Consider the following 72,089-nt stretch of genomic DNA (forward strand, 5'->3'; position numbering starts at 1 on the left):
TTTGTTCTATTTCATTAACTTTAGTGGATTACCTATTTTCTATTTTTCAGCTGAGATAGAAGTGTAGTGGCTAGAATTATGAAAAGCTATCTCTTAAACTGTTATTTCTGAATCAATTTATATTAAATTGCATTAAGAAATTGTGAACACTGGTAAATAAAATTTGTCTAAGAAAACTCTAAAAATAAAAAAGATAAGATAAAAGGTTTTTAAAAAAACACAAAAAAGAATACAATAAAAGAAGTTAAATTAAGTGAGGTAGCTTTGTCCTAATTTTTTAACTTTAAAAAAGATAAGATAAAAGGTTTTTAAAAAAACACAAAAAAGAATACAATAAAAGAAGTTAAATTAAGTGAGGTAGCTTTGTCCTAATTTTTTAACTTTAGATGTGAATTATGTTACAAAACTAATTTTTCAAAGGTTGCGTCTTTAATCTTTACATAGTATTTTACTTTCTTGTTTTTATTCAATATAACTCTTACTCATGGTGAATGATTTTCTACCTTTTTCTTTATCCAGACCTATCCTTCTCTCTTATTTGGATACCAAACAAGTATATTCCATTTAATTTTCTGATTTCAATCATTTGGTCCAAGCAATTTAGGGTGGGCTTTTTTTTAGACTTTATGTGAAAGTGAGCTCTTAATGCTACCGCACTTGGTTTAAATTTCTAAAATTTTGGAACATTTGTGACTTGGGATGGCCTAGCATTACGTGAAAGGTCAGAATATGATATGTATGGAAATGATTTTTTTTTTAGTTCCTCTAAGCCAAGTTGTTCATTCTTATTATTTCAAAGTACGAAATAAATTTTTATGCTGTCCAAAAATGTGGGTCCATGACTTTGACTGATTTGAGATAACTTTCAAAGAATAATTATACATATAGGATAGAATTATTCATTCTTTTAGTAATATATATATATATATATATATTACAGACCAAGTCTGATTCATTCACGTTCTAAAATTTCAAATTTTCCTACACCCCTTCAATTGTTACGTTAGGAGTGGTTCTTTGGTCTGTAATGAAAATTTACTCGTTAATTCATCGGGACAACTTTTCTTTAGCATGTTTCTATTATTCAAGGTGTGGTTCATTTTTTTATTCTTCTCCATTCATGCATCTAACTGAGAGAGCTAAGTAGATGGAAAATCGTGGTCATACATGCATGAACATAAGCTGGAAACAATGTCATCATGGACAGTTTTTTTTTATCCTTACTTCCTCTCCCATTTCAGATTAGATTTTCTAGTTTTCTTTATGAATAAACCTTTGTTTTGGGTAGAAGAAATCAGAACTTTTACACTCAATTAACTTGGAAAATGGATAGCATATAAACATCACAAAATGAGACATGAAATTAGAAGATGTCACAAAAATACACTTGCTAGTGAGACAAGGGTCTGAAGGACCGCATAAATAATCAGCTAAGCAAAGTGGTCTAAATTGAAGCTGTTATTTTGCTACATTAAGTGACTTGCCAATGGAAGAATCAAGTTGTTACACCTGCTATAATAGGTTAGGATGGAAAATGGACACTTTTGGGAGAAGAGGCAACCTGCTATGACCAGTCAAATAGAAGAACTCATCACCTATTGCTCCAAGTGAATGAGAAGGAGCCTAAACCAGGAAACCAATGACTTTTTGAACTTACAAAAGACTAGACAGAGAAGCTATAAGTTTGCACTCATTCTGAACTGCACTAGCTATTGCATTGCTACATTGTAATTGGAGGAGAAGGGTTAGATATTAGCTATAACCTGCTACAGAAAATTAGGAACTCTAATGGTCAAAACCAAACAGCTGCAACAACCTACAATAGAAGGTGATGAAGAATTCAACTTTTGGTACTTACTAAACAGAGAAAAGAAATTGAACTAGGTGGAGTAGTTTATGTGGAATATGACCTTTTACGTGAAATATGACCTGCTGTAGGAAGTTTTAGTCACTTATAATTGCAGGTTAAGCTAGTCATTAAGTAGTTAGGTATAATAAGAATTTTGTAATTGTAATAATAGGTTTATGTAAGAGAGAGTTTAATGTATGTAGGTTTATGTACAATGAAATGTTTTAAATATATTTAATGTATAAAATGATTTGCATAAATTGTTTGTTGTGCGGAATTTATTGGGATTTCCGGGTATATTGAATGGATAGATGGAAAAATAGCTGAATAAATCTTATTTAAACTGGCAGCCAAGACTAAACTACCAATAACACGCACACAAATGTATTAAATGTCTAATCTTAATACAACCAAACTATAATAATTTACTAATAAAAAAATATTATTTATAAAAAAAATTCCAATTTTGCAAGGTAAAACTACACCTTAATTTTTAGCAGGTACAGGATAAACTATATCAACTGTTTTTCCATTTTTAACTGGTACAGGATAAACACCCTGCAATCACAACATAATGAACAATATTGAAGCATAAACAAACACAAAGTTGATGTTTTCCATGAGTTTTGACATACTATACCAGCAAACTAGAATTCAAAGTCAACATATAAAATTACAATGATCCTTTTTCTAAATATACATTTTAGAGATATATGTAATGTGAAAAGAGAAAGCAATTCTTCTGGTTTTAAAACTTAAAAAACGGGTATGTGGATAATATATTATAAAAAGAGACACGATGTAATGGTTTTAGAAAAAAAAATAGTAAAGATAATACGTAATTTTAAGAGTACATAATTTAATTATTATAAAATATTATAATTATTAGTGTATTATTTTGTTTATATAGTTGAAAGTGGGTGTTAGTTTAATCCTTAAATCGGTTAAGTAAAAAAGCTTTGTAACGGTCTTGACGCGCCTTCGTGACTGAAAAAAGAAAGGTTCTGTATTAATCTTCACGCGCATTCTCGATCTCTATCAGGTAGCAATTGTTGTCTTCACCAAAACCTATGCTCAATCTGCTTGGTGTCTTCATCAACTGCAAGAAATCATTCGATGGCACCAATCTTATTCCCGACATGTTCTACCTATATATTACGAAGTTGATCCATCTGATGTACGTCTTCAGAAGGGTGATTTTGGAAAAGCCTTCAAAGCAACTGCACACCAAACATTCTCGGCTCAACAACTGGAGCATGGTATGTCCCGGTGGAGCCAAGCACTCACCAAAGCTGCAAATTTCTTTGGATGGGATGAGAGAAATCACAGGTAAATCACGCACTCAAGCATCTTCTAAAACTTGAGATTTAATTTTTTTAACAGATGACTTCTTCTATGACTGTTATTGAACTTGAAGGAGTGATGCTGAACTAGTGGACAAAATTGTTAAGAGTCTTCTTAATTTACCAGTCTTGTCTGCTACTAAATTTCCTGTTGGACTACATTCCCGCGCGGAAGATGTGATTCGAATTATCAAAAGCAATTCCAAAGAAGTTTGTATATTAGGGATATGCGGAAAAGAAGAATCTGGTAAAACCACTCTTGCCAAAGCCATTTACAATCAAATTCATGGCACATTCACAGAGAAAAGTTTCATTGAAGGACAAGTTGGCGGAACAAGAGAGTATCTTCGTTTACGAAAACAACTTTTTTTAGAGATCCTAAAAACAAAAATGGAGATACCTAGCGTTGATATTGGAAGAACTATGATTAGGGAAAGGCTTTCTGGAAAAAGGATGCTCATTGTACTTGACAATGCTACTTACTTAATATTCTTAGACCTGTGGTATTGCCGTAAAAGTTTCGATGAAGGAACTGTCATAATCCTTACAACAAGATATGAAAGCCTGATGAAAGATAAAGTTAATTGTTTCTATCGGGTAGAGCTAATGAAGGCAGAGGAGTCCCTTGAGCTTATTAGTTCGCACGCATTCAGAGAAGCAAAACCAAAAGAAGAATACAAAGACCTTGCAAGAAGAGTAGTTAGTCATTGTGGAGGATTACCTCTAGTTCTTGAAGTCATTGGAAGTACTTTGTTTGAAAGGACGGAAGAAGAATGGCATAGTGTACTGTTTCAATTAATGAAAATTTCCTCTGACTATGTTGAACAGAAACTGAAAATAGGCTTCGACGGTTTATTCAATCAAATCGAAAAAGATTTATTCCTTGATATATGCTGTTTCTTTGTTGGTAAGGACAAAGCGTATGCTACGAAGATCCTAAATGGCTGTGGGGTAGATACTGATATTGGACTAAGACTTCTCATGGAGCGTAACCTCATAAAAGTTAACAAGAACAACAAATTGGGAATGCATCATTTGCTACAAAAAATGGGAATAACAATTATTCTTGACAATACAATAAAAGAACATGGGAAGAACACGCGACTGTGGTTTGATAAGTATGAAAGATTTGTAAGAACATTCTTTACATGTGGTTTGAAACTTCTTTTGGAAGTGTTTGCTTTCTCCTCCTTTGCTTTACATTTATTCTTCTTTTCTCTTTTCATCACAGGGGACAAAAGCCTATAAGTGGTTTCTTCCGCAAGGGAATGTAGAAGTGTCGGTTTCTGAATACCTTGAATACTGTTGTTGGATAACTATGAAAGATATGTAAGAACATTCTTTACATGTGGTTTGAAACTTCTTTTGAAAGTGTTTGCTTTCTCCTCCTTTGCATTCCATTTATTTTTCTTTGCTCTTTTCATCATAGGGGACAAAAGCCAATAAGTGGTTTCTTCCGGAACTTAATGAAATAGAAATGTCTGCAAATTCTGAATACCTTTCACAGGAACTGAGATGGATCATTGAGCATGGGTTTCCGTCACAATACCTTCATAGCGAATTTTTTGTGCATGATACAATAGCGATTGATTTAAAACATAGTCTTCTGCGACTCGTCTGGAAAAAACCCCAGGTTTTTAATTTCTTGCCATTTTTTATTAAAACACAAAACTTAACTAAAATAAAATAGTAACCTACTATTGTTTCATTTTTATTTCTTCTCTAATATTTGTCAAAAAGAAAACCATTGGTGTAAGTTTTGTTGGGTAAACTGAAATGGACCCACCATGAGCAGTCCACGTTTTGCATCATAAAAAAAAGAAATATTAAGAATTGGAAAGTTGAGCTTCATGGGTCTTCCATTCAGTAAATGGTTTCTCCACTAACCCCATCATTTCCACTACCCGTGTATCCTTGTGCCCACCATTCTGCCACTATGTTTTTCTCTTTTTTGGACTTTTATGTTTTGCTATTTATAAAATGAGAAGATGTGAAGGTATGAGAGAACAGAGAATAAGAAAGATAGAGAGGGGTGTGTTGTGTGTTTATTTTTAGTAGAGTGAATGCACGGAAGTGCATTAGAGAGAAAATAAAATTGTGTAGTGTGAGCTTGTCAGTGAGGAAGTGTTGTAGCGAGGAAGTGTTGTATGTGTATCCATATATTTTCAACTTTTAAATAAGGAAGTATGTTTCTAGATTTGACAAATTGGTATCAGAGCTACCTTCTCTGAGTACCGAGTGAAAAAAAAATTGAGAGGTAAACATCGTGAGTGAATTTGAGTGTCTTGAAAAAAAAAAGAGAGAGATGGCAAAAGTTGTTAATGGAATGACTGTACCACAATTGTCGGAAAACACCAATTATGATAATTGGTGTGTACAAATAAAGGTGTTGCTAAGATCCCAAGACGTTTGGGATACGGTGAAAATTGGGTACGAAGAACCTGGGGAAAGCGAAAACTTGACAGTAGCACAAATCGCTGCATTGAAGAAAACACGTATGAAAGATGGATCGGCGTTGTATTTCCTATTTAATGCAGTGGACGAGTCGGGATTCGAAAAAATAGTGAACGCAATGACAGTAAAGGAGGCTTGGGAAATTCTGGAGGTTGCATACAAAGGAGATACTCGTGTGAGGCAGGTCCGAGTACAAGCTCTTAGAAGAGAGTTTGAACATCTGGAGATGGAAGAAAATTAAGGAGTTACTCAGTTTATAACTCGAGTGCAAAAGGTGGCCAACCAACTCGGAATAAACGGAGAAGAAATGCCGCCAAAACGAGTTGCAGAAAAAATATTGAGATCTCTAACCGATGATTTTGAGAGTATCGTGGTCACCATCGAAGAAACAAAAGATTTAACAACTCTCATAGTGGATGAGTTGACTGGGTCATTAAAGGCCCACGAACTGAGAAAGAAGAAGAAGAAGAAGATGCACCCTTCCGATCAAGCACTCCAGATACAATTTGACTCGAATAGAACTCGGAATACTCAGAGTCGAGGTCGTGGATCCAGAGGACGAGGAGGACATGACAGAGGTAATGTTGAGGATGATAGTAAAGAGCAAACCGGTCAGCAAAATTGGCATGACCGAGGACAAGGAAATGATCGAGGAGGTTGATAACGGTAATTTTTACCATTATCTTTGAACCAATTCTTGTACCAAATCTACCCTTTTTAAGCTTGAAACATGTTTAATCCTCCCTTTTCATCTAAGTTTGCGAATAAGTCTAGCTTAAGCGTTACATACAAGTTTTCATCATTAATTCCTCAAATTTGTAGGCGAATTGCAAGCTGTTAGAGAAGTACTGTATTTACCAAGAATGGGAGCAAGAAAAGGATTCAAAAGCAGGATCTGATGGAGCAGGAAAGGAAGTTCACACCTAAGAGCCCAAGAAGAAGGAAGCAGGATACATTTTCTGCGCAAGCCTCGCGCCTGGGCGCGGCCAAAAGGGCGCTTGGGCGCGACCATCTGCGCGAGCTCCGCGCCTGGGCGCGACCAAAAGGGCGCCCGGGCGCGACCATCTGCGCGAGCTCCGCGCCTGGGCGCGAGAAAGAGGGCGCCCGGGCGCGACCTTCTGCGAGAGCTTCGCGCCTGGGCGCGACTGAGGAGGGGCGCCCGGGCGCGAACTCTGCTGACCTGGAACCCTAGATCTATTTAAAGCATTCTGTAACTGAGGGTGGTATCTTCTTGGCGGCTGAAGCTTGGAACACCATTTTCGGACCTAAGGGAGCTGGTTTTGGGCAGTGGAAACTCTCCATCCTTCCTCCTTGGATCCCCATTCTTCCATTTTTCTCCATTGTAAGCTCAAGTTCTCCATGACTATGGAGAACTAATTTCATTTTGTTGGGGAATGATGTAGTTACGAAACTTTCATGTAAATGCACTTGAGTTTAATGAATTTAAGCTTCCTTCAATTGATTGTGAGTGTTTATTTTCCTTCTCTTAAAGCTTGTTGTGACTTGATCAACCATAACATGATTCTAAGATTTGCTAGATATTGGAAAGTATTGTGTGGATCTTGAACTGGAATTAACACCTAAAGGAGATTGTATCTAGGAATGGAGCTTGATGCTTTAGTTGTCTTAAACCTCTAATCGTAATGCAGATGAACTTTCTAGGTTACCAAGGAATTGGGACTGAAAGAAGTGAGTCTAGGCTTTTTCTACCAAGGAATTGGGTCTAAGTATAATAGGAAGGTTGACAAACGCAATTAATTGATGAAGTAGTGATGTGCATTTGCATGATAGCGTAGTAATTACAATCATTCTCCAACATCTCATCCATATTGTTTCATTATCCATTAACCATTTTCCAATCCTTTAGCCTCTAAGACGTTCATTTTATCACATATATTTGAATTGAAATTTTATTACACTTGATTCATACCAAAATGATGTATTCTTAGTCTAAGTTAGTTAACTCATTATACGGTTTTAAAGTATTACACGAGTCTCTTGGGAAACGATATCCGGTCTTACCGGTTTTATTACTTTGAACGATTTGGTACACTTGCCAAAGAGTTAACAAGTTTTTGGCGCCGTTGCCGGGGATTTGGGGATTGAACCCGAGTCCTAGCAACGGCTAAACAACAAGTTAAATTGGGCCTCATCAAGTTTTTGGCGCCGTTGCCGGGGACTCGGTGTTAGTACTTTACTGTTGTATAATTCTTAACAAACTTGGGCTTTATTCTTTATATTCTTTTTACTGTGAATAAATTTGTTTTAGTGATCTTAAAGTTAATCTTGTGCTCTAGTATTGTTGTTTCTAGTGAATGCAGAGAAAAATTCGTACTAGAAGCACACCATCACTTGAACCTCTTCTATTGGATCCTGAAGTTGAAAAGACAGCAAGAAGAAACAATAGCCAAAGAAGGAGAGAAAACAGAACTTCGAGAAACATTTCTCCCGCACCTGTAATCTCTGAGCAACCAAACTCTTCCACAGCTCATCAGGAAATGGGGGATATGAGTGACGATATGAATGGCAATGGTGATAGACAAGCAAGGCGCACCTTGGAAGACTACTCTACTTTTGCAGGACCGCTCCACTTTAATAGCATTGCTCGACCACGGGTAAATGCTGTGAACATGGAAATGAAGCCTGCTCTCATCCATCTGGTGCAAAGTAATCAATTCAATGGCCTATCACACGAGAATCCTTATAATCATTTGGCAACTTTCTTGGAAATTTGCAACACTGTAAAGATCCATCAAGTGCCAGATGAGGCAATAAGGCTCAGTTTATTTCCATTCTCCTTGGGAGGTAATGCGAAGATGTGGCTGAATTCTTTCCCTGAAAATAGCTTCACTACGTGGGAGGATGTTGTGGCAAAATTCCTCAACAAATTCTTTCCACAGTCCAAGGTTAACAAAGGGAAACAGGAGATTTCATCTTTTCAGCAGGATGTCAATGAGACTCTGAGTCAAGCCTGGGACAGATTCAAAGGGCTACTGAGAAAGACACCCACTCATGGGTTTGATGAACCTACCGTTCTCAACATGTTTTTGGGAGGATTGAGATCCCAAACCAAATTGATGTTAGATGCCTCAGCTGGAGGAAATATCCGTTGGAAGACACCAGAAGAAGCTCATGAGCTAATAGAAAACATGGCTGCAAATGACAGTGAATTGCAGAATGAAAGGGCTCAGCAAAAAGGCGTATTTCAACTACAATCTCAGGATGCTCTATTAGCCCAAAACAAGATAATGACCCAACAGCTTGAAGCTCTCATGAACAAACTCTCTCAATTGCCAAAAGAACTCCAGAATGTTTCACAAGCCCAACATCAAGGGTGTGAATTGTGTGATGGAGAACATGCTAATGGTCATTGTGCTATGCAGGTCAATACCCAAGAAGACGTGAACTATATGGGTAATCAAAACCGTAACAATCACTTTAATCAAGGATGGAGACCGCACCCAAGCATGGGCCAAGGACAAGCTGGACCTTCAAACAGACCACCTCAACAACAATACCAACCACACCCCTCTTTATCATACAGGACCTCTAAATTGGAGGACACTCTTCAACAATTCATGCAAGTATCCATCTCCAATCACAAAAGCACGGAAGCATCCATAAGGAATTTGGAGATACAAGTTGGCCAACTGGCCAAGAAGCTAGAAGAAAAACCTGATAAGAGTTTTGGAGCTAATACTGAAACCAACCCAAAGGAGGAGTGCAAGGCAATCACTACAAGAAGTGGTAAGTTGTTAGTGAGTGGAGAGAAAAAGAACTCAGAAAAGAGTGATGAAAGAAAAGATGAAAATGAGACAAAGAGTGAGAATAGAAAAGAAGAGAATGAGAGAAAAGAAAATGAGAATAGTGTTAGTGGAGATAAAGAAAAAGAAGAAGAGGATGAGAGAAGAAAAAGAAAAGAAAAAGAAGTTGAGAGGCCCCTTCCCTATCCACAAATATATACAAGAAAGGATAAAGAAAAGCAGTTTGGACGGTTCATGGATATCTTCAAGCAATTGGAGATAAAAATACCATTCTCAGAAGCACTACAACAAATGCCGGCCTATGCAAAATTCATGAAGGAACTCCTCACTAAAAAGAGGAAATACATTGAGGAAGAGACCATTGAAGTTCAAGGTAACTGCAGTGCCATTATCCAGAAGCTCCTCCCTCCTAAATTCAAGGATCCTGGTAGCTTCACCATTCCCTGCACTATAGGTAAGCTAGCTATTGGAAAAGCATTGATCGATTTGGGTGCAAGCATCAATTTGATGCCTTTCTCTTTATTTGAGAAAATTGGAGTGCTTGAACTCAAACCTACTCGGATGAGCCTACAATTGGCAGACAGATCCATCAAGTATCCACTTGGTGTAGTGGAGGATGTTCTTGTACGAGTAGATAAATTTGTGTTTCCAGTGGATTTCGTTATCATGGAAATGGAGGCGGATGTGGAGGTACCACTCATCCTTGGAAGGCCATTCATGAAGACGACAAGAGTACTCATCGATGTTGATGATGGTAAGCTCAAGGTGAGGGTGGAAGATGAAGAGGTGAATTTCAATGTTTTTGAAGCAATGTCTCACCCCAGTGATGAGGGAGCTTGCTTTCAAGTTGATGTGCTTGACGAAGCCTGCGTAACGGTAGAAAGGGAGATACATGTGTCGTCCCCGCTGATAAAAACACTCATAGATGCACGTGAATCTCTCAATGAAGAAGAAGAGAAAATGATTGAAGAACGTTTAACAGATTTGGATGTGCTGAAGGAGATCCCATCTAATGAGGTACAGATCGAAGATATAGAGACTGATGTCATGATGGAAGAGAAGAAGCTTGAACTAAAAATTTTACCCTCTCATTTAAAGTATGTTTTTCTAGATGAGGGTAACAACAAGCCTGTGATTATCAGCAGCTCCTTATCATCTGCTGAAGAGAAAAAGTTGATCGAAGTGTTGAAAAGAAACAAAGGAGCTGTAGGATGGTCTATCTCTGATTTAAAGGGGATAAGTCCAACCTATTGCATGCACCGTATTTTTATGGAAGATGATTTTAAACCAGCAACTCAACCTCAAAGAAGGCTAAATCCAGTCATGAAAGAGGAGGTGAGAAAAGAGGTTCTCAAGCTTCTTGAGGCAGGGATCATTTATCCTATCTCTGATAGCACATGGGTAAGTCCTGTGCAAGTGGTCCCGAAGAAGGGCGGCATGACAGTTATATGTAATGAGAAAAATGAGCTTATACCTACACGAACTGTCACTGGTTGGAGAATGTGCATTGACTACCGGAAGTTGAATAAGGCCACAAGAAAAGACCATTTTCCACTCCCCTTTATGGATCAAATGCTGGAGAGATTAGCAGGGCAAGCTTTCTACTGCTTTTTGGACGGTTATTCTGGCTATAATCAAATAGCGGTAGATCCAAAAGATCAAGAAAAGACCGCATTCACGTGCCCCTTCGGTATATTCGCTTATAGAAAGATGCCTTTTGGGCTTTGCAATGCCCCTGCCACCTTTCAAAGATGCATGCAAGCTATATTCTCCGATCTTGTGGAGAAATGTATAGAAGTCTTCATGGACGACTTCTCAGTGTTTGTAAGCTCATTTGACTTATGTCTGGCAAATTTGGAAACAGTTTTGAAGAGATGCATCCAAACCAACCTCATTCTTAACTGGGAAAAATGTCACTTCATGGTGACGGAAGGGATTGTTCTGGGGCATAAAATTTCTTCCAAAGGAATTGAAGTGGACATAGCTAAAGTGGAAGTCATTGAAAAGCTTCCACCACCAACTAATGTGAAAGGAATTCGAAGCTTTCTTGGGCATGCTGGCTTTTATAGAAGATTCATTCAAGATTTCTCCAAGATTGCTAAGCCCTTAAGCAATCTCCTTGTAAAAGATACACCATTTGAACTGAATGAGGAATGCTTGAAGGCATTTGAAGCATTGAAAGCCAAGCTAATTTCCGCTCCGGTGATCATATCTCCTGATTGGAACAAAGATTTTGAATTAATGTGTGATGCTAGTGACTATGCTATTGGTGCAGTGCTTGGACAGAGAAGAGAGAAAGTGTTCCACACAATCTACTATGCAAGCAAGGTCTTGAATGGAGCTCAACTAAAGTATGCAACCACGGAAAAGGAGTTTCTTGCCATAGTGTATGCATTAGAGAAATTCAGACCCTATCTCATAGGTTCAAAGGTGATTATTTACACTGATCATGCTGCTATCAAGTATTTGCTTACCAAGCCTGATTCCAAACCAAGATTGATAAGATGGGTTCTTATGTTGCAAGAATTTGATTTGGAGATCAGAGATAAGAAAGGAAGCGAAAATGTCATTGCTGATCATCTCTCAAGACTTGTCAATGATGAAGTTACAACTAAAGAAAGAGAAATCCGTGAAGAGTTTTATGATGAGAACTTGATGATGGTCCAACAAAGGCCCTGGTTTGCTGAAATAGCTAATTTCAAAGCTGCGGGAATCCTTCCAGATGATCTTTCATGGCAACAAAAGAAGAAATTCTTAAATGATGCTAAGCAGTTTGTTTGGGATGACCCCTATTTATTCAAACTAGGAGCTGACAATCTCTTGAGGCGGTGTGTTACTGAAGAAGAATCAGCAGGAATCTTGTGGCATTGCCATAATTCACCCTATGGAGGACACTTCAATGGTGAAAGAACAGCTGCCAAAGTCCTCCAATCTGGATTTTACTGGCCTACTATATTCAAGGATGCTTATGCCCACGCCAAGCGTTGTGATAAATGTCAAAGAGTGGGCATTATCTCAAGAAGGCATGAAATGCCACTACAAAGCATCCTGGAAGTTGAGGTTTTTGATTGCTGGGGTATTGATTTTGTCGGTCCCCTACCTTCATCTTATACTAATGAGTATATTCTGGTTGCAGTAGACTATGTTAGCAAATGGGTGGAAGCAGTAGCATGTCAGAAGAATGATGCAACCACTGTGATTAAATTCTTGAGGAAAAACATATTCTCAAGATTTGGGGTGCCAAGAATTCTTATCAGCGACGGAGGATCACATTTCTGCAACTATCAGCTTGAAAAGGTACTAAAAAACTATGAGGTGAAACATAAAGTTGCTTCCCCATATCATCCTCAAACCAATGGGCAAGCGGAAGTATCAAACAGAGAAATCAAGAGGATTCTAGAGAAAACTGTTTCTTCTTCCAGGAAGGATTGGTCATTAAAACTGGATGATGCTCTATGGGCCTACAGGACTGCAATGAAAACACCTGTTGGGATGACTCCCTTTCAACTAGTCTATGGCAAATCTTGTCATTTACCGGTGGAGATGGAGCACAAAGCTTATTGGGCCCTGAAGTTCTTGAACTTTGATTCTACCTTGTCTGCAGAAAAGAGGAAGTTGCAATTACAGGAGTTGGAGGAAATGAGATTGACAGCTTATGATAACTCCAAGAATTACAAAGAGAAGGTTAAGTTGTATCATGACAAAAAGCTCTTAAAGAGAGAGTTTCAACCTGGCCAACAAGTTTTACTCTTCAATTCCAGATTCAAGATTCTTCAAGGCAAATTGAAATCAAAGTGGTCTGGACCGTTCATTATAAAGGAGGTAAAGCCCCATGGGGCTATTGAGTTGGTTAACCCTGCAGCAGATGATCCAAACAGAAGTTGGGTGGTAAATGGACAGAGGCTGAAACAGTACCTAGGCGGTGAGATTCAGCGTCTCACAACAATCATTCATCTCTCAGATCCATAAGCATCAGTGTGTCAAGCTAATGACGTTAAACAAGCGCTTACTGGGAGGCAACCCAGCTTTCTAACCTTCTTTCAGTGCTATTTTGTTATTTGTGTGTGTTGTTGATTGTTTGTTTGTGTTTTAGAACTTGTTAAAAATTTGTCTGTGAGGAAGTATGTTAGTGTTTTGTGTAGCTTGAGATGTGAATAGTGTGATTGTGTTGTGTCTTGTTTTTTTTTATTTGCTTGTTTAGGAGAATGTTGAAAATTTGTGAAATTGAACACCTTCAAATTGATTCTTCAAGTGAATTTCCCTTATTGAAGATTTAAGCAAACGTGTTTGATAAAAATAAGGTGTTTTGGGGTGTTTTGAGAGCTAGAGAATGCAAAAATCAGAAAATGGTACTGTGAGTTGAGCCATTCTGCAGTCTGCTGAAATTCTGCAGAATTCACGCCCAAGCCCCCCTGTCCAGGCGCGCCCAGGCGCGAGATGCAGCAGCGTGCTGGTCGCGCCCGGGCGCGAGTAAGAGGGCGCCCGGGCGCGACATGTGCAGGCCCAAAAATTCTTCTTATTTTAAGTGCACAGTGGTCTGATGTCCCTCATTTTCAAACCCTAATTTCCAGCCCCCTCTCTCTCTCTCGTGCCTATTCTCTCCAAAACCACCATACCCTTCCATCTAAGCCACACAAACTACCACCAATCAACAACATTCCCACTCACCATTGTGAACTCTCTCACTTAGTAAACCTATTCCCAACTCAACCCACCCACTCAACTTTATCACTTACACATCACACCCAATCATTCTCCTCACCAAATCCGTTTTCTTTGGGTAATCACGGTCAAGCTCTCAACTCTCTCAAGATCCCCAAATTCAAATTCAAATTCAATTCTCCAAATCAAGTAGGTTTTGCTTTCGTTTGCTTGTTTTGAAAATCCTTTGCTTTCATGTGTTGATTGTTGTTTGAATTAGACTAGGATTGTACAATGGAACTGCTTGAATGATTGATTGATGATTGAAAAACTGGAAAAACCCACTACCACTGAGTTCTGCACTCTGCAGAAGTCGCGCCCAGGCGCCCCTAGCAGGTCGCGCCCGGGCGCGACTGGCTCGGCCAAAATTGTGGCCATGCTTTGATCTTCAATTGCTTTTCCATTTTCTCTGTTTCATCCGTGCTTTGATTGCTTTGTTTTAGTTAGTGTGTTTAATTGAATTGCTTGCATGATGGATTGAATTCTGAAAAACCTTAAAAACTCACAAAAACAGGTAAAGAAGAAGGAACCATTCTGCAGAATTTTTCTACAGAAGTCGCGCCCAGGCGCCCCTAGCAGGTCGCGCCCGGGCGCGACTGGTTCGGCCAGAATTTGCCAATGGTTAAGCTTTTCATACGTTTTGTTTATTTTTTGTCTTTTGATTTCCTTGTAATTGTTTGTGATTGAGTGTCCTAATTGTTTGTGTTTGCTCGTGAGCCATGAATGCACAACCGTTGCACAAATGTTACATCTCACTTTGATCTTTCTGTGTCTCCTCCTCACATTTACAATCCTTGCATGTTTGTGCAGAAATGGCCTCTGTTTCAGGAACAAAAAGAATCAAAACCACAGCAACAAAGAGGCAGAAGCAAAAGAAGAATTCCAGACCTCAAACCTTCCTCTCTCAGAGACATAAGAAAAATTTTGAGGAGTCTCAAAACAGACGGCTCCTTATGGAAAGAGTAGTAGAACAGCTACCTCGGGAGGAACCATAATTTGCCCAAGAGGTGTGGCGTCGACACTGGAGCAATCTTATCTCCTTCCCTGAACCGGCTAATATTGATGTAGTCCGAGAATTCTATGCTAATGCTCGCAGCTATTTAGACGAACCACAACCGTTCACAAGTTATGTGCGAGGGAGGCCAGTGGCTTTTGATGCCAATACTATCAACTCTTTCTTGAACACTCAGTGGCCGGGGGGCAATTCAACATGTCATTATGCAGACGCAAACAGAACAAATTTTGCAGGGATAGACTATGAGGAGGTTGAGAGGACCTTGTGCCTCCCAAGAGGACACTTTCATAGAAACATACAGGGACAACCACTGCATATCAAGCGTTCCTTTCTTACACCTCTCTCCAAATATTGGATGGCATTCATACATGCCAACATATCTCCCTGCTCCCATATGTCTGACCTCAATGTGAGTAGAGCACTCCTCCTTTTCTTTATATTGCAGGGTAAGCCAATCAATGTGGGTAACATTATTGCACATGAGATAAATGACTGTGCCAATACTGCACTGAGCAACACTCCACTAGGCCACCCATCTCTGATCACTCACCTATGTGAGATTGCTGGGGTTGATACTTCACTGCCTCCATTTGAGAAACCAAGGAAAACCATTGATTGGTCCTATTACCTGCAATACTGCTTAATTGATGAGGACGGTCAGAACATTCCTGCACCCCAGCCGCCAAGAAGGCATCGGAGAAATCAGCCTGACCCACCTGCACAGCCTGAAGAAGACGGCCCACAAAACCCCTTCAATATGGCCGACCTCAATGCTAAGCTGGAAGCACTCCACAGGATGGGCCTTGCTCACGCAGACATGATGCGTCAAGTCTACGCCTCCTCTCACCCAGGTTTCATGACTTCTGAGGAGTATGCTGCAAGAGTAGCTTGGCTTGGGGACCAGACCTCTACTGATGAGGGAGCTGGAACATCTTCTGGAGCTCAAGCAATGGAAGAGGATCAATCTAAAGAGGAAGATGAGGAGGAGCAATCTGAAGAGGAAGAGGAGGAGGAGCAATCTGAAGAGGAAGAAGAAGTGGAGGACACTGAGAGTGATTCTTGAAGAGACAGATGAGACAATGAGACGGGCAAATTTCATCTCTTTCATAAACAATTACTGCTTTCATGCTTTAAATTCCGTAGTTAATTTAATTTCAGCACTCGTACTTTTGAACTTGGTTGAATGAACATGTTGATGAAAATGTTTCGAACTTGACTTGATTAGAAATCGCTTATGTTTGCTTTTACTCTGTGAGACTTTGAGAAATTAGGCTCGAGTTGGGTAGTTTCTTTTCACTGTGGTTACGCTCGACTGAATGAATTTCATGCGCTGTTCTTCTTGTGATTAATATGCATGGCATTGTGTTTGAAAACAAATTTGGAACCCTAAGTAACCTAGTGAGATTTTGTGCTCCAGAATTATTGTTGAATGATATCACCTTAGAAGCATAATTGAGTTTTGCCTGATTTTCTCTGAAGTGGATCATTTACTTGTTCAATACACATGATCAAGGTTGTCTTGTTCTCCCTTTGTTGTCTTAAGTTCTTGAACCCAAAGCCTATTGTAACCTTATGTAGCCCATTCATGAACCTTAAAAAGCAATCCGAAAACAATTTGTAATCCCTCTACCTTAAGCTAAGATGAGCATTCAAGTGGGGTACAGGAAAATGGTTCAAGTTTGGGGTATTTGAGGTGACATGAGAATTGACATTAAGAGTCAAAATAAAAAAAAAAATTATTTAAAATTAAAAGTATTACAAAAAGGAAAAAGAAGTAAGATTTGCTTACAATTGGTGGAAGTACGCGAGACTTTGTTATCTTGTGCTAAAATGAATGCTCTCTTAGTATTAGTTTTGCCTAGAAAAACCAAAGCTCCTTCTTAACCTAACCCTTGTAAAGCCTTGAATGTTCTTGTACCTCAATTTTATAGGTAATTGTGTTCATTGTAAGGGAAATGAAAGGCAAAGTTCAATTGTGTGATATTGTGATGATTGAGTGAGAGACACACATCCCCATACACCTATGAGAGTGAGTGAAACAGTTTCTTTTCAGAGGAAGGGTTCCATGTTAGTTAAGAAAATACTTTTGTCATGTGTGTTGGTCCCTCATAGAACATAGCTGTTGTTTAAATTCTGTAAGTTTGTGAGTACCACCAGTGAAAGTTTCACCTCTTGTGACAAAAATTTAGTCAACATGATGAGCAAGTATGATTGAATTTTATTCTTGTTTAGTGATGAAGCATTAGAGTTGTTTTTTTGTTCAAACCAGTTCATTTGTTTGTTTTTCTGCTTGAGGACAAGCAAGATTTCAAGTTTGGGGTTGTGATAACGGTAATTTTTACCATTATCTTTGAACCAATTCTTGTACCAAATCTACCCTTTTTAAGCTTGAAACATGTTTAATCCTCCCTTTTCATCTAAGTTTGCGAATAAGTCTAGCTTAAGCGTTACATACAAGTTTTCATCATTAATTCCTCAAATTTGTAGGCGAATTGCAAGCTGTTAGAGAAGTACTGTATTTACCAAGAATGGGAGCAAGAAAAGGATTCAAAAGCAGGATCTGATGGAGCAGGAAAGGAAGTTCACGCCTAAGAGCCCAAGAAGAAGGAAGCAGGATACATTTTCTGCGCAAGCCTCGCGCCTGGGCGCGGCCAAAAGGGCGCTTGGGCGCGACCATCTGCGCGAGCTCCGCGCCTGTGCGCGACCAAGAAGGCGCCCGGGCGCGACCATCTGCGCGAGCTCCGCGCCTGGGCGCGAGAAAGAGGGCGCCCGGGCGCGACCTTCTGCGAGAGCTTCGCGCCTGGGCGCGACTGAGGAGGGGCGCCCGGGCGCGAACTCTGCTGACCTGGAACCCTAGATCTATTTAAAGCATTCTGTAACTGAGGGTGGTATCTTCTTGGCGGCTGAAGCTTGGAACACCATTTTCGGACCTAAGGGAGCTGGTTTTGGGCAGTGGAAACTCTCCATCCTTCCTCCTTGGATCCCCATTCTTCCATTTTTCTCCATTGTAAGCTCAAGTTCTCCATGACTATGGAGAACTAATTTCATTTTGTTGGGGAATGATGTAGTTACGAAACTTTCATGTAAATGCACTTGAGTTTAATGAATTTAAGCTTCCTTCAATTGATTGTGAGTGTTTATTTTCCTTCTCTTAAAGCTTGTTGTGACTTGATCAACCATAACATGATTCTAAGATTTGCTAGATATTGGAAAGTATTGTGTGGATCTTGAACTGGAATTAACACCTAAAGGAGATTGTATCTAGGAATGGAGCTTGATGCTTTAGTTGTCTTAAACCTCTAATCGTAATGCAGATGAACTTTCTAGGTTACCAAGGAATTGGGACTGAAAGAAGTGAGTCTAGGCTTTTTCTACCAAGGAATTGGGTCTAAGTATAATAGGAAGGTTGACAAACGCAATTAATTGATGAAGTAGTGATGTGCATTTGCATGATAGCGTAGTAATTACAATCATTCTCCAACATCTCATCCATATTGTTTCATTATCCATTAACCATTTTCAATTCCTTTAGCCTCTAAGACGTTCATTTTATCACATATATTTGAATTGAAATTTTATTAGACTTGATTCATACCAAAATGATGTATTCTTAGTCTAAGTTAGTTAACTCATTATACGGTTTTAAAGTATTACACGAGTCTCTTGGGAAACGATATCCGGTCTTACCGGTTTTATTACTTTGAACGATTTGGTACACTTGCCAAAGAGTTAACAAGTTTTTGGCGCCGTTGCCGGGGATTTGGGGATTGAACCCGAGTCCTAGCAACGGCTAAACAACAAGTTAAATTGGGCCTCATCAGAGGTCGATTAAATTATGGAGTAGAGTGTTTTAGGTGTGGCAAGCATGGTTACTATGCAAATGAGTGCAAAATGATCAAGTGCTTCAATTGTGGTAAATCTGGTCACATAGAAAGATATTGTCGGGTTGAGAAGAAAAAGGAGGAGACCCATCTCCTAACTGAAGAAGCTGGAAAAGAGATTGGAATTCTGTTGATGACAAGGAGTGATGACGCAGCGCTACCGAGGAGGAGCCTGGACGTTGCATTGAGGCGTTGGACATCGGATGCAGAGTTGCATCTAGATTATGAAGAGTCATGGAGACCAGATGTTGAGACCTCGGCAAGTGTACCGAATCGTACAAGTAATAAATCAGTAAGTCCGAATATCGTTTCCCAAGAGATTTGTTTTGATTCACAGATTGATTAAAGTTTACTAATTTAGCGATTAATAAACGTAATTTAATAACACAGATGAATTTTAGCATGCAGATGAAATAAAAGTGGTAAAAACAGATGAATTAAAGTTCACTGGGGTTGATTTTCAAGTTCATCACTCAAGTAATTTTTCTACTAACACAATTCCTCAAAATTAAGCATCAACATCCTAGGCGCATGCAGTCCTGATCTCTCAGATGACCGTTCAGAATCATTCAAACTAAATCCTAATCTCTTAGATAATTCATTTATCAGATTTGCCTTAATCACAATGTCACAGATGACTAAAAATTTCCTCCTATGTCTAGGACTCGAAATCCTTTAGCAGTTCTATCCTAGGTCCGCGGTCTAATACATTTCTCAATGATTTAACCATTCAAATAGCTCAGATTCTCATCATAGGCATGAATAATGAAGATAGAACACAAAATTCATACAAGATCATGCATTAATATAGAAATTACAAAGAGTTTCATAAATGTACTCTCAACCCCAGTGAAATGGAGTTCTAGCTACACATATACATCATAGAAGCGATAAAGGATGGATTGAATGGTAGAAAGTGTTGAAATTCCACTCCGGAGCACCCAAAACGAGCATGGACGCGAGCTGCAGAGTCTCCCCTAGCTTCTCCCCTCCAGAACTGACTGGTTTCTGCCTCTGGATCGCGTTTTTAAAGAAAGGACCTTAAGTGACTTTTCGCTGGGCAAAAGGAATCCACTCGCTGGGCGAGTGGGCTAGCTGGGCGAGCTGCTCCAGCTCGCTGGGCGAGCTGGCTCGCTGGGCCACTGGTTCCTGGTCGCTGGGCCACTGGTGCGCTCTGGCTGGGCCACTGGCTCGCTGGGCCACTGGTTCCTGGTCGCTGGGCCACTGATGCGCTCTGGCTGGGCCACTGGTGCGCTCTGGCTGGGCCACTGATGCACATAGGGTCTCTTTGATATTATCCAATCCTTATTCTATTGCAAAAATAAACACACAAAAGCATCAAAACACACATTTAAACATTACAAACTATACTTACATCAACAATTATATACTTTTCATGAGAATTAATACTAAAACTTAGGTTTAATTCCTATTTTGGTCCCACTTTTCGTAGGGTCTGTTCAAATTGGTCCTACTTTTTTTCAAAAGTTCACTAAGATCCCACTTTTCGCAAAAACGGTGCAAGTTAGTCTTTTTTGGTTACGGCGTTAAAAAACTAACGGCACAGCTGTCCAGCTGGAAGAAAACTGATGAGCTGTACATTTTTTTGTTGACGTGGCACTCTACATGGCAATCACCTTGCAATTGCAACCTTCAACCTCTGCCCCAACTCTCTTCCTCCCATATGCCCATGGCGTTCCTTCTCATCACCACCTTCTCCTTCTCCTCCTTCTCTTCCTCCTTCTTCCACCCTTTCAATTCCACCTTCCTTTTTTTCCCAATCTCTCTCTGCCTTCTCAATTCTAACCATAACCTCACCTCTTTCGAAATCTCCAAACTTCAAAAACCGCAAAATATAGTCTGAGAGACGACTGATATGCCTAGTGAAAATCTTATCTCTATTAGAGACGACTGATATCCTAATCTATATTATCAACAAAAGTATTCATCTTCTGATTCAACCAGTGTCAAGCTTAGCAATAAACGCATAATTGCATACATTAACTGTTATTGTACCATAACTTTGTGAATTTATAGCAAACGTATTATTATCATTATCAGGTAGAGTAAATATCCACACAACACAAGTAGAAATCTACTCTCAATTCATGCTGCATCATCTTAAAGAAGCCTTTCATGTTGAGGCCCTACGTAAGAAAAAATTAGAGACATGGACACCATGATTCTAGGTTTTGAACAGACAGTTGCAATAGCACAGAATGCAATCATTGCACCACATCAGTGAACTTCCAGCTGAGATGTATAAAACAATAAGATGTATAAAACAGCATCCAGTGACTAAGAGTGTTCAAAAAAGGGCTTGGTAATCGTTTACAGCATCCGTGCAAACGATTACCCGAGAGAAAACTGGATTTTGTACAGAAAGTCCAACACAGGTACTCAGTCAGGTGAACTGGGGTCACCATTGGCCAAAAAGGTGAGTTTTAAGAACTTTTGCACTTTTCTTAGGGTGGTCCTGGTGTTTCAATGGTGGGAAGTGATGTTTTGGCACCCCATGATGGAGGAAAAAAACAATGTTTATGAGATGAGCAACTTGGGTGAGATAACATGCTGTCAACTTTGACCTTTGCTGGCTATTTTACTGATAACTTTTCCCACCGACCTCCAAATGATGTGATTCTTTTTTTATTAGAAACTAGACTCAAAAATCTTTCCAATGACTACTAATTTGTATTTTTTGGACATCTGAGTTGGTACAGTTTATTCTTTCAAGTTATCGTTTCATATATTTTTGCCAACTCTCACCTTTGCTTGTTCTTTTGCTCATAACTTTCTCCACCGAACTCCAAATGAGTTGATTCTTGTTTTGTTGGAATCTATACTCAAAGACCTTTCGAATTATGCCTTAGAAATCAAGTTTACACCTTTTTTGACACTGTAATCGATTACAAGGACACTGTAAACGATTACCCGAGAGAAAACTGGATTTTGTACAGAAAGTCCAACACAGGTACTCAGTCAAGTGAACTGGGGTCACCATTGGCCAAAAAGGTGAGTTTTAAGCACTTTTGCACTTTTCTTAGGGTGGTCCTGGTGTTTCAAAAGTAGTTAATTTCAAAAACAAACAACTGCCTTTCTCATTTCTAAACCAGAATGCATCTGTATTAATAAGAATTATGCAAAAATCAAATTCATAGCAATAACAACTTCTCACTTGCTTTCAAAACTGTCTCAGTACACTCAGATATTCAACTTCTAGGTCACAATCAATCAGATTCAAGAACAACTCATATATAATCATAACACAAGTTCTAAAACTCAGATTTTGCAATAACAATCTCACAATCATGCCAGTTATCATGGACAGAATTCCAAATTCAAATTCAAACTTCAAACACACACTTCACAATCAAATCATTGCAGAAACATAATTCAATCCACACAACCAACAGATTCAGATTCAATCCACACAACCAAAATAACTGAAAACATAAATAGATAGAGTTAGAAAAGCTGGGTTGCCTCCTAGTAAGCGCTTGTTTAACGTCTTTAGCTTGACACTAAGAAGCACTCTGTGGTTGAGCCAACGGTTTGAAATCATCCTTCATGAATATTATATGCATGGAATAAGAAGAAGGATTTATTCCTTTCAGATCAGAATTTGACCAACCTACAGCTCCTTTCTCCACTTTCAAGAATTCAGTTAACTTTTCTCCCTCTAGAGTGGATACAGCATTGCTGATGATCACATGTTTATTGTCATCTTTGTCAAGAAAAGCATACTTCAAATGTGAAAGTAGCAACTTCAAGTCCAGCTTCTTTTCTTTTATCTCTTTTTCATCAGATGGAATCTCCTTCAAAGCATCTAGACTCTGTATACATTCATCAATTAACTTCTCTTCATCTACAAGTAAAAATTCACAAGCATCAACAAGAGTTCTTTCAAGAGGTGATGATATGTGCATCGTCTTCTATGCCATCATGCAGACTTCCTCAAGCTCATCAGTTTGAAAGCATGTATCTTCATCATTTGGGTGAGACATTGCTTCAAAAACATTAAAATTTACTTCTTCATTCTCAACTCTCAATTTAAGCTTTCCATCATCAACATCAATCAATACTCGAGCAGTCTTCATGAATGGTCTTCCCAAAATCAAAGGAATTTCTTTATCCTCTTCCATCTCCATGACAACAAAATCCACTGGAAATAAGAATTTGTCTACCTTTACCAACACATCTTCTATTACTCCATGCGGATATTTGATTGATCTGTCTGCCAATTGTAGAGTCATGCGTGTGGGCTTCAACTCTAATTCTCCAATCTTCTTAAACATTGACAGAGGCATAAGATTGATGCTGGCTCCAAGATCAATTAACGCTTTCCCAATAGTCAGTTTACCAATGGTGCATGGAATTGTAAAACTGCCTGGATCTTTAAACTTTGGTGGAAGCAACTTCTGAATGATAGCACTGCACTGGCCCTGTACTTCTATAGTTTCTTCCTCAATATACCTTCTCTTATTTGTGAGCAAATCTTTCATGAATTTCGAGTAAGCAGGTATTTGTTTCAGTGCTTCTGAGAAGGGCATCTTGATTTCTAGCTTCTTGAAAATATCAATGAAACTCCTGAACTGTTTTTCCTTCTCATTTCTAGAGAAAACCTTTGGATAAGGAAGAGGTTTCTCATACATCTGTTCTTTCTTTTTCTCTCCCTCTCTCTCTTTTTCACTTTCTCTATCCTCTTTCTCTTCTTCTTCATCTCCCTGTTTACTGTTAACTTTCTGGCAAGTGTACCAAATCGTTCTAAGTAATAAACCGGTAAGACCGGATATCGTTTCCCAAGAGACTCGTGTAATACTTTAAAACCGTATAATAAGTTAACTAACTTAGACTAAGAATAACATCATTTTGGTATGATTCAAGTGTAATAAAATTTACATTCATAAATATGTGATAAAATGAACGTCTTAGAGGCTAAAAGATTGAAAATGGTTAATGGATGATGAAACAATATGGATGAGATGTTGGAGAATGATTGTAATTACTACGCTATCATGCAAATGCACATTACTACTTCATCAATTGATTGCGTTTGTCAACCTTCCTACTATACTTAGACCCAATTCCTTGGTAGAAAAAGCCTAGACTCACTTTTGCAGTCCCAATTCCTTGGTAACCTAGAAAGTTCATCTGCATTACAATTAGAGGTTTATGAAAACTAAAGGATCAAGCTCCATTCCTAGATACAATCTCCTATAGGTGTTAATTCCAGTTCAAGATCCACACAATACTTTCCAATATCTAGCAAATCTTAGAATCATGCTATGGTTGATCAAGTCACAACAAGCTTTAAGAGAAGGAAATTAAACACTCACAATCAAATTAAAGAAGCTTAAATTCATTAAACTCAAGTGCATTTACATGAAAGTTTCGTAACTACAGCATTCCCCAACAAATTGAAATTAGTTCTCCATAGTCATGGAGAACTTGAGCTTACAATGGAGAAAAATGGAAGAATGGAGATCCAAGGAGGAAGGATGGAGAGTTTCCACTGCCCAAAACCAGCTCCCTTAGGCCGAAAATGGTGTTCCAAGCTTCAGCCGCCAAGATCCCAACACCCTCAGTTACAGAATGCTTTAAATAGATCTAGGGTTCCAGGTCAGCAGAGGTCGCGCCCGGGCGCCCCACCTCAGTCGCGCCCAGGCGCGAAGCTCTCGCAGAAGGTCGCGCCCGGGCGCCCTCTTTCTCGCGCCCAGGCGCGGAGCTCGCGCAGATGGTCGCACCCGGGCGCCCTCTTGGTCGCGTCCAGGCGCGGAGCTCGCGCAGATGGTCGCGCCCAGGCGCCCTTTTGGTCGCGCCCGGGCGCGAGGCTTGCGCAGAAAATGTATCCTGCCTCCTTCTTCTTGGGCGCTTAGGCGCGAACTTCCTTTCCTGCTCCATCAGATCCTGCTTTTGAATCCTTTTCTTGCTCCCATTCTTGGTAAATACAGTACTTCTCTAACAGCTTGCAATTCGCCTACAAATTTGAGGAATTAATGATGAAAACTTGTATGTAACGCTTAAGCTAGACTTATTCGCAAACTAAGATAAAAAGGGAGGATTAAACATGTTTCAAGCTTAAAAAGGGTAGATTTGGTACAAGAATTGGTTCAAAGATAATGGTAAAAATTACCGTTATCACAACCCCAAACTTGAAATCTTGCTTGTCCTCAAGCAGAAAAACAAACAAATGAACTGGTTTGAACAAACAACTCAACTTTAATGCTTCATCACTCAACAAGAGTAAAATTCAATCATGCTTGCTCATCATGTTGACTAGATTTTTGTCACAAGAGGTGAAGCTTTTACTGATGGTACTCACAAAATTACAAAAATAAACATCAGTTATGTTCTATGAGGGACTAACACACATGGCAAAAGTATTTTCTTAACTAACATGGAACCCTTCCTCTGAAAAGAAACTGTTTCACTCACTTTCACAGGTGTATGGGGATGTGTGTCTCTCACTCAATCATCACAATATCACACAATTGAACTTTGCCTTTCATTTCCCTTACAATGAACACACTTACCTATAAAAATGAGGTACAAGAACATTCAAGGCTCTACAAGGGTTAGGTTAAGAAGGAGCTTTGGTTTTTCTAGGCAAAACTAATACTAAAAGAGCATTCATTTTAGCACAAGATAACAAAGTCTCGCGTACTTCCACCAATTGTAAGCAAATCTTACATCTTTTTCCCTTTTTGTAGTATTTTTAATTTTTTTTTCTTTTTCCTTTTTCTTTTCATTTTTCATTTTGGCTCTTAATGTCATTTTTCTCATGTCACTTCAAATACCCCAAACTTGAACCATTTTCCTGTACCCCACTTGAATGCTCATCTTAGCTTAAGGTAGAGGGATTACAAATTTTTCGGATTGCTTTTCAAGGTTCATGGATGGGCTACATAAGGTTACAATAGGCTTTGGGTTCAAGAACTTAAGACAACAAAGGGAGAACAAGACAACCTTGATCATGTGTATTGAACAAGTAAATGATCCACTTCAGGGAAAATCAGGCAAAACTCCATTGTGCTTCTAAAGTGAATTCATTCAGCAATAATTCTGGAGCACAAAATCTCACTAGGTTACTTAGGGTTCCATATTTGTTTTCAAACACAATGCCATGCATATTAATCACAAGAAGAACAGCGCATGAGATTCATTCAGTCGAGCATAACCACAGTGAAAAAACTACCCAACTCGATCCTAATTTCTCAAAGTCTCGCAGAGTAAGAGCAAACATAAGCGATTTCTAATCAAGTCAAGTTCAAAACATTTTCATCAACATGTTCACTCAACCAAGTTCAAAATTTGACCAAAAGTACGAGTGCTGAAATTAAATTAACTACGGAAATTAAAGCATGAAAGTAGTAATTGTTTTTGAAAGAGATGAAAGTTGCCCGTCTCATCTGTCTCCTCTCCTCAAGAATCACTCTCAGTGTCCTCCTCTTCTTCTTCCTCTTCAGATTGCTCCTCCTCATCTTCCTCTTCAGATTGATCCTCTTCCATTGCTTGAGCTCTAGAGGATGTTCCAGCTCCCCCATCAGTAGAGGTCTGGTCCCCAGGCCAAGCTACTCTTGGAGCATACTCCTCAGAAGTCATGAAACCTGGGTGAGAGGAGGCGTAGACCTGACGCATCATGTCTGCGTGAGCAAGGCCCATCCTGTGGAGTGCTTCCAGCTTAGCATTGAGGTCAGCCATATTGAAGGGGTTTTGTGGGCCGTCTTCTTCAGGCTGTGCAGGTGGGTCTGGATGATTTCTCCTATGCCTTCTTAGTGGTTGGGGTGCAGGAATGTTTTGACCCTCCTCATCAATTAAGCAGTATTGCAGGTAATAGGACCGATCAATGGTTTTCCTTGGTTTCTCAAATGGAGGCATTGAAGTGTCAACCCCAGCAATCTCACATAGGTGAGTGATCAGAGATGGGTGGCCTAGTGGAGTGTTGCTCAGTGCAGTATGTTCACAGTCATTGATCTCATGTGCAATAATGTTACCCACATTGATTGGCTGACCCTGCAGTATAAAGAAAAGGAGAAGTGCTCTACTCACATTGAGGTCAGACATATGGGAGCATGGAGATATGTTGGCATGTAGGAATGCCATCCAATATTTGGAGAGAGGTGTAAGAAAGGAACGCTTGATATGCAATGGTTGTCCCTGTCTGTTTCTATGAAAGTGGCCTCTTGGGAGGCACAAAGTCCTCTCAACCTCCTGATAGTCTATCCCTGCAAAATTAGTCCGGTTTGCGTCTGAATAATGACATGGTGAATTGCCCCCTGGCCACTGAGTGTTGAAGAAAGAGTTGATTGTATTTGCATCAAAAGCCACTGGCCTCCCACGCACATAACTTGTGAACGGCTGTGGTTCGTCTGAATAGCTGCGAGCATTGGCATAAAACTCCCGGACTACAGCAATATTAGCCGGGGCAGGGTAGGAGATAAGATTGCTCCAGTGTCGACGCCACACTTCTTGGGCAAATTGTGGTTCCTCCTGAGGTAGCTGTTCTATAACTCTTTCCATAAGGAGTCGTCTGTTTTGAGACTCCTCAAAATTTTTCTTATGTCTCTGGGAGAGGAAGGTTTGAGGTTTTGAGTGCTTCTTTTGCTTCTGCCTCTTTGTTGCTATGGTTTTGATTCTTTTTGTTCCTGAAATAGAGGCCATTTCTGCACAAACATGCAAGCATTGTGATTGTAAGGAGGAGACACAGAAAAATCAAAGTGAGATGTAACGTTTGTGCAAAGGTTGTGCATTCATGGCTCAAGAGCATACACAAACAATTAGGACACTCAATCACAAACAATCACAAGGAAATCAAAAGACAAAAATTAAAAAAAAAAAAAAAACGTATGAAAAACTCAACCATGGCCTACTTCTGGCCGAACCAGTCGCGCCCAGGCGCGACTCTGCATGGGGCGCCCGGGCGCGACTTCTGCAGAATAATTATGCAGAATTTTCCTTCTTGGAGCCCTATTTTTGTGGTTTTTAAGGTTTTTCAGAATTCAATCCATCATGCAAGCAATTCAATTAAACACACATACTAAAACAAAGCAGTCAAAACATGGATGAAACAGAGAAAATGGAAAAACAATTGAAGATCAAAGCATGGGCCAATCTTGGCCGAACCAGTCGCGCCCAGGCGCGACCCTGCAAGGGGCGCCCGGGCACGAGTTTCTGCAGAGTGCAGAACCTTAATGCAGTGGTTTGGTTCCACTTTGCCATGATCAATCACTCATTCAAACAGTTTAATTGAACAAACCTACTCTAATTCACACAACAATCAACACTTGAAAGCAAAGGATTTTCAAAACAAGCAAACGAAAGCAAAACCTACTTGATTTGGAGAATTGAATTTGAATTTGAATTTGGGGATCTTGAGAGAGTTGAGAGCTGGACCGTGATTACCCAAAGAAAACGGATTTGGTGAGGAGAATGAGTGGGTGTGATGTGTAAGTGATAAAGTTGAGTGGGTGGGTTGAGTTTGGAATAGGTGTACCAAGTGAGAGAGTTCACAATGGTGAGTGGGATGGTTGTTGAGTGGTGCTAGTTTGTGTGGCTTAGATGGAAGGGTATGGTGGTTGTGGAGGCTTTGAGAGGGTATGCACGAGAGAGAAAGGGAGAGAAGGCTGGAAATTAGGGTTTGAAAGTGGGAGAAAAAAATCTGACCACTGTGCACTTAAGAGGCAGGTGGGTTGGGCCTGCGAAACTCGCGCCCGGGCGCCCCTCGTGTAGAGGGCGCTCGGGCGCGCCCAGCACGCTGCTGTCTCGTGCCTGGGCGCGTCTGGTCAGGGGGCTTGGGCGTGAATTCTGTAGAATTTCAGCAGACTGCAGAATGGCTCAACTCACAGTACCTTTTTCTGATTTTTGCATTCTCTAGCTCTCAAAGCACCCAAGAACACCTTGTTTTTATCAAATACATTTGCTTAAATCTCCAAAAAGGGGAATTCACTTGAAGAATCAAATTGAAGGTGTTCAATTTCACAAATTTTCAATATTCTCCAAAACAAGCAATTAAAAATCAAGACACCACACAATCACACTATTCACAGCTCAAGCTACACAACACACTAACATACTTCCTCACAGACAAATTTTAACAAGTTCTAAAACACATTCAAACAATCAACATCACGCACAAATAACAAAATAACACTGAAGTAAGGTTAGAAAGCTGGGTTGCCTCCCAGTAAGCGCTTGTTTAACGTCATTAGCTTGACACACTGATGCTCAAGGATCTGAGAGATGAATGATTGTGGTGAGACGCTGAATCTCACCGCCTAGGTACTGTTTCAGCCTCTGTCCATTTACCACCCAACTTCTGTTTGGATCATCTGCTGCAGGGTTAACCAACTCAATAGCCCCATGGGGCTTTACCTCCTTTATGATGAACGGTCCAGACCACTTTGATTTCAACTTGCCTTGAAGAATTTTGAATCTTGAATTGAAGAGTAAAACTTGTTGGCCAGGTTGAAACTCTCTCTTTAAGAGCTTTTTGTCATGATACAACTTAACCTTCTCTTTGTAATTCTTGGAGTTATCATAAGCTGTCAATCTCATTTCTTCCAACTCCTATAATTGCAACTTCCTCTTTTCTGCAGACAAGGTAGAATCAAAGTTGAAGAACTTCAGGGCCCAATAAGCTTTGTGCTCCATCTCCACCGGTAAATGACAAGATTTGCCATAGACTAGTTGAAAGGGAGTCATCCCAACAGGTGTTTTCATTGCAGTCCTGTAAGCCCACAGAGCATCATCCAGCTTTAATGACCAATCCTTCCTGGAAGAAGAAACAGTTTTCTCCAGAATCCTCTTGATTTCTCTATTTGATACTTCCGCTTGCCCATTGGTTTGAGGATGATATGGGGAAGCAACTTTATGTTTCACCTCATAGTGTTTTAGTATCTTTTCAAGCTGATAGTTGCAGAAATGTGATCCTCCATCGCTGATAAGAATTCTTGGCACCCCAAATCTTGAGAATATATTTTTCCTCAAGAATTTAATCACAGTGGTTGCATCATTCTTCTGACATGCTACTGCTTCCACTCATTTGCTAACATAGTCTACTGCAACCAGAATATACTCATTAGTATAAGATGAAGGTAGGGGACCGACAAAATCAATACCCCAGCAATCAAAAACCTCAACTTCCAGGATGCTTTGTAGTGGCATTTCATGCCTTCTTGAGATAGTGCCCACTCTTTGAAATTTATCACAACGCTTGGCGTGGGCATAAGCATCCTTGAATATAGTAGGCCAGTAAAATCCAGATTGGAGGACTTTGGCAGCTGTTCTTTCACCATTGAAGTGTCCTCAAGATTCCTGCTGATTCTTCTCCAGTAACACACCGCCTCAAGAGATTGTCAGCTCCTAGTTTGAATAAATAGGGGTCATCCCAAACAAACTGCTTAGCATCATTTAAGAATTTCTTCTTTTGTTGCCATGAAAGATCATCTGGAAGGATTCCCGCAGCTTTGAAATTAGCTATGTCAGCAAACCAGGGCCTTTGTTGAATGTGCAAGAGAGTTTCATCTGAAAAGGATTCCCGGATCTCTTCTTCTTTACTTGTAACTTCATCATTGATGAGCCGGGATAGATGATCAGCAATGACATTTTCACTTCCTTTCTTGTCATGAATATGCACATCAAACTCTTGTAGCAAGAGCACCCATCTGATCAAGCGCGGTTTGGAATCAGGTTTGGTGAGCAAGTACTTGATGACAGCATGATCAGTGTATATAATCACCTTAGACCCAATGAGGTAGGGCCTAAATTTCTCTAATGCATACACTATGGCAAGAAACTCCTTTTCTGTGGTTGCATAATTTAGTTGTGCTCCATTCAAGACTTTGCTTGCATAATAGATTGTGTGGAACACTTTCTCTCTTCTCTGTCCAAGCACTGCACCAATAGCATAGTCGCTAGCATCACACATTAATTCAAAATCTTTGTTCCAATCAGGGGATATGATCACCGGAGCGGAAATTAGCTTGGCTTTCAATGCTTCAAATGCCTTCAAGCATTCCTCATTCAGTTCAAATGGTGTATCTTTTACAAGGAGATTGCTTAAAGGCTTAGCAATCTTGGAAAAATCCTGAATGAATCTTCTATAAAAGCCAGCATGCCCAAGAAAGCTTCGAATTCCTTTTACATTAGTTGGTGGTGGAAGCTTTTAAATGACTTCCACTTTAGCTATGTCCACTTCAATTCCTTTGGAAGAAATTTTATGCCCCAAAACAATCCCTTCCGTTACCATGAAGTGACATTTCTCCCAGTTAAGAATGAGGTTGGTTTGGATGCATCTCTTCAACACTGTTTCTAAATTGGCCAGACATAGGTCAAATGAGCTTCCAAACACTGAGAAGTCGTCCATGAAGACTTCTATACATTTCTCCACAAGATCGGAGAATATAGCTTGCATGCATCTTTGAAAGGTGGCAGGGGCGTTGCAAAGCCCAAAAGGCATCTTTCTATAAGCGAATATACCGAAGGGGCACGTGAATGCGGTCTTTTCTTGATCTTTTGGATCGACAGCTATTTGATTATAGCCAGAATAACCGTCCAAAAAGCAGTAGAAAGCTTGCCCTGCTAATCTCTCCAGCATTTGATCCATAAAGGGGAGTGGAAAATGGTCTTTTCTTGTGGCCTTATTTAACTTCCGGTAGTCAATGCACATTCTCCAACCAGTGACAGTTCGTGTAGGTATAAGCTCATTTTTCTCATTACATATAACTGTCATGCCGCCCTTCTTCGGGACCACTTGCACAGGACTTACCCATGTGCTATCAGAGATAGGATAAATGATCCCTGCCTCAAGAAGCTTGAGAACCTCTTTTCTCACCTCCTCTTTCATGACTGGATTTAGCCTTCTTTGAGGTTGAGTTGCTGGTTTAAAATCATCTTCCATAAAAATGCGGTGCATGCAATAAGTTGGCCTTCCAAGGATGAGTGGTACCTCCACATCCGCCTCCATTTCCATGATAACGAAATCCACTGGAAACACAAATTTATCTACTCGTACAAGAACATCCTCCACTACACCAAGTGGATACTTGATGGATCTGTCTGCCAATTGTAGGCTCATCCGAGTAGGTTTGAGTTCAAGCTCTCCAATTTTCTCAAATAAAGAGAAAGGCATCAAATTGATGCTTGCACCCAAATCGATCAATGCTTTTCCAATAGCTAGCTTACCTATAGTGCAGGGAATGGTGAAGCTACCAGGATCCTTGAATTTAGGAGGGAGGAGCTTCTGGATAATGGCACTGCAGTTACCTTGAACTTCAATGGTCTCTTCCTCAATGTATTTCCTCTTTTTAGTGAGGAGTTCCTTCATGAATTTTGCATAGGCCGGCATTTGTTGTAGTGCTTCTGAGAATGGTATTTTTATCTCCAATTGCTTGAAGATATCCATGAACCGTCCAAACTACTTTTCTTTATCCTTTCTTGTGTATATTTGTGGATAGGGAAGGGGCCTCTCAACTTATTTTTCTTTTCTTTTTCTTCTCTCATCCTCTTCTTCTTTTTCTTTCTCTCCACTAACACTATTCTCATTTTCTTTTCTCTCATTCTCTTCTTCTTTTCTATTCTCACTCTTTGTCTCATTTTCATCTTTTCTTTCATCACTCTCTTCTGAGTTCTTTTTCTCTCCACTCACTAACAACTTACCACTTCTTGTAGTGATTGCCTTGCACTCCTCCTTTGGGTTGGTTTCAGTATTAGCTCCAAAACTCTTATCAGGTTTTTCTTCTAGCTTCTTGGCCAGTTGGCCAACTTGTATCTCCAAATTCCTTATGGATGCTTCCGTGCTTTTGTGATTGGAGATGGATACTTGCATGAATTGTTGAAGAGTGTCCTCCAATTTAGAGGTCCTGTCTGATAAAGAGGGGTGTGGTTGGTATTGTTGTTGAGGTGGTCTGTTTGAAGGTCCAGCTTGTCCTTGGCCCATGCTTGGGTGCGGTCTCCATCCTTGATTAAAGTGATTGTTACGTTTTTGATTACCCATATAGTTCACGTCTTCTTGGGTATTGATCTGCATAGCACAATGACCATTAGCATGTTCTCCACCACACAATTCACACCCTTGATGTTGGGCTTGTGAAACATTCTGGAGTTCTTTTGGCAATTGAGAGAGTTTGTTCATGAGCGCTTCAAGTTGTTGGGTCATTATCTTGTTTTGGGCTAGTAGAGCATCCTGAGATTGTAGTTGAAACACGCCTTTTTGCTGAGCCCTTTCATTCTGCAATTCACTGTCATTTGCAGCCATGTTTTCTATCAGCTCATGGGCTTCATCAGGTGTCTTCCAACGGATATTTCCTCCAGCTGAGGCATCTAACATCAATTTGGTTTGGGATCTCAATCCTCCCAAAAACATGTTCAGCACTGTAGGCTCGTCAAACCCATGAGTGGGTGTCTTTCTCAATAGCCCTTTGAATCGGTCCCAGGCTTGACTCAGAGTCTCATTGACATCCTGCTGAAAAGATGAAATCTCTTGTTTCCCTTTGTTAACCTTGGACTGTGGAAAGAATTTGTTGAGGAATTTTGCCACAACATCCTCCCAAGTAGTGAAACTATTTTCAGGGAAAGAGTTTAGCCACATCTTCGCATTACCTCCCAAGGAGAATGGAAATAAGCTGAGCCTTATTGCCTCATCTGGCACTTGATGGATCTTTACAGTGTTGCAAATTTCCAAGAAAGTTGCCAAATGATTATAAGGATTCTCGTGTGATAGGCCATTGAATTGATTACTTTGCACCAGATGGATGAGAGCAGGCTTCATTTCCATGTTCACAGCATTTACCCGTGGTCGAGCAATACTATTAAAGTGGAGCGGTCCTGCGAAAGTAGAGTAATCTTCCAAGGTGCGCCTTGCTTGTCTATCACCATTGCCATTCATATCATCACCCATATCCCCCATTTCCTGATTAGCTGTGGAAGAGTTTGGTTGCTCAGATATTACAGGTGCGAGAGAAATGTCTCTCGAAGTTCTGTTTTCTCTCCTTCTTCGGCTATTGTTTCTTCTTGCTGTCTTTTCAACTTCAGGATCCAATAGAAGAGGTTCAACTGATGGTGTGCTTCTAGTACGAATTTTTCTCTACATTCACTAGAAACAACAATACTAGAGCACAAGATTAACTTTAAGATCACTAAAACAAATTTATTCACAATATAAAGAATATAAGAATAAAGCCTAAGTTGGTTGAGAATTACACAACAGTAAAGTATTAACACCGAGTCCCCGGCGACGGCGCCAAAAACTTGTTAACTTTCTGGCAAGTGTACCAAATCGTTCTAAGTAATAAACCGGTAAGACCGGATATCGTTTCCCAAGAGACTCGTGTAATACTTTAAAACCGTATAATAAGTTAACTAACTTAGACTAAGAATAACATCATTTTGGTATGATTCAAGTGTAATAAAATTTACATTCATAAATATGTGATAAAATGAACGTCTTAGAGGCTAAAAGATTGAAAATGGTTAATGGATGATGAAACAATATGGATGAGATGTTGGAGAATGATTGTAATTACTACGCTATCATGCAAATGCACATTACTACTTCATCAATTGATTGCGTTTGTCAACCTTCCTACTATACTTAGACCCAATTCCTTGGTAGAAAAAGCCTAGACTCACTTTTGCAGTCCCAATTCCTTGGTAACCTAGAAAGTTCATCTGCATTACAATTAGAGGTTTATGACAACTAAAGGATCAAGCTCCATTCCTAGATACAATCTCCTATAGGTGTTAATTCCAGTTCAAGATCCACACAATACTTTCCAATATCTAGCAAATCTTAGAATCATGCTATGGTTGATCAAGTCACAACAAGCTTTAAGAGAAGGAAATTAAACACTCACAATCAAATGAAAGAAGCTTAAATTCATTAAACTCAAGTGCATTTACATGAAAGTTTCGTAACTACATCATTCCCCAACAAATTGAAATTAGTTCTCCATAGTCATGGAGAACTTGAGCTTACAATGGAGAAAAATGGAAGAATGGAGATCCAAGGAGGAAGGATGGAGAGTTTCCACTGCCCAAAACCAGCTCCCTTAGGTCCGAAAATGGTGTTCCAAGCTTCAGCCGCCAAGATCCCAACACCCTCAGTTACAGAATGCTTTAAATAGATCTAGGGTTCCAGGTCAGCAGAGGTCGCGCCCGGGCGCCCCACCTCAGTCGCGCCCAGGCGCGAAGCTCTCGCAGAAGGTCGCGCCCGGGCGCCCTTTTTCTCGCGCCCAGGCGCGGAGCTCGCGCAGATGGTCGCGCCCGGGCGCCCTCTTGGTCGCGCCCAGGCGCGGAGCTCGCGCAGATGGTCGCGCCCAGGCGCCCTTTTGGTCGCGCGAGGCTTGCGCAGAAAATGTATCCTGCCTCCTTCTTCTTGGGCGCTTAGGCGCGAACTTCCTTTCCTGCTCCATCAGATCCTGCTTTTGAATCCTTTTCTTGCTCCCATTCTTGGTAAATACATTACTTCTCTAACAGCTTGCAATTCGCCTACAAATTTGAGAAATTAATGATGAAAACTTGTATGTAACGCTTAAGCTAGACTTATTCGCAAACTAAGATAAAAAGGGAGGATTAAACATGTTTCAAGCTTAAAAAGGGTAGATTTGGTACAAGAATTGGTTCAAAGATAATGGTAAAAATTACCGTTATCATTTACTCATCTCATCTTTTTCTTCACTCACTTTTTTCTCAATCCCTCTTTCTTCCAGCATTCTTCCAGATCTTGTAGTAATAACATTGCAGTCTTCCTTTGGATTTACTTCAGTGTTCGCCCCAAAGTCCTTCACTGGTTTTTCTTCCAATTTCTTAGCTAATTGACCCACCTGAATCTCCAAATTCCTAAGTGAGGCTTCTGTGCTTTTATGGTTGGAAATTGATACCTGCATAAACTGCTGAAGAGTTTCTTCCAGTTTTGAAGTTCTGTCTGTCAGAGTAGGTTGTTGCTGAAAGTTCTGTGGAGGTGGTCTGTTGAAAGGAACAGCTTGTCCCATACTCGGATGAGGTCTCCATCCTTGATTAAAACTTTGACGTTGATCATAGTTTGTCTGAAGACCTTGATTTCCCATATAATGTACTTCTTCATGAGACATGCTTTGCACTACACATTGACCACTATTATGATTTCCTCCGCACAATTGACAACTCTGAACCATCTGATGTTGAAATTGAGAAACATTCTGCAGTTCTTTAGGTAGCTGAGATAACTTCTTCATTAATGTCTCAAGTTGCTGAGTCATAATCTTGTTCTGAGCTAATAAAGCATCTTGAGATTGAAGTTGAAGAACACCTTTTTGTTGAAATTGAGCTCTCTCACTCTGAACTTCATTATCATTTGCAGCCATATTTTCAATCAGATCATGTGCTTCTTCAGGCGTCTTCCATCTGATACTACCTCCAGCTGATGTATCTAACATTAACTTTGTTTGAGATTTCAGCCCTCCAAGAAACAAATTTAACATTGTAGGCTCATCAAATCCATGAGTAGGGGTTTTTCTCAATAGGCCTTTGAATCTATCCCATGCTTGACCTAGAGTTTCATCAGCATCCTGTTGAAAAGACGAGATCTCCTGCTTTCCCTTATTGATTTTGGACTGAGGGAAGAACTTATTCAGAAATTTTGCAACTACATCATCCCAGACTGTCAAACTATTCTCTGGAAAGGAATTCAACCACATTTTTGCATTACCAGCCAATGAGAATGGAAATAAGCTGAGTCGAATTGCTTCATCTGGAACCTGGTGAATCCTCACTGTATTACAGATCTCCATGAAAGTAGCCAAATGAGTGTATGGATTCTCGTGGGATAATCCATGAAATTGATTGTTCTGCACCAGATGAATAAGAGCTAGCTTCATCTCCATGTTAGCAGCATTCACCAATGGTCTTGCAATACTGTTGAAGTGCAGAGGTCTTGAGAAAGTATTATAATCTGCAAGAGTACGTCTTCCTTGCCCAGAACCTTCTCCAGTGCGATTATCTTCCATTTCTTGATCAGATGAAGAGTTAAGAATTTCTTCAGAAATAGTAGAGGCTTCTCTGGATTCTCTACTTTGTCTTCTCCTTCTGTTGTTGTTCCTTCGAGCAGTTCTTTCAATTTCCGGATCAAAAAGTAGATTTTCAACCTCTTCTCTGCTTCTCATACAAAACACAAACCAAAAAGAAACAATCCAAAAAGACACAATCTCTACAGATGATAACAATTATGCAACAAAATTCAAATATAATCACAATACACACTTAAACAACAGATACCTAAAATCAACTAAACCAGATAAACAACAAACAATCAACGAAAACAAAAACAAATCCCCGGCAGCGGCGCCAAAAACTTGTTGAGACCTCGGCAAGTGTACCGAATCGTACAAGTAATAAATCAGTAAGTCCGAATATCGTTTCCCAAGAGATTTGTTTTGATTCACAGATTGATTAAAGTTTACTAATTTAGCGATTAATAAACGTAATTTAATAACACAGATGAATTTTAGCATGCAGATGAAATAAAAGTGGTAAAAACAGATGAATTAAAGTTCACTGGGGTTGATTTTCAAGTTCATCACTCAAGTAATTTTTCTACTAACACAATTCCTCAAAATTAAGCATCAACATCCTAGGCGCATGCAGTCCTGATCTCTCAGATGACCGTTCAGAATCATTCAAACTAAATCCTAATCTCTTAGATAATTCAGTTATCAGATTTGCCTTAATCACAATGTCACAGATGACTAAAAATTTCCTCCTATGTCTAGGACTCGAAATCCTTTAGCAGTTCTATCCTAGGTCCGCGGTGTAATACATTTCTCAATGATTTAACCGTTCAAATAGCTCAGATTCTCATCATAGGCATGAATAATGAAGATAGAACACAAAATTCATACAAGATCATGCATTAATATAGAAATTACAAAGAGTTTCAGAAATGTACTCTCAACCCCAGTGAAATGGAGTTCTAGCTACACATATACATCATAGAAGCGATAAAGGATGGATTGGATGGTAGAAAGTGTTGAAATTCCACTCGGGAGCACCCAAAACGAGCATGGACGCGAGCTGCAGAGTCTCCCCTAGCTTCTCCCCTCCAGAACTGACTGGTTTCTGCCTCTGGATCGCGTTTTTAAAGAAAGGACCTTAAGTGACTTTTCGCTGGGCGAAAGGAATCCACTCGCTGGGCGAGTGGGCTAGCTGGGCGAGCTGCTCCAGCTCGCTGGGCCACTGGTTCCTGGTCGTTGGGCCACTGGTTCCTGGTCGTTGGGCCACTGGTGCGCTCTGGCTGGGCCACTGGCTCGCTAGGCCACTGGTTCCTGGTCGCTGGGCCACTGATGCGCTCTGGCTGGGCCACTGGTGCGCTCTGGCTGGGCCACTGATGCACATAGGGTCTCTTTGATATTATCCAATCCTTATTCTATTGCAAAAATAAACACACAAAAGCATCAAAACACACATTTAAACATTACAAACTATACTTACATCAACAATTATATACTTTTCATGAGAATTAATACTAAAACTTACTAAAAAACACAACATTTTAAGGAACAAAAACAAGTAAAATTTACACCTATCACCAGACAGCCCAGAAAGGTATTTGGTCAATTTGTATAGCTCAGAGGAGCATACATAAGGTGTTTTGGAGAACTCAGTTGAGTTATTTGAGAGCTCGGATGATGAGTGGGAGAGTCCGAAAAGTCCATCAGAGCAGGAGGGAAGCTCGGATTATGTTTCTGTCAAAAAATTTCAAGAGGTTCTTGCAGAACTGGATCGAGAGCGTCAAGCACGCTTTGCCGCAGAAAATTTGATGTCAAAATTGCAGGTGTCGTTGAACCAATTGAAGAAGTTGAATCAGGAGGCTATAAAGAAGGATGATGAGTTTGACTGTCTTGGAGATGATATTTTTCATGAGAATGATGAGATGCTGAAGGAACCGGAAGAAATTGAAAAAAAGGACGTATTGCAATTAAAGATTGGGAATTCAAGCCACATGATTGTCACCGGCAAAGAGAAGATTTTGAAGAAAGGTAAACATGAAAATGAAGATGTTGAGATGAACTTGATTACTAAGAAGATGATCCTAAAGAATCAGGAGGACCCGACTATTGATGAAAGCAACAAGTTTGGTGTAGGATACATGAAGCAAAAACGTGATAAAGGATAGAAGGTCATTTAAGTTTACGGGGGAATTTTGTTGGGTAAACTGAAATGGACCCACCATGAGCAGCCCACGTTTTGCATCATAAAAAAAAGAAAGATTAAGAATTGGAAAGTTGAGCTTCATGGGTCTTCCATTCAGTAAATGGTTTCTCTACTAAACCCATCATTTCCACTACCCGTGTATCCTTGTGCCCACCATTCTGCCACTATGTTTTTCTCTTTTTTGGACTTTTATGTTTTGCACAAGGATACACGGGTAGTGGAAATGATGGGGTTAGTGGAGAAACCATTTACTGAATGGAAGACCCATGAAGCTCAACTTTCCAATTCTTAATCTTTCCTTTTTTATGATGCAAAACGTGGGCTGCTCATGGTGGGTCCATTTCGGTTTACCCAACAAAATTCCCCCGTAAACTTAAATGACCTTCTATCCCTTATCACGTTTCTGCTTCATGTATCCTACACCAAACTTGTTGCTTTCATCAATAGTCGGGTCCTCCTGATTCTTTAGGATCATCTTCTTAGTAATCAAGTTCATCTCAACATCTTCATTTTCATGTTTACCTTCCTTCAAAATCTTCTCTTTACCAATGACAATCATGTGGCTTGAATTCCCAATCTTTAATTGCAATACGTCTTTTTTTTTCAATTTCTTCCGGTTCCTTCAGCATCTCATCATTCTCATGAAAAATATCATCTCCAAGACAATCAAACTCATCATCCTTCTTCATAGCCTCCTGATTCAGCATCTTCAATTGGTTCAACGACACCTACAATTCTGACATCAAATTTTCTGCGGCAAAGCGTGCTTGACGCTCTCGATCTAGTTCTGCAAGAACCTCTTGAAATTTTTTGACGGAAACATAATCTGAGCTTCCCTCCTACTCTGATGGACTTTTCGGACTCTCCACCTCATCATCCGAGCTCTCAAATAACTCAACTAAGTTCTCCAAAACACCTTCTGTATGCTTCTTCGAGCTATACAAATTGACCAAATACCTTTCTGGGCTTTCTGGTCTCCATGACTCTTCATAATCTAGATGCAACTCTGCATCCGATCTCCAACTCCTCAATGCAACGTCCGGGCTCCTCCTCGGTAGCGCTGCGTCATCACTCCTTGTCATCAACAGAATTCCAATCTCTTCTCCAGCTTCTTCAGTTAGGAGATTGGTCTCCTCCTTTTTCTTCTCAACCCGACAATATCTTTCTATGTGACCAGATTTACCACAATTGAAGCACTTGATCGTTTTTCACTCATTTGCATAGTGACCGTGCTTGCCACACCTAAAACACTCTACTCCATAATTTAATCGACCTCCTCGATCATTTCCTTGTCCTCGGTCGTGCCAATTTTGCTGACCGATTTGCTCTTCATTGTCATCCTCAACATTACCTCTGTCATATCCTCCTCATCCTCTGGATCCACGACCTCGATTCTGAGTATTCCGAGTTCTATTCGAGTCAAATTGTATCTGGAGTGCTTGATCGGAAGGGTGCGTCTTCTTCTTCTTCTTTCTCAATTCGTGGGCCTTTAATGACCCAACCAACTCATCCATTATGAGAGTTGTTAAATCTTTTGTTTCTTCGATGGTGACCACGATGATAATGCTAAATTTTACCATATTTTAAGCATCATTTTAGTAGCAAAATCAACCCCTTTCTAACTTATAAATTGTTAAATCCTCTTCTTTTGTCTTGTTTTCTAAATAATTGTGTTTTTGGCTACTTTGATGTACTTTCATCAATAATCCCTTATTTTGTAGCTAAAAATAAGCTTGGAAGAGTCTCCAACCATGTATAGAGATGAACCAAAGTGAGCACATGCAGAAACGGCCGTCGCCAGCGAACGAACGCTCGCTCAGAGAGCAGAAACGGACGTTCGTCCTGCGAAGGAGAACGAACGCTCGTCCAAGCCAGGCGCTGTGGACGCTCGTCCAAGCCAGGACGCTCGTCCAGCCAGGCAAGGACGCACAAGAGGACGCTCGCCCAGAAGAAAACACGCTCGCCCACACGAGAGGACGCTCGTCCAGAGAGGCAGAAGTGGACGCTCGTCCAGCCAGCAGAAGAAGACGCTCGTCCAAGCCATGAAGAAGAGGACGGTCGTCCAGCCAGGCAAGACGCTCGTCCAGCGAAGAGAGCAGAGAACGCTCGTCCAGCTAGCAGAAGTGGACGTTCGTCCAGCTAGCAGAGAGGACGCTCGTCTTGCAAGAGAAGTGGACGCTCGTCAGGATATAAGAGGACGCTCGTCCAGAGAGAGCTAAGAGGACGCTCGTCGAGCATCAGTGGACGCTCGGCAGCGAAAAGTGGACGCTCGTCCATTTTCAGTGGACGCTTGTCCACTTTCATTTTTCCAGAGAGTCTCGCGCCCGGGCGCGAAAATGGGGCGCCCGGGCGTGACTTTCCAGTGAGTCTCGCGCCCGGGCGCAACTGACAGAGGGCGCCGGGCGCGACTTTTACTGATGTGGCAGACAGCTTATTTAACCCTAAAACGCGAAGGGGAAAGGGTCTTTGGTCATTTGGAGGCGCGATTTCACTGAGAGGAGAGCTTGGAGGGCTGCTAGGGTTCGTGGGAACACTCCCTTCTTCCTCTTGGGTTCTCCTTCTTCTTCCATCTTCCATGTTGTAAGCTTTAGGGTTCTCCATGGAAATGGAGAACCAAACCCATCTTGTTGGGATTAGTTGTAGCCTTTGAATTCTTGTGTAATTGTTGAATGATTTGATTATATATATGCCTTTTCTATCAATTGCTAGTATTCTTGTTTCCAATCTTAAAGCTTGCATGTAATGGGAACGTTCATGGCTTGATTTTGGGGTTTTATGGATTATGGGAACGTAAGATGAAATCTTGAACTGAAATAAGAGTCCTTGTGGGTCATTGATTCTAGGAATGGAAGATGATTCACATGTTGTCTTAGATCCCAGCTCTTTAATGCGGGCTTTGCTTGTTAGATTGCCAAGGAATTGGGGTTTGATAGGAAAAACCTAGGCTCTTTCACCTAAGGAATTAGGGCTAGAGTGTTTTAGTGGATTGACTTTAGTAAATTGATAGAGAGGAGACGAAATTGGTTTTACACAAGAGTGCTTTGGTGAAAACTAACCTTAACAATGTCATTTCATACCATTTCTAGTCTTTTCCATTTCCAAGTGCCTTCAATACCAAAGTCCAACCTTGTAATTATGTATGAATTTACATTCCTGCACTTGTTCTGTATATTTTTGTTATGTTATTGAGTCTATATGAGTTGTTAATCGCACAATTCTCTAGTATTACGAGTCTCTTGGGAAAACGATACCCGGTCTTACCGGTTTATTACTTGAACGATTCGGTGCACTTGCCGAAATTGAGCCCAACAAGTATTTTTTGAGCTAACAAGTTTTTAGCGCCGTTGCCAAGGATTTGGGGATTGAACCCGAGTCCTAGCAACGGCTAACAAGTTAAATTGGGCCTCAACAAGTTTTTGGCGCCGTTGCCGGGGATTTGGGGATTGAACCCGAGTCCTAGCAACGGCTAACAAGTTTGGGTCATCAAGTTTTTGGCGCCGTTGCCGGGGATTTGGGGATTGAACCCGAGTCCTAGCAACGGCTAACAAGTTAAATTGGGCCTCAACAATACTCTCAAAATCATCGGTTAGAGATCTCAATATTTTTTCTGCAACTCGGTTTGGCGGCATTTCTTCTCCGTTTATTCCGAGTTGGTTGGCCACCTTTTGCACTCGAGTTATAAAGTGAGTAACTCCTTAATTTTCTTCCATCTCCAGATGTTCAAACTCTCTTCTAAGAGCTTGTACTCGGACCTGCCTCACACGAGTATCTCCTTTGTATGCAACCTTCAGAATTTCCCAAGCCTCCTTTGCTGTCATTGCGTTCACTATTTTTTTGAATCCCGACTCGTCCACCGCATTAAATAGGAAATACAACGCTGATCCATCTTTCATATGTGTTTTCTTCAACGCAGCGATTTGTGCTACTGTCAAGTTTTCTCTTTCCCCAGGTTCTTCGTACCCAATTTTCACCATATCCCAAATGTCTTGGGATCTTAGAAACACCTTTATTTGTACACACCAATTAACATAATTGGTGTTTTCCAACAATTGTGGTACAGTCATTCCATTAACAACTTTTGCCATCTCTCTTTTTTTAAAGACACTTAAAATGTTTAACTCTCACTTTTTTTTCACTCCGTACTCAGAGAAAGTAGCTCTGATACCAATTTGTTAAATCTAGAAACATACTTCCTTATTTAAAAGTTGAAAATATATGGATACACATACAACACTTCCTCACTGACAAGCTCACACTACACACAATTTTATTTTCTCTCTACTGCACTTCCGTGCATTCACGCTACTAAAAATAAACACACAACACACCCCTCTCTATCTTTCTTATTCTCTGTTTTCTCATACCTTAACATCTTCTCATTTTATAAGATAGCAAAACATAAAAGTCCAAAAAAAGGGAAAAACATAGTGGCAGAATGGTGGGCACAAGGATACACGGATAGTGGAAATGATGGGGTTAGTGGAGAAACCATTTACTGAATGGAAGATCCATGAAGCTCAACTTTCCAATTCTTAATCTTTCCTTTTTTATGATGCAAAACGTGGGCTGCTCATGGTGGGTCCATTTCAGTTTACCCAACAGGAATAACTTTGTGTATTCTTTATTTATCGAACCCTTATAAAATCACGGCAAATGAATGTCTTAAAAGTGTCTTAATTGTTAATTACACAAAGTGTACATTCCAAATACACAACCATGGCACAGTAATTTCCTTTAAAGATGAAGATTGGCATGGCATAATGTCAAATTTTGAATATGGAGATAAGGTCGAGATTTTTGTGAGTATCGATCCTGGATTCGTGGTCAAGAACACAACTGTCTATTTGTCTATGGTGAATCAGAAAACATGGAAAAAGAGTCTCTGCCAAAGAAACATTCTCTTGTTAGATTCATAAAGAAAATTGTAAGCTGACTTCTGCAAAGTCATTTATCTTGTTTGATAAGATTATGATCACTTTAGTTATGGAATTAATCCTAGTGTCCTTCATTACTATTTATCTTTTCCCATATTTTCTATTTTCCTTTACGGTATAGCTTATGCTTAAGAAGTTCGTGTTTATTTTACCTGTTTCTCATTACTGATTGTGATTCCTCGGCTTTACCTGAGTGTTTTTCTTGCTGTTACTTTTGTCCATTCTTTTTCCTTTAAGCAAATAATGTTTCTTAAAGAAATTCTCTTAATTTCATTATGAAATAAAAGCATCTATTGATCGATATTTTGTTGTGTGTTTTGCTTTGCTAACTGATAGGTAATCTCTGTTTTCAATTAAATAAGAAATGTTAGTTTGACACGCTTAGGTAAATTTACATTTAAATGACGTCAAGCGGCATTTGTGAGTTGAAAAGGTAATACGAGAATGTTACAAAAAAGAGATTTCATTGTAAGTGAAATGTGAGAGCGCATTATCAAAACCATCATATACACTTAGCTTCACAACATGCACAACTACCAACTTGGCCTTTCTATCACATATCTATAGCTCTAGCTCCATCCTTCCACCACGGATCTCCATCTTCAACTTGAACGGATATCTAAATCCAACTCAGTTCTTTCACCAGAATTTCCAACTTCAGTCTAACCCTTTATTAGAAATCAAGTATGAGTTTAAGTCCCACATTTGATAAAAATAAAAAAATAAAACATTATATAAAAATGAAAGACTCATTAACTCATTTTCTTAAGATTTTGAATAGAGAGTGATGTCAATCTCCTGTGTGGTTGAACTCTAATATTATTGGTGTTTGTGTATGCAAACTCAATTGTTTAATTATCTTGTCTACACTATTCAATTGTTTACAACTATTTTATTTCTTTTATGCATAATTTAAATATATAAACTTTTTTCAGTTTACATTTTTAAGTTTCATTACAGCTGTCGCTAGTAACTTTTCAATTTTTAGTTGTTAACTAGATTTTTTTTTTTAATTATAGTCATGTTCTAACGAAGTATTTTAATTTTGTTAAAATATTTAAACTTAATTATTATAAATTTATATTCACTTGATATTTCAGAAATATAATCTCTTAGAAACGTACAATTTTTGCAGACAACATAACATGCTTATTAACATTTTAGACTTTATTACCGATTGTAAAATTGACATATGTTATGGTAATTTAAAATGTTTTGTTTACATAAAAGGTTCATTTAATATATTGATTAAAAATGAGAATTGTCACAAAAACTAAGATATATTCGCATACTTTCTTGGTTGGTTATAGCCAGTGTAAAAACTAAGATGTTTTTATTAAAATATTTGGCTTGTTTCATTACTTTACGTAACAGTTTACAATTCGGCAAATTCTTGTGGTCACTTTGTCAATTCTCTTCCCTTACATATCATTAGTTCTTAAAAGAAAGACATGCGCCCTTGTAATATTCGTTAAACATTATTTAATTTTTTTTACATTTATATTGTAATCGTTAATAATTGTATTTTATCTTAAATCATCAATAAATTAATTTTGATTAATTTTTGTGTATTTTATAATTCTATATATTATATTTATTTCTTACTATAAAAAAAAGATTTCAATAAATTAAAAAATGGTTTAATGTCTCCGTAGGTCCCTATTTTGGTCATGAATTTCAAATAGGTCATCTTTATTTTTGGCGTATCAATTGAATCCTTATTTTTGTAAAATTGCATCACAGACCTGCCGTTAAATTAGACAAACGACCGTTACAGTATTGATTAGGTGGCATGGTTGAGTGGAGTTACGTGGCATTTAAATGACATTACATGTTTCGAAACACATTTTTTAAAATCGTTTTAAATGACACGTTTTATTAGTCAAAGTCTTTCTTTCTTCTTCTCTAACACCATTCACAAAAATTTCAGAAACTCAAACAAAACCCAAATCCAAATCCAAAGACCCTTTTTCTTCCTGAATCCAAAGCTTCCACCTTTGCAAGCTTTCTCCAAGTGGGTCATAAAAGAATTAGAAAAAGAAGAAGAAATGTTGCAGCTGTTCTTCACAGTGGCTTTCTCCACAGTTCCTCTGACCCTTTATGTGCCATCGATCAGAAGCTTGAATCTGTTTGTGGAAACAATGGAGTATGTTGTCAGAGAATCAAGAAGTTACAGGAACAGGGTTTATCCTCAGCTACGAGTAGCTTGGTCAAGGATGTTGGATTTCATGCTCTGCAACAACAACATGAGGTAGATGATTTAATTGCATTGCTTCAAAAGGGAAGAAAGCTTAATGATTCTAATGACAGTAGTGAACTTGAATGCTTTCATCTAGCTGCTACTACTATTGGAATCACTTCTTCAAGAGCCGCTCTTGCAGAAAGAAGATCTCTTAGAAAACTCATAGAAAGAGCTCGAGCTGAGGATGACAAGCGGAAAGAATCAATTATTGCTTACCTTTTACACCTTATGAGGAAATATTCCAAATTATTTAGAAGTGAGTTCTCTGATGATAATGATTCTCAGGGTTCTCAACCTTGTTCTCCCACTGTTCAGAGATCTCTTGAACCACCACCCCCAATTCGCGGGCCACACGCGAAAACAGAGAACTCAAAAACCCCAAATGAAAACCCTTGCCACGAAACGCAGAATAGGGCTGCTTCTTCCCAATTAACCTAACCTGCTCCAAAAGTTCGGACTCAATGTGGACATTTTCCAGCACGTGAGCAATCAAGTTAAAAGCTGTCTCCTGCCTCTCCAAGAACTCCACAAACTCTTCCTCGAAGGAAATAACTTGTTGGAGCGAGGTTCGCCGATCGCGGAAATGATTACTTCGCCGACGAAGGCAGTGAGCTCCTCGGCAAAATCTAGCGACGCTTGCGCGGCCTTGGAGACATAGCCGGTGAAATCGACGAAAAAAGAGGTCACGGAATCGGCGTTGAAAGGGTGCGACCAGAAGGACTGAGTGAAGGAATTGGGAACGGAGCGTAGAAACTCGACTATGTAAATTTAATTTTTTAATTCAAAAATTAAAAAAATATAATTGACACACATTTTTAATGCCACGTAAATTAAAACTACACCGTGAGCATGCCACGTAATACTCTCCTTAACGGCGTTTGTTCAATTTGACGGCAGACCCCTAATTGCTCCAATTTTACAAAAGTAAGGATCCAATTAAAACGCCGAAAAGAAAAGGGACCTATTTGAGATTCACGCCGAAAATAGAGACCTATCGAGACATTAAACCTTAAAAAATTATAAATGTAAGTAGATAATTATAAATAAAGGAGGTATCAAACTTCCTTCAAATAATAATCACTGATAGAAGAGGTTCAAATCTTTCATAGAAAAACTTCTACAATATAAATATAATATTAGGGTCACAATAAACCTTAAAACCTCCACAAATAGTTTATGATGACTCTAATTTTGGAAGGTTAAAAATACCCAGCAAATTAAATAAAAAAAACTTCCATAGAATATCAATTTTTTTATAATGATTTTCAAAATTTTATATAGATGTGAATTTTAATTATTGAATAAATTTAAGACCATGATGATAAATAATTTAAAATTACTATATAAATAAAAATTTTAATTATCAAGTAAAACCAACATTCAACATGAAAATTAAGAACTTTTTAAATTCTTATTTACACGTAAATTTTATCAGGAAAGTCAAAAAACTAAAAATGAAAACCAAATTTCTAACATTTATAGGAATGGAATTATTTGTTATCATTATATTACACGAATAAAAAAATTAATTATCAAAATACTTCAAAACTTAACATAATAAATCCAAGAATCAATAATTTTAAAAATTATATTATATGAAAATCAACAAAATTTGATAGTGCCATATAATAAATTTATTTGAAGAATTATTAGAAAGAGATTATAATATATGTGATATTAGTCTAATTAACCTAAAACATTATATACCAGTTTTAACCTAAACTTAAGATAATGAGTATTTCTATATTTGTTTAATTTTGTCTTAAACTTTGACCCACTTGAATTATTCTAAACAATAATTTTTATATAAATTATAAAAATAAAATGAATTCATTTTCTTTCAAATCCACTATTATTTCCACACTTCTAAAATCTATCCTTTAATCCAAACACAGGTGAAAAACAAAATTTTAACAAATTACGACTTTCACAACCGAGACGTACTTTCTGCTATACCACATCATTCAGAATGCATACTTATTAGAAATAAAAAAGATGTTGTAAATATCATGCTAAGTATTAGTTTGGTTTTCACATAAATCGTTCATAGTTAAATGATTTGTCTTCAATGGTGGTCAGCATGCTAAATACAGAACACCAACACCAAAATGATATCAAAAGGTGCAAAAGGAAACAAAGAAGAGAATACCTCTTATATCTTCTTTTCTTTTATGTATTTCTCTCGTTTTCTTCTTTATTATTTTGTCTTCTTCATCTTAACACCCTTATTACTTAAGTTTCTCTCCTCTTTCCCTTGTGTTTATCTTTCCTTTCTCCTCTCACTTTTTATGCTTTTTCTATCTTTTTTTTCTGCCGCCCCTCCTTTTCTTTTTGTTTTTTTATCTTTTCCATTGTCCCTCTATGCCTTTGATATTTTATATCACTTTTCAATCTTTTATAATCCTATCTCCTTTTTTTTCACTTTTTAATATTTTCTCTGATTTTCTTTTCAAAAGTTAACACTAATTTACTTAGTTGATATTTTCATTAGCTTTAATGGATTACCTCTTATCTATTTTTTAGCTGAATTATCAGTGTAGTGACTAGAATCATGAAAAGCTATCTCTTAGGCTGATATTTCTAAATCAATTTCAATTAAATTGCATTTACATAATAAAATTCAGCAATTAGCATTCTCAGTAATATTGTTTTCTTTTATCAGATTTGCATCTATTCTATTAGACATTGCATTTGTTCCTTATAATCTACAAGAATAATATAAAGAAAGATTCACAGTGTAGATGCTAAAGATGGAGAACGATCAGTGAATCATCTAAAAGTATTATCGCTTAATTCGGAGTGTAGGATAAATTATGAGCTGAAGAAAATGGCAACCATTAGCCTATTAAAGGGTCATTTATATACTTAGTTAACCCTAAACCAAATCATGGTTAAATTAATCTTTAGGTTTCATAATAATCTATGTTATTATGAAAAAATGGATCAAAACATGATTCACCAGGTTTTCATACATTGATTTGTAACCCTAATATAAAATTAATGAATATAGAAGAAACTAGTTTCTAACCCTAATGTTAGATTAATGAATGTGTTATAACATTGGCGGGTTAACCTTGTAACTGTCTCTTTATCTGAGGGGTTCATTGGGTTTTGATAAATATATACGGGTTTTCATTTTGGTGAACCTCACTATCAGCTTAAACGAACCCACAGTACACTACCACTAGAGGAAGGACATCAAAACCTTGAATGGAGAAAATGAACATACGAGATACACACAAGGAAATGAGCACATGAGATACACTTTCATAAATAAACTTCCCACATTACCCTTTATGCTAGAAAAAAAAATTCACTCCGTTTAAAATGTTTTCCAAGCATTATTTAGTATGTAATAGGGGTTGCAAAATAACTAGTGCTATCAAAATAGGTTGTAACTCGCGAGCCAACTTGACTCACCACGAGTTTGAGCCAGTTGAGTTTGAAAAAAATTAAAAAATGTAATTTTTTTATGCGGACTAGTTTTGAATCCGATTCACTTAGAACCCAGTTCACCGGGTTGAACCCGTGGTGAGCCGGGTTGGCTTACTAATCCACCTAATTTAATTTAATTATTTATTATTTTGTGTTTCAATATTATTAGTTAACATTTTTTTATTATATTCTAGATGGTGATAAAGAAGATGTTTCAAGAGACAAAAAATATTATAGATTTATCTATTCAAAACTCTAATATTATAAATGGAAAAGTGATACAAAAATTATCAATATTAAAAACTTATTTGTTCGTCTTTTGTACATGTTTTTAGATTACGATTGGATTGTATGATATTTTTTTTTAATTATAGATGAAGTTTAACATCATTTTAGTGTCACTTTTATTTAAATTTGAATTAAAAAAATTATAACTTTTTTATTTTAAAAAGAACTTATAATTAAATGAGTCAATGAGCTAACACGTTTAACACATCAACCCGTAATGGGTCGAATTGGATTCCAAACTTTTCAGTTCGCTAATAAGTGAGTCGGGTTAGGTTGTGAGCCACCCATAGTGAATCAGGCTGGATCAAACAGGATTACCCATTTTGACGGCTCTAAAAATAACAAAGTACCCACTTATCATTTTACTATTAGTTATTAGCTGACTTCAACAGCAACAGCTTCTTTTTTACTATCCTCTATAAGTAAATGTATCAAAGAAGAGAATTACCATCATTGAAGAGTCTCCATAATTTGTTCACAAAGAAATGAAGCCTTTTTCTATGATGTTTTCGTTTATATATGTTCCCTTGCTTTTCTACTTTACATGCAACTCCAAACACAATGTTTTTGCTTCAGAAAGTGAGATCGATCATATGGCCCTTATCAAATTCAAAGAATCAATATTGAGTGACCCAAATGGGATCTTGTTTTCTTGGAATACTTCTACTCACTTCTGTAATTGGTATGGAATCACATGCAATCCCACACTTCGAAGGGTTACTGAGCTGAATTTGCAAGGGCACAGGTTGAAAGGGTATATTTCTCCTCACATAGGTAATCTCTCTTACATGAGAACATTTGAACTTGGAAACAACAGTTTCTATGGCAATATCCCACTAGAAGTGGGGAGATTGTCCCAATTGCAGAAATTCAGAGTTGAAAATAACACATTGGTCGGAGAAATTCCTTTGAATTTGACGCATTGTACTCAGCTCAAAATTTTATATTTGTATGGAAACAATCTGAAAGGAAAAATACCTACTGAAATCGGATTGCTCCGGAACATTCAGTTTTTGAACTTTGGTCAAAACCAGTTAACAGGAGAAATTCCATCTTCCATTGGGAATCTTTCTTCAATAACATATCTATCATTTGGTTTTAACAATTTAGAGGGAGATATTCCACAAGAAATATGTCATCTCAAGAGCTTGATGATTGTAGCTTTAGGTATTAACAAACTGAGTGGATCATTTCCCTCCTGTCTTTATAATATGTCATCTCTTACTGCAATCGGAGTTGCAGAAAATCAATTTCGCAACTCTCTTCCACCCAACATGTTCCACACCCTCCAGAATCTCCATGTACTTTTACTTGCTAACAACCAATTTTCAGGTCCAATCCCACCTTCCATTGAAAATGCATCCAGCCTTTCATTCCTTGATCTCTCTAGAAACCATTTTGTGGGAAGAATTCCAAGTCTTGGAAAACTACACGATCTTTATTACCTAAGTTTGGCTCAAAACAATTTAGGTTACAATTCAACTAATGATTTGGAGTTTTTAAAATCATTGGTAAATTGTACTAAGTTGGAAATGTTAGCTCTATCTTACAATAGTTTTGGAGGTCAATTGTCAAATTCTTTGGGAAATTTGTCGATCCAATTAAGTCAACTATATCTCGGATACAATGAGATATCTGGAGAAATCCCTGAGGCAATAGGAAATTTAATTGGCTTAACTCTCTTGACAATGTACTATAACCAGATTGATGGGATTATCCCAACAACTTTTGGAAAGTTTAAAATGCTTCGAGTGTTAGGATTACAGGGAAACAAGTTGTCAGGAAATATAGAACCCTTCATTGGAAACTTGAGTCAATTGTTTTATTTGAATCTACGTGCAAATCGGTTTGAAGGGAGTATTCCTCCAAGTATAGGAAATTGTCAACTGGTAGATCTTTCAGAGAACAATCTCACAGGAACCATACCACTAGAGCTTTTCAATCTTACCTCTCTATTCATATTGGATTTGTCAAGTAACTCATTGAGTGGTAGTATACCAGATGAAGTGGGAAATATACACAATATTAACTTTCTAGATATGTCAAACAATCATATATCTGGTCACATTCCTCTAGGTGTTGGAAAATGCGTAATGTTAGAGTACCTCTATTTGGAAGGGAATTCTTTACAAGGAATCATACCATCTTCTTTGGCATCACTTAAAAGCATTATATTTTTGGACCTGTCACAAAACCATTTATCTGGATCAATTCCAAATTTCCTGCAAAACCTTTCTTTCTTACAGTATTTGAATGTATCTTTTAACATGTTGGAAGGTGAGGTACCCACTGAAGGTGTCTTTCGAAATGTATGTGCATTGGGGGTGATTGGAAACAGTAAGCTTTGTGGAGGTATTTCTGAATTGCATCTGCCACCATGCCCTCTTAAAATTAAGAAACATGCAAAACACCGCAAGTTCAGATTGATAGTAATGATATTAAGTGTAGCTGTTTTCCTCATTGTACTATTATCTGCCTTAACTATCTATTGTTCGAGGAAAAAGGGAAAGAAACCTGTCCTCAATTCATCAACAATTCACCAATTGGCTAAAGTGTCCTACCAAAGCTTGTACAATGGAACTGATGGGTTCTCAGCGACAAACTTGATAGGGAGTGGGAATTTCAGTTCTGTCTACAAAGGAACTCTTGAGCTCGAAGACAGAGTTGTTGCCGTAAAGGTTCTAAACCTGAAAAGAAAAGGAGCTCACAAGAGCTTCGTGGCAGAATGTAATGCACTAAAAAATATCAAGCATCGAAATCTTGTTCAGATTTTGACATGTTGTTCCGGCACAGATTATAAAGGTCAAGAATTCAAAGCTTTGATCTTTGAGTACATGAGAAATGGAAGCCTGGAGCAATGGTTGCATCCTACCACAAGTGTTGAGCATCCAAGAACATTGAGCCTTAAACAAAGATTAAGTATCATGATTGACGTAGCTTCTGCATTACAATATCTTCATCATGAATGTGAGCAGTCGATCATTCATTGTGATTTAAAGCCAAGCAATGTCCTTCTTGATGATGAGATGATTGCTCATGTAAGTGATTTCGGCATAGCAAGACTTCTCTCAACAATCCAAGGTATCACCTCCAAACAATCAAGTACAATTGCAATAAAGGGGACTGTTGGCTATGCTCCTCCAGGTATTTTCTTCTGTTTTTGAATCGTTAAGTTGCTTTGAATTCTCACAAGTTTGTGCTGTGAATATGTTATTTCTTAGTATTGTGTATTGATAGTTTTGTATAATGATAGAGTATGGAGTGGGTGCTGAAGTGTCAACTTCTGGCGACATGTACAGCTTTGGAATTCTTTTGCTGGAAATGCTTACTGGGAGAAGACCTACTGATGAAATGTTTGAAGATGGTCAAAATATTTGTAACTTTGTTGCAATTTCATTTCCCAGTAAACTTTTTGAAATTTTGGATCCGCGACTTATTCCGATTGAGGAAAATGATTGGAATCTTAATCCAAATGTTGAGAAGTGCTTAGTTTCACTTTTTAAAATTGGACTTGCCTGTGCTGTGGAATCACCAAAAGAAAGAATGGATGTGGTTGATGTCAGCAGGGAGCTTCATCGAATTCAAAATGCCTTATTTGGTGAGTTTTTATTTTTATTTTTTTTGGAATGCTTTAATAATTATTGCACAATTACATCAAATTTTCCTTTTTAAAAATCATAAATTAGTAAAATTGAGGATTTATATGTGTCTTATGTGTATTTGGATTTTTATTAAAAATACAAAATGGATGTTTAGATCAATGTGTTCTAACCTAAAATTGAACTTCTTAGGTCCAGGCTCTGTTTTGGGAAATGATCCTTCAATCTTCTTATTGAGTTGAGTCAAGGTGTTGATAATATTGAAGGTTGAGCACATCATCAAATGAATATCACTTGGGAAATGTGGGTTTAAATCAAGTGAGTTTCCTTGTTATAGGTAGGTTTATCATATATATATACGTTTATGTAGTCTTAAATTTTAGTTTGTTATAGGTTACTCTTTTATTATATAATGTATATCAAGTTGTTTTGGTAACTAATTATTATTGTCCCTGATTGATAATCCTTTTTTTCCACCGGATGTTGAAAATCATTAAAAAAAAAACTCAGGAGATTCACTACAATAGTTTATTAAGAATTATTTTAGAAAAGCTTGTAAAAGAAACAATGATCTTCAAAACAAAAATTTAGTTCAGAAGTTAATTAAGTGTAGAAAAAATATTAACACCTACAATGTTTGTCACGGTTACCTTTAATTGAATGTTGAAAGTGAAAATGATGGAATTTTTTTAATAATTATGCTAGTTTTAAACATGTGTTTACGTACGGATTGATTGATGTTGGTTCATATGTTTATTAAAAGAGAATTAGAAATCGAGAAAAATAATAATAAATATTTTTAAGTTTTGAATATAGAATCAACCTTAAAATTAATTTATAGGTTTAAAAGTCCAGTAAGCATAGAAAAATATAAATAGTAGAGTTTGTAAAAGTACAAATGATAAAATATGTGCAAACTATAAATGATATGGAGCAATATTTGGAGTTGATTTGCTAACAATATAAATTAATATACGAATAGACTAAGGTAATTTGAGTTGTTAGATTGATTTAATTAATGTATTGACAAACTTGTTTAATATATGTTATTAGATTTGTCTAAGTAGTATAGGGAAGTTGAGAGGGGAGCATAATTAGTAATAGGTTTTTTATGATGTTCAAAATTGTTTGATTGGTTTTTGATGATGTCTGAAGTGGAAGGAGATAGAAATACTTGACCTTAACTTATTATTGAATATGTTAAAATGTATGTCAAGAGATGCTTGCTCTCTATTTTAATCCATTATATTAAAATCAAAATATATTAAAAATATGAGTATCATGTTTTTGTATATAGATGGGTCTTGTCTTTATTATGTAATACGGCGAAGCAACTCTGAACTTTGATTTGTGAAGCAAGAATGACTAGAAAGCATTTTTGGAGAACAAAAGACCTTCATAAGTGAAAATCAAAGACAAGAAACCTTCAAGCATGGTTAAATGTAGATGAATGGTGAATTAGTCTGGTTTTTGTTGGTTTGAAATATACACTTGAGGTGCTTTCTTTCCTTTACGTTTGTTGTAAACTTGATCATTACTATGTATAATTGTTGTGAAGGCAAGGGTTAAGGGTGATTGTGTGAAGCTTTACCTTAAAGAGTGATTATTGATTGTTAGAGGCTAATGTTGCATAGGCAAACTTGTAATTTCTAATATCTACATCTTTATAGTGTATTTTCTTTCAAACTTAAGTTGTTTCGAAGAAGACTAAATGTATTCTCATTTAAGTCAAACCAGTATAAAATCTTGTGTGTATCATGCATTTCTTTCTTTACATGTTTTTACATATTGTATTGATTAAGAAAGTTCGCTCAAAATAGTAATATACATTGCATTTTTTTTAAAGAAGGGTAGGTGTAAAATTTTAATCCAATTCACCTCTTCTTAGTTGAGACCTATTAGTTTTAACACTTTTAACAATTTGAATAAGAGTTGGTTAATCGAATATTAATCGATTAAAAAGATCCTATTATGACTAATATATCTCAAACATTTGCTGATGGGGCATTTATAAATACACCACCTTTGTTTGCTAGAGAAAATTACCCATTTGAAAAATTAGAATGAAAATTTGTCTAGAATCAGTAGACAAAGGTGTATGGGATGTTATAATAAATGGACTTTTCAACCCACAAAGATTGAAAATAGTATGACTGCACCCAAAAAGTTCTCTTAATGGACTCCTGATGAAAACAAGAGAGCACATTGTGATGTGAGAGCAAAAAAATATTATATCTTTTGCATTAACCCTCGATGAATTCTATAGAGTTTCAGTTTGTGAATCAACTAAAGAAATGTGGGACGTCTTGGAAGTGAGACATGAAGGCATAAATGAAATTAAGAGATCAAGAAAGAATACCCTTGTTCAAGGATATCAGATGTTTAGAATAAAGAATGGAGAAAACATCTATGATATCCAAAAAAGATTTACCCACATAGTGAATCATTTGTTGGCTCTTGGAAAGATCTTTGACGAGAAAGAACTGAATAACAAAATCTTGAAGAGTTGAAACAGAAAATGGCAACCTAAAGTCACGGTATAATATCTAAATCCAAAGATCTTACCACAATGAACATGGCTATGTGATGAGTGCATATTTATGTCCTTATTTAGCCTTAAATGTTGGATTCTTAATTGGTTTTTATACTTTAAAATAATATTTTAATTAGGATTTGTTATAATTAGGTTTATTGAATATGAGATACAAAAACATGATAAAAATAACTTTTTTGTTGCATAAATATTCTATGGATAATTTGATGTGTCTTAGTGGAACTGCATTTAAGTTAAGCTTATTCAGGTGTGGAAATAAATTGGTTAAAGATTCATGAATCTTAAAGATAAATCAAAGAATAGAAAATAATCAAAATCACAAGAAGTGAAGTCAAGCTAAGCATTGTAAGAAGGCAAGAAAAGCATGGAAAAAAATGAAGAAATTTGGCTAAACTAGGAAGAGCGAACAATCAATAAAAATTGAATCTTGTAATTTTCTCTATTTTTTCTACAAAAAAAGCTTTAATAATTAATAAATATTTATAATAAAATATAATTTGGGAAAAATATATCTTAATATATTTTATTTGATATTTTTAAATAATTATTTTATTATATTAGTAAATATCAAAAAATAATATTTGTCAAGTTTTATTTCAGAAATATTATTTCGAAAATTCCAAAATCTTTGTTTCGGAAAACTTTTGAAATATATAATTTGAAAGTCAATTTTCCAGAGGATAAAATGATTATGGGTTAAACATGCTTTTAATCTCTCGACTATCAAGTAATTTAAGTTTTTTTTCCTCTTTCAAATTTTAGTACACTTTGATCCTTGTCCGTAAAAAAAATATAATTAGGCTCAGTTGGCTAACGTCCGGTCAGTGTCATTTTTTTTTTCTGGAGTCAATTTTTCCTATGCTTCTCTCCCTTCCGGCTCCTTCCTTGCATCAAGCTTCTCTCTCTTTTCTCTCCATCTGTCTCCTTCCTTGCATCTCCGAGCTTCTCTCCCTCTTCTTCCTCTGCTCTCCCTAGCGGCCGCAAGGTCTCCCGCTTCCTCCAACGCCACCCCCTACCGTCACACCGACGGTAAATCCTGACTCAGCTTCAATGAGGGCATCCATTCATGACCTTGTAGAGTTCAAGAAGGAGTTTAGTTTGACGAAGCATACTTATTAGAAGTTCTGTAGTGTGTGATTATTAAACTTATACAAATCTGAGATGCATTTTTATAAGTTTTGTAATTCTTCTCTGATCAGAACAAGAGTCTTATTTGGATAATTTATACTGACTTTTACTAAAACTCTTACTTAGATTGCTCAAATAAACAAAAAACTATTCAAAAATAGTAAAAAGTAAAAACATATACGAAATCATGGCGGACTTAGATGTAAGTTTTCATTGATCTTGATGATTACATGACATTAGGATCTTAAGAATCTATGATTCTCACTAGATTAAACATAATTACATAGGCAAGTTAAGAAATTACTAACCTTGATCCATGCTAATTTATGATTCTCTCAAGACTTTCTTGATGACTTTCTAATGGAAGAGAGAGCTTCTTGATTTTGTGTTTGTGTGCATCAGGGACAGAACCCTTCAACCATTCTTATACAACTTCCATCAAGTTGTAATTGCCATTAAGTCCCTCAAATATATTAAATCACATTTTAACCCTTATTTATTTTCACATGAGTCACTTAATTGTTAGGTAATTGATGAATCAATATTTTCTACATTTCACTTAGTTTATTGTACCGAATTTAATCCGGGAATTATGCTTAAATGTCCAGTATTTTCCCGTTTTTACTGATTGTGCTTAATTTGATCAGAAATTCTTATTTTACTTAATTTGAATTATCTGAGCTATTTATTTACATTATTGAGTACAGGGAAAATGTTGGGAATATTTTAGGACATTTGGAAATTTTAAGAAGTAAAATTGGTTTGTAAAATATACACATCACACGGCTCCATAGAGAAGAGATGCATTCAGAGAGATGTGCAGATTGTTTTTCACGCCATTCCACTCCACACAATTGGTTTTGATTCTTCAATTGATAAAAAGCACACGGGCCCATGATGGCACAAGTTATATTTTAGTTCACAATTTTTGCAAGAACAATGCTTATAATAAGAGAAACACATGCATTATGAAGAATAATGGAAGGGGCCACCACTTTTTGAAAACTTACGTAGAGAAAAGGGTGTGCATAGTTGAAAGCTACAAAGAATTTCATGTGAATGGAGGGACCACATATTTCAGCTCACGGTTTTGTGCTTTTGTGGAATGGGAAAACTTATGTCCAAGGCAATTATGAAAGGGATGTCACGGCCCATATGGAAAATGAATTGTGTTTTCTCCATTTTATTCTTGGCTAGACAACACATGGGAGCCAACACCTTGGATAACTTTTCTTTGGCTTAAATAAAACCGTGAAGTAGGATGGAGAAAGGGCCACCACATTTTATTAAAGAAAATGGTGGAGAAGCTACGGTGAAGAAAGTGATGTGCCACGGCCTTGGATTTTTAATTTGATAAATGGAGTGTTCTAGTGAAATACGTAGAAAGCATCCAGCAGCAAGGCATATGGGAGTGAGTTCTTTCATTCCAAAAGAGACCAGCATAGCTTACTAAGGAACTCACGGCCTTGGCTTTGGAAAAGAGGAAGCTAGGCATAGATGTGGTGATTGAAGAGGGAGAAGCTTCACGGTCCAGCTCCAACATGACAGCACCCTCCCTGGAAGAGCGTGAAGGAAATACCACGGCTGGAAGCACCTCTCGCTGGTGCACACAGTGGTGTTGGAAGGGAAGCAGCTACCTACGTCCAACTCCAGACACAATCCAGGACCGACCAGCAATGCAAGAAGACCTTCAACATCCAAGAACGGCCAGCAGCTTGGGAAGAACATCACCTTCCAGCAACCCCCATCCAGAAGCAACGCCCAACAGCTGCAACACAACACACGTTCACAGTCCAGAAAACAGCAAAGGGAAGCTTCAAGCTCCAGCTATCTCCACGCTGCAGCATCCAGAAAAGCTCACGGTTGAAGGAAGAGACACCAGCAGAGAAGACGTGCACGGTAATGGCTGAGAGCAGAAGAAGGTGTTGTCACGTTGAGCAAAGGCAGCAGCGGTGATGGATTGTGGATAAAGAAGAAAGCACACGAAGATGGTGTCTCGGCAGAGGCAGCAACAACAAGCGTCCAAATCCAGCAGATTGGAATGTGGGCACCATTCTTCAAAAGGGATTTGGCATCAAGCAGACACACGACACAAAGAAAACAAGGGCCTTGCTTATTTTACTTGACAAGCACAATGTAATATGGGTGGAAAAATTGGCTGAAGTGGAGAAGTCACGGGATTTTGTCCAAGAGGAGAAGTGCTTATAAAATGGAGCAGCAGAGAAGAAAGATGTAATTAGCTTAGGAGTAGATTTTTAGGGGCAGATTTTAGTGTGGATTTTAGGAGTAGTGTAGGAACTACTCACGGTCTGGGAAGAGGCTTCTGCCTCTTCCTCCTTCAATCAACTCTCTCGGTTTTCATTTCCAAACAGTGCACAAATGTAAAATTTTGTAGTTCAATTGTTTCACAGTTTGCTCATTTTCATTTTCATTTTATTTTAAGTGTTGAATTTCAATTTAAGTGTTGAATCCTTGATAAATTTGATTTTCAGTTAAATGTTTTTATCTGTTAAAATTATTGTTCATGATTTTCTGCACCGTTAAATTCTGTCAATTTATTTTTCTGTTCATTTTATTTTCAGACTTTGTTTTTACCATTGCGTAATTTTCCATTTTCCATTTTTTACCATCTTTTACTATTTTGATTTTACTATCTTTAAAATTTACTTTAGTGTTTTAAATTCTGTCTCGTTTTATTTCCAGTTTTAATTTAATTTTACCGCATAAAAACAATCACAACCCCCCCCCCTTTCGTGATAAATCTGAGACTGAACCACCAAAATTGGTCCTTGAGAGACGACCAAGGAGTCACATCCTAGTAAATATACTGCATTAATTTATGCACATCAAATTTGTATGACCGCGACAGTCGTATCAAATTTTGGCGCCGCTGCCGGGGACCAATGGAGGTTTAGTTTGAGATTTTTGTTCTGTTAATATTTGTTCTGTTAATATGTTTGTTTTGTGTGTTTTGTCTTGTATATTTTTGTAGGCGACAACGACACCTTCAGCAAATTTTGGCGGCGTTGTCACTTCACTCCAGGTTCTTGTTTTATATTTTTAGTGTTTTTTTTTATTACGTGGTTGTAATATATGTTTTGTCTTTTATATTTTTATTGTGTTGTGTTTTGTATTATGTTTGTCAATTAAAAAAAAATTTAAAAAAAAGTTTTTAATTTTGTTCTGTTTTGTTTGTGTCTGAAGCATGTTTAATTGTGTTGTGTTTTATTTTGTGTTTTGATGTGATGTTCTGTATGTGTGTCGCATGTGTTTTATCTGTTAAATAAAAAAAAAATAAAAAAAAAATAAAAAAAAAATTTATTATGTTCTGTCTTTTGTGTGCGTGTAACATGTATAAATGTGTTGTGATTTATCTGTTTTGTAATTTTTAGTATTTAGTTTTTATTTGTTTTTATTTTCCATGTCTACCTATTTTAATTTTGTGAATAGTGCTTATTCTGCGAGTACCTATAATTATGATTCTCTTTCTGCATATTACTTTGATTCTTGTGCTGATTTTAATACTGAGAAAAATATGGATCATCCTCAATTTCCTGAGCTCACTCCTCGTGAGCCGGTCCCACTTACAAAGGATGATTTTTATTGTGTTCTTAGCACTGGACTGATATATCTGCTCCCTAAGTTTCATGGTTTTGCTGGAGAATGCCCACATAGACATTTGGAGGAGTTCCACAACATTTGCTCTTCAATGAAGCCTCCGCATGTCCCTCTTGATCACATTTTCTTAAGGGCATTTCTGCACTCATTACAAGGAGCAGCTAAGGATTGGCAAGACTCTCTTCCTCTAGGATCTGTTATCGATTGGGGATGTCTTGAACATCAATTTGTAAGCAAATTCTCCCCTGAGCAGTATGGATACATCAACGATCCTGAGTGGAACGATCTTAACAACGAATGGTACGATACCCCACAAGATCATTATCAAGAACCACCATTCGAAAGTCCTTTCATGCCTCCACCAGTCCAGCAATATCAGAGTCAGCAGTATAATGCTTCTGCCCAAACAACTCCTCAGCCTTCAACTTCTGAACCTACATTGAAGGAGTTATTGCAGCAGATAACCATGCAGAATCTCAAGTTCAAGCAGGAGAGCATGAAGATCCAGCAGGAAACTCAAGCTGCCATGCAGAATCTGAGTGATCAGATCGGGCAGATGGCCACTCTTGCACCTGAGGAGAATGCTAAAGATTTTGAGGACCAGGCAAGAATAAGCAGTAGTTCTGAACCAGGTAGACCACCTTCATCTTCCCACACTCTACCAATCTTCAAGGAAGAGGAGGTAAGCATACCTCAATTTGATTATATTGATGATTATACTGTTGAGGGGTATGTTGATGACTATATTGTTGTTGAATCTGATTTTAATTTTTCCTCTGTGCATGATGAGAACCGCTTTTTATTATCACATTCGAATGTTTCTTCTCCATGCACTGAACATGAATTTGAATTTGTGGTTGATAATGCATGTAATTTTGAAATTGATTCATGTTCTGAGGACGTATCTGAGGTTCAGCATGTTACACTGGATTTGGGTGTTATACCCCTGCATGAAATTTCTGTAGCGCCATTTTGTACTAACCATGTTGCAGGAGGTGTACATGTATTGTATCAACAAACACCCACGATTGAAGACAAAGGTGCAAGCTTACAAAACAGTTTGAAAATCAATTGGCACCTGCTGAACCCAATCATCAACAATTTTTTCTGCTTAGATCCAGCGGTGGAAGACATTTCATTGCTAGATCAAATCTGGAGGATGAAGCAGTTCCTCCTCAAAACTTCCGTGATGGATCATGAAGTGGAAAACCTCTCCCTACAAGTCCAAAATTGGCAACTGCCACCCTGACCAGGAGAGTTTTCTCTTTCTTTCTTCCCTGTTTTCCTACTTTTATTGCATTTGTCCTCTATCTGTTTAGTGTTTTAATTGATGATCTTATGCTTAGAACATGTTTAGGACATTGTAGTTTAAGTGTGGTCTCGGGAAGATTCTGCATTTTGTTTTTCTTTTAAGTTTGTTTTTCCTTTTCTTAGTTTTCGAGTTGTTATCCCTTTAAAAAAATAAAACATTTTCAAAAATTGTTTTGCGTGTAGTCCATAATTTCACGGCCCTCAATTTCTTATTATTTCATATCAATAATTTATTGAAAATTTTCACTTCAGATCTCAATTTTTTAATTTTCCTTATTTTCCTTCATTGTAAAAATAATTTCTTAGTTGTTTCATACAGATCTTTGATTGAAAATTTTTAGACTAAGAAAATATTTCATTCATCAATGCAAAAATTACAGTAATGGAAAAATGGAGATTTAACAGATCTGAAAATGAAATTGCAGTAGATATATGTGAAAATAAAGTTGTCCGGGGGTCGATCATTTATGATCGTTAATATTACAAACCAAATATAAAAAAAAAACATAAAAACATAAAAAAAAAATAAAAAAATAATTGTTCATATTACAACCCTTTTTCTGGCCAGCAAAAACATAAAAAAAAAACATAAAGCATTAAAATTGAAAGAATTCTCGAGCTGGTTGTGGTGGTCTAAGGGAGAGCTCCGTTGAGGGAGCTCTGGTACGAAAAGTCACGAGCGGAGGCGGTGGAATCTCTGTTTCTGGATCGATTATGATGGGAATGGGAAATAGGTCCAGCAGCCTTGGTGCCCTCATTACCACCCAGCCATATTCTTTCAGCATACAAAAAAAAAATCTTGTTAATAATAATAATAATAAAAAAAAAAAAATTCAATAAAAGTGAGATCTGATGAGAGCTCTTACCGTACATGTATAGCGGCAGTTGTGAAAACTGAGTGCCAGTGGGGTCTATCTCCGCTTGCCAGCGCCTGACCCGATTGCCGTGATTGTTGAACCAGCAGTGCACGTTGTATTCGCTGGCATCTCCGTAGGTCCGTAGTCGAGACGTGATCTCGACGACTTGCGCTCGGCTTGGATGAGTGACCCCATAGTTGAAGATGTTGGTCATCATCTTGACCTGATCATCTGTTGGACGCCACCGCTGACTGGTGTATCTCTCGATTTCCATCTCGCTCATCATATTCTAAAACATAAAAAAAAACAATAAAAAAAAAACAGAAAAATAAAATGCATAAAAAAAAAATTAGATTAGTTCTGTGTTTTCTTTATTTGTTCTTGTTTCCTTTTAGATTTATTTGTCCTGTCTGTCTTTGATGTTTCAGTGTCTGGTCTCAGATCTGTTTCACGGTCCTTGCAAAAGGGTCCTAACGGATCTATGTCCAGTTGTCCAGTTGTCCTTGTCCATATTGTTCTTGTATATTAAGTTTTTGTGTTTTAATTTTTTTTTAGTGGGGTACGTGGCGTTGTTCTACCCGATTGTCTCTGCAATACCTTCAATCGAAGGGAGATTAACGTCTGGTTTCCAGCCTATATACCCCTTACGTTTTTGACAGTTGTGTTTTATGTGTTTAAGTGTTTTAAGTTTCAGAAAAAAAAAATTGAAAAGGAGAAGATAGAAGCAGGAAAAGGGAGAGGGAGAGCAGGAAAGAAAGAAGCAGGACAAAGAAAAAATAATAAAGGAAAGCAGGAAATGGAAAATAAAAGGCAGAAAATAAAGAAGAACGAAGTGCATAAAGGAAGGGAACAGGCAGGAAAAGCTTAAAGGGGAGTATGGAAAGAAATTACATGAAGGAAAGAAGGAAGGTGTCGAGGACTTACCCGGAGAAGTAGGATTGGCAGAGGGGCTCCTCGCGGATCTCAGACTCTCCAGACGGCGCGGTGGCAGAGGCTCCGTGCAGACTCCAGACGCTCAGAGGAGAGAGTGAGAGAGTAGAGAGAAGAGAGGAGTAGAGAGAGAGCAAGGAAGTCAGAAATGTTGCTCGATGCTGAGGAGGTACCCTTTTAAAGCCAAAATTCTGCCACTGTAGCAACAGTTCTGGTCATTGCCACCGAAACTGTTGTCACAGTGCCGGTCATCTCCTTTTTCAAAAAATAAAAATAAAAAATAAAAAAAAAATAAAAAAAATATTATTATTAGCATCTAATGATGGGTGCTAGGTGATTTAGACATCTGCTGATGGATGTCACTGATAACATCTACTGATGGATGTTACTGAAAATTTCTTCCCATTTCCTAACTTTTTATTGCACTTGTCTATATTATTTGACTGCTCTGAAATTGATAATCTGATGATTGTAACACACTGAGGACATTGTGTGATTTAAGTGTGGTCTACTGGGGAGAAATTTTGATTTTTCTGTTAGTTTCTATTAGTATGTATTTTGTGTGTGAAATTTTTTGGTTTGGTGTGCTAAATTTTTTCTGTTTTAAGTTGTTTTTATCGAGTTTTGTGTGCAATAAATTTTACATTTTTCTCTTGATTTCTGGATGATCTAAGTTGTAGATTTTTCCTTCACTTCATTAATACTTATGGTTTAAAATCCTTGCTTTTCTTTGCCTGGAAAGATGATTATGTGTTTAAGAGGTTGATTTGATTGTGACGAATACCCCGTGTGAGATTTGAGCCACTTAATTTTCTTTCTTGTGTGTGATATGTATCTTGATTGCTTGCACATATGTCTTGGCTTGATTCTTTTTCATATACTTGATTCATATGCATTTTTGGAAGTGATAAAGGCAATTTTATTCTTGAGCCTCTTTAGCCAAATAAGCCTACCTTATTATTATCCTTTGATAACCCCTTTGAGCCTATACTGTATATATTTCTTTGTGTTGAAGCTCATACACTGATCCTAAGTGAAAAACAAATGATTACCTTAACCTTAGGAAGGTCTGGAGCTATAGAAGTATTTTGAGAATAAGTGTGGTCTCCTTGGGAATTCTGATGAATTGGCTAGTTGGTTCCTCATCATGTTTTGAAATGATAATTTATATCCTGTTGTGTGATAAAAAAAAAAAAAAAAGAAGACAGGATGAGAAAAAATTTTGATGAGAAAAAGAGAAAAATGAAAAATAATTTTGTGAATAATGGAGTCGAGAAGAGGATTGAATTAGAGGTTTGGGTGAGATTTCAATGTGTTTACATTTTTTTTCCCTAGTGCACCTCTATTTCTTCTGAGCTATAGCTACTTATCCAAATTTATCCTCCCCTGTCCTTGGCCCCATTACAACCCAGTAAAGACCTTTAGATCTGAACATGCATATGTTTTAAGTGTTGATATTAGAAGCTTGCCAAGTCTACTTGTGTTTGCTTTCTTGAATGCATCGAGTTGAAAATTCTTTACCCTAGACACTTGAGAGAAACACTGTTAGTGCATCTGTGAGGTTTTGTTATTTTTGAATCACCTCTTAAGTTGATTAATTATTTTGCCATACTGGAATTGCTTGGATGATTTCTGTAAGTATGTGCTTTTCTTGATTTTGTGTTGGAAAATTTCTACTTCTTTCATCGTTCCATAATTCTTGAGAACTTTGTAAATTCTGTTGTTTTCTTGTGAGTCTTTATTTTCTGTATGCTGCGTTTGTGTCGTACACCCGATGTCCTTTGAACCATTCCCTGATTTGAGTCTTGATTTTGCCCAGGAGTGCAAAAGACTAAGTGTGGTCTATTTTTGATGAATCAATATTTTCTACATTTCACTTAGTTTATTGTACCGAATTTAATCCGGGAACTATGCTTAAATGTCCAGTATTTTCCCGTTTTTACTGATTGTGCTTAATTTGATCAGAAATTCTTATTTTACTTAATTTGAATTATCTGAGCTATTTATTTACATTATTGAGTGCAGGGAAAATGTTGGGAATATTTTAGGACATTTGGAAATTTTAAGAAGTAAAATTGGTTTGTAAAATATACACATCACACGGCTCCATAGAGAAGAGATGCATTCAGAGAGATGTGCAGATTGTTTTTCACGCCATTCCACTCCACACAATTGGTTTTGATTCTTCAATTGATAAAAAGCACACGGGCCCATGATGGCACAAGTTATATTTTAGTTCACAATTTTTGCAAGAACAATGCTTATAATAAGAGAAACACATGCATTATGAAGAATAATGGAAGGGGCCACCACTTTTTGAAAACTTACGTAGAGAAAAGGGTGTGCATAGTTGAAAGCTACAAAGAATTTCATGTGAATGGAGGGACCACATATTTCAGCTCACGGTTTTGTGCTTTTGTGGAATGGGAAAACTTATGTCCAAGGCAATCATGAAAGGGGTGTCACGGCCCATATGGAAAATGAATTGTGTTTTCTCCATTTTATTCTTGGCTAGACAACACATGGGAGCCACCACCTTGGATAACTTTTCTTTGGCTTAAATAAAACCGTGAAGTAGGATGGAGAAAGGGCCACCACATTTTATTAAAGAAAATGGTGGAGAAGCTACGGTGAAGAAAGTGATGTGCCACGGCCTTGGATTTTTAATTTGATAAATGGAGTGTTCTAGTGAAATACGTAGAAAGCATCCAGCAGCAAGGCATATGGGAGTGAGTTCTTTCATTCCAAAAGAGACCAGCATAGCTTACTAAGGAACTCACGGCCTTGGCTTTGGAAAAGAGGAAGCTAGGCATAGATGTGGTGATTGAAGAGGGAGAAGCTTCACGGTCCAGCTCCAATATGACAGCACCCTCCCTGGAAGAGCGTGAAGGAAATACCACGGCTGGAAGCACCTCTCGCTGGTGCACACAGTGGTGTTGGAAGGGAAGCAGCTACCTACGTCCAACTCCAGACACAATCCAGGACCGACCAGCAATGCAAGAAGACCTTCAACATCCAAGAACGGCCAGCAGCTTGGGAAGAACATCACCTTCCAGCAACCCCCATCCAGAAGCAATGCCCAACAGTTGCAACACAGCACACGTTCACAGTCCAGACAGCAGCAAAGGGAAGCTTCAAGCTCCAGCTATCTCCACGCTGCAGCATCTAGAAAAGCTCACGGTTGAAGGAAGAGACACCAGCAGAGAAGACGTGCACGGTAATGGCTGAGAGCAGAAGAAGGTGTTGTCACGTTGAGCAAAGGCAGCAGCGGTGATGGATTGTGGATAAAGAAGAAAGCACACGAAGATGGTGTCTCGGCAGAGGCAGCAACAACAAGCGTCCAAATCCAGCAGATTGGAATGTGGGCACCATTCTTCAAAAGGGATTTGGCATCAAGCAGACACACGACACAAAGAAAACAAGGGCCTTGCTTATTTTACTTGACAAGCACAATGTAATATGGGTGGAAAAATTGGCTGAAGTGGAGAAGTCACGGGATTTTGTCCAAGAGGAGAAGTGCTTATAAAATGGAGCAGCAGAGAAGAAAGATGTAATTAGCTTAGGAGTAGATTTTTAGGGGCAGATTTTAGTGTGGATTTTAGGAGTAGTGTAGGAACTACTCACGGTCTGGGAAGAGGCTTCTGCCTCTTCCTCCTTCAATCAACTCTCTCGGTTTTCATTTCCAAACAGTGCACAAATGTAAAATTCTGTAGTTCAATTGTTTCACAGTTTGCTCATTTTCATTTTCATTTTATTTTAAGTGTTGAATTTCAATTTAAGTGTTGAATCCTTGATAAATTTGATTTTCAGTTAAATGTTTATATCTGTTAAAATTACTGTTCATGATTTTCTGCACCGTTAAATTCTGTCAATTTATTTTTCTGTTCATTTTATTTTCAGACTTTGTTTTTACCATTGCGTAATTTTCCATTTTCCATTTTTTACCATCTTTTACTATTTTGATTTTACTATCTTTAAAATTTACTTTAGTGTTTTAAATTCTGTCTCGTTTTATTTCCAGTTTTAATTTAATTTTACCGCATAAAAACAATCACAACCCCCCCCCTTTCGTGATAAATCTGAGACTGAACCACCAAAATTGGTCCTTGAGAGACGACCTAGGAGTCACATCCTAGTAAATATACTGCATTAATTTATGCACATCAAATTTGTATGACCGCGACAGTCGTATCAGTAATTCTAACATTCTCTCACTTGACTCTTGTGATATCATAACATTCTGTGATTTAATAAATAATCATAATGCGTATTTGAGGACTTTACATAATTGGCTTCATCATTATTCATAATTAAAGATATAGAAATAATAAGAGTCATGGCGGTCGCACACCATTCAACCAATATGTCTCCTTCGATGTACTACTGTATTATCTCTTTCTCTTTAATATGACGTTACAAAACTTAAATACATAATGGGTTCAAACATAATGTCATTTTAATAACAATAATATAATTTGTTTCTTTTTCTTCATCATAATTTGTATACATAACCATATAGAAGAAAATACAAATACAAATTTCAGAAACTTATACATTAAAGAACTCAAGTGTCACATAAGCATTAATAACATTAACATTCAACTTTCAGTGGTAGACATAATGCCCATATTCTTTACATGATCAACAAATAATTTGGGCGGTAACCCTTTTGTTAAAGGGTCAGAAATCATAAAATCAGTGCTAATATGTTCTATTGACACTTTATGATTCTGAATTTCTTCTTTAACGACAAAGTATTTCAATTCCATATGTTTAGCACCTTTGGAATACTTATCGTTCTTAGAAAAGAAGACTGTTGCGGAATTGTCACAATAAATTTTCAGCGGCTTGGCAATACTGTCAACTGTTCCAAGTCCTGAAATAAAGTTCCGCAACCAATTAGCCTGAATAGTGACCTCAAAGCATGCCACAAATTCAGCTTCCATAGTGGATGTAGCAATGACGGACTGCTTCGCACTTTTCCATGAGATTGCTCCTCTGGCTAAAAGATACAGATAACCATATGTAGATTTTCTTGTATATATACAGCCAGCAAAGTCTGAATCTGTATATCCAATCACTTCAAGATGATTAGATCTTTTGTAAGTAAACATGTGATTCTTTGTTCCTTGTAGGTATCTTAAAACTTTCTTTGCAGCTTTCCAATGATCCATTCCTGGATTACTCTGATATCTACCAAGCATACCAACTGCAAAACTAATATCTGGTCTTGTACATGTTTGAGCATACATCAAACTCCCAACAACAGATGCATAAGGGATATTTTCCATCTGTTTCCGTTCCAAATCATTCTTTGGACATTGCATGAGACTAAACTTGTCTCCTTTATGTATTGGAACGGGAGATGTTGAACATTTATCCATCTTAAATCTCTCTAAAACTTTATTAATATATGCTTTCTAAGACAAACCTAACAATCCTTGTGATCTATCACGGAATATTTCTATTCCTATCACATAATATGCCTCACTCATATCTTTCATTTCAAAGTTGTTAGAGAGAAATCTCTTAGTCTCACTTAACAGACCAAGGTCATTAGTTGCAAGCAAGATATCATCAACATAGAGAATCAAAAATATAAACTTACTCCCACTGACCTTTAGATATATACACCGATCAACAGTGTTTTCCTTAAATCCAAAGGATGTAATAGTATCATTGAACTTAAGATACCATTGTCGGGAAGCTTGTTTAAGTCCATATATATTGATTTCTTTAGTTTATACACCATGTGTTCCTTTCCTTTTTCAGTGAACCCTACCAGTTGATCCATATAGACATCCTCTTCTAAATCCCCATTCAGAAAAGCAGTTTTGACATCCATTTGATGCAACTCAAGATCATAATGAGCTACTAATGCCATGATAATTCGGAAAGAATCTTTCTTAGAAACAGGTGAAAATGTTTCCTTATAGTCAATGCCATCTTTCTGAGTAAAACCTTTGGCAACAAGTCGGGCCTTGTAGCGTTCGATATTATCATGAGAGTCATGCTTAGTCTTAAAGACCCATTTACACCCAACTCTCTTGCATCCTTCTGGTAATTCCACAAGATCCCATACATCATTTTGTACCATCGATTTAAGCTCATCTTTCATAGCATTTAACCACTTATCAGAATTATCACCATTAATGGCTTCTGAAAATGAAACTGGATCGTTATCAATACTTAAGTCGTTTTCTTACTCTTGTAGATAAACCACATAATCATTCGAAATAGCAGACTTTCTTTCTCTTTGAGATCTTCTTAATACTATTTCTTGTGATTGTTCTACTACTGGTTCATTGTTAATCATGGGAGTATTAATGTGTTGTTCTTCTTGATTGTTGTGTGTTTCTACAACATGAGGAACAACAACTCTTGAAGAAGAGGTACCAATTACAGGAACTTGTACTCTAACTTCTGTAATTTCAACCTTTCGTGAATCTACACTCCCACTAGTTTCACCATTTTCAATGAACCGAGCATTTCCAGTTTCAACAATTCTTGTACTATGGTTAGGACAGTAAAATATATACCCTTTTGATTTTTCTGGATAACCAATGAAATATCCACTGATTGTTCTTGCATCCAGTTTCTTTTCTTGCGGATTATAAATTCTTATTTCTACCTGACAACCCCAAACATGCAGGTGTCTTAAACTGGGTTTCCTATTTGTCCATAACTCAAAAGGAGTCTTTTGAACAGTCTTACTAGGAACCCTGTTTAACAAATACATGGCAGTCTTTAATGAATACATCCACAATGATACAGGTAAACATGAATTACTTAACATACTCCTAACCATATCCATTAAGGTTCGATTACGCCTTTCTGATACACCATTTTGTTGTGGTGTTCCTGGCATTGTGTATTGAGCACAAATACCACGTTTCTCAAGAAATTTAGCAAATGGACCAGGATGTTGTCCACTTTCATCATATCTTCCATAATACTCACCACCTCTATCAGACCTGAAAATTTTCACCTTTCTGTCTAATTGTCTTTGTACTTCATTTATGTAAACTTCCAAGACATTCACTGCTTGAGATTTCTCATGCAGTAGATAGACATATCCATAACGCGAAAAATCATCAATGAAGGTGATAAAGTATTTCTCTTTATTGAAGGAATTCACATCAAACGGACCACATATATCAGTGTGTATAATTTCAAGAAGCTGTGTACTTCTTGTGGCTCCTTTCTTTGTGTGTTTTGTTTGTTTGCCTTTAATACAATCCACACATACATTCAAATCAGTAAAATCTAAATCCGGAAGGATTTCATTCTTTACTAATCTTTGCATCCTTTCTTTGGAAATGTGTCCTAAACGTTTATGCCACAAATAAGCAGATCGTTCATCCACTAAACTGCGTTTAGTGCTAACATTGTGATGCAAGGTCATAAGAGTTTCAACATATAAATTATCCAAATTCAATTTATATAAACCATCATAAAGTGTACCAGATTCAATCATATAGGCACGCTTAAACAAACTGAAACAACCATTCCCAAATTTAAAAGAGTATCCAGCAACATCAAGCTTAGACAAAGAAATCAGATTTCTAGTGATACTAGGTACATATAAAGTATCCATCAGGTCTAAGTGATATCCAGTGTCAAGAATCAATCGATAAGTCTCGACGGCTTCCACTGGAACTTTCACTCTATTTCCCATGAAGACGAACTTCTCAGTTGGGTTTATGGTTCGGATTGTAAGGAATCCTTGCATCACATTAGAAACATGAGTCGTACATCCAGAATCAATCCACCAAGTATTATGGGGAACTTCAGTTAAGTTTGATTCAAAACATACGTAAGCATTATGCTCACCTTTCTTTTCGAACCAAGCTTTACGCTTTAAGCAGTCTTTCTGAAAATGTCCAGGCTTCTTGCAGAAATGACATTTATCATTTTTCTTCTGGATTTTGGTTGAGGACTCGTCAATCTTTAATGGTCCTTTACCCTTTACATGTTTCTTAAATTTCTTTCCAACTCCTTG

The 72,089-nt window shown here is 37.8% G+C and overlaps 4 protein-coding genes, 1 non-coding gene and 1 pseudogene across 5 annotated transcripts; 4 read left to right on the top strand and 2 right to left on the bottom strand.

The window, feature by feature from the left end:
* The first annotated feature begins 2,095 nt into the window (after positions 1-2,095).
* Positions 2,096-4,818, top strand: LOC108346731 (disease resistance protein RUN1-like). Its single transcript, XM_052868156.1, has 5 exons — positions 2,096-2,143; positions 2,892-3,178; positions 3,267-4,323; positions 4,424-4,521; positions 4,622-4,818. The coding sequence occupies exons 1-5, from the start codon at positions 2,096-2,098 to the stop codon at positions 4,665-4,667; spliced, it is 1,536 nt and encodes a 511-aa protein (XP_052724116.1). The 3' UTR covers positions 4,668-4,818.
* Positions 4,819-7,961: 3,143 nt separating this feature from the next.
* On the top strand, positions 7,962-10,545 carry LOC128193955 (uncharacterized). The gene is made up of 3 exons (XM_052868157.1): positions 7,962-9,060; positions 9,688-10,427; positions 10,522-10,545. Exons 1-3 carry the CDS (start codon positions 7,962-7,964, stop codon positions 10,543-10,545), a joined length of 1,863 nt encoding a protein of 620 aa, XP_052724117.1.
* Positions 10,546-29,216: 18,671 nt separating this feature from the next.
* LOC108346732 (uncharacterized) lies at positions 29,217-36,679 on the bottom strand (annotated as a pseudogene).
* On the top strand, positions 36,477-36,579 carry LOC128194159 (small nucleolar RNA R71). The gene has a single exon (XR_008245474.1). It is a non-coding gene; the product is annotated as a small nucleolar RNA R71 (small nucleolar RNA).
* A 13,896-nt stretch (positions 36,680-50,575) lies between the features above and the next one.
* On the top strand, positions 50,576-54,050 carry LOC108346733 (probable LRR receptor-like serine/threonine-protein kinase At3g47570). Its single transcript, XM_017585786.2, has 3 exons — positions 50,576-53,234; positions 53,344-53,688; positions 53,882-54,050. The coding sequence occupies exons 1-3, from the start codon at positions 50,576-50,578 to the stop codon at positions 53,929-53,931; spliced, it is 3,054 nt and encodes a 1,017-aa protein (XP_017441275.1). The 3' UTR covers positions 53,932-54,050.
* A 14,635-nt stretch (positions 54,051-68,685) lies between these two features.
* LOC128193956 (secreted RxLR effector protein 161-like) lies at positions 68,686-69,471 on the bottom strand. The gene has a single exon (XM_052868158.1). It carries the CDS (start codon positions 69,469-69,471, stop codon positions 68,686-68,688), a length of 786 nt encoding a protein of 261 aa, XP_052724118.1.
* Positions 69,472-72,089: the final 2,618 nt, after the last annotated feature.

This window comes from Vigna angularis, chromosome 9 (assembly GCF_016808095.1).
Source record: "Vigna angularis cultivar LongXiaoDou No.4 chromosome 9, ASM1680809v1, whole genome shotgun sequence".
Taxonomy (NCBI): Eukaryota; Viridiplantae; Streptophyta; class Magnoliopsida; order Fabales; family Fabaceae; genus Vigna; species Vigna angularis.

Excerpts from the sequence above, each read along its gene's own strand:
- LOC108346731 (XM_052868156.1), top strand. The coding sequence starts at position 2,096 with ATGATTTGCATAAATTGTTTGTTGTGCGGAATTTATTGGGATTTCCGG. Across the intron at positions 3,179-3,266 it reads TGGGATGAGAGAAATCACAG|GAGTGATGCTGAACTAGTGG; the intron begins GTAAATCACGCA and ends TTGAACTTGAAG. Across the intron at positions 4,324-4,423 it reads TTGATAAGTATGAAAGATTT|GGGACAAAAGCCTATAAGTG; the intron begins GTAAGAACATTC and ends TTTTCATCACAG.
- LOC128193955 (XM_052868157.1), top strand. The coding sequence starts at position 7,962 with ATGCAGAGAAAAATTCGTACTAGAAGCACACCATCACTTGAACCTCTT. Across the intron at positions 9,061-9,687 it reads AGAAGACGTGAACTATATGG|AAGCACTACAACAAATGCCG; the intron begins GTAATCAAAACC and ends TACCATTCTCAG. Across the intron at positions 10,428-10,521 it reads AGGAGATCCCATCTAATGAG|ATGAGGGTAACAACAAGCCT; the intron begins GTACAGATCGAA and ends ATGTTTTTCTAG.
- LOC108346733 (XM_017585786.2), top strand. The coding sequence starts at position 50,576 with ATGAAGCCTTTTTCTATGATGTTTTCGTTTATATATGTTCCCTTGCTT. Across the intron at positions 53,235-53,343 it reads TGTTGGCTATGCTCCTCCAG|AGTATGGAGTGGGTGCTGAA; the intron begins GTATTTTCTTCT and ends GTATAATGATAG. Across the intron at positions 53,689-53,881 it reads AATTCAAAATGCCTTATTTG|GTCCAGGCTCTGTTTTGGGA; the intron begins GTGAGTTTTTAT and ends TGAACTTCTTAG.
- LOC128193956 (XM_052868158.1), bottom strand. The coding sequence starts at position 69,471 with ATGGATAAATGTTCAACATCTCCCGTTCCAATACATAAAGGAGACAAG.